At 34.6% G+C, this 65,431-nt stretch overlaps 1 protein-coding gene and 1 long non-coding RNA gene across 2 annotated transcripts; one reads left to right on the top strand and one right to left on the bottom strand.

Moving 5' to 3' along the window:
- Positions 1–39,847: 39,847 nt before the first annotated feature.
- LOC126975930 (uncharacterized) lies at positions 39,848–53,365 on the top strand. Its single transcript, XM_050824044.1, has 10 exons — positions 39,848–40,366; positions 40,446–40,655; positions 42,501–42,613; positions 42,913–43,006; positions 43,692–43,844; positions 46,345–46,462; positions 47,122–47,304; positions 47,804–47,891; positions 49,349–49,584; positions 49,690–53,365. Exons 1-10 carry the CDS (start codon positions 40,296–40,298, stop codon positions 53,320–53,322), a joined length of 4,899 nt encoding a protein of 1,632 aa, XP_050680001.1. The 5' UTR covers positions 39,848–40,295; the 3' UTR covers positions 53,323–53,365.
- Positions 53,366–53,452: 87 nt separating this feature from the next.
- On the bottom strand, positions 53,453–57,311 carry LOC126975952 (uncharacterized). The gene is made up of 3 exons (XR_007731815.1): positions 57,166–57,311; positions 56,893–56,929; positions 53,453–53,601 (listed from the first exon to the last, which is right to left on the bottom strand). It is a non-coding gene; the product is annotated as an uncharacterized LOC126975952 (long non-coding RNA).
- Positions 57,312–65,431: the final 8,120 nt, after the last annotated feature.

The following is a 65,431-nucleotide window of genomic DNA, read 5'->3' as shown; positions in this document are numbered from 1 at the left end:
TCTCTGAAAATTATTAAAAGATACATAAAATTACGAAGGAAGACGAAAATACAAAAAACATATTAGAAATAAAATAAAAGGTAGATAGTAGATACTAATTTTATTAATCTATATATATAAAAATGAATTGCTGTTCGTTAGTCTCGCTATAACTCGACAACGGCTGGACCGATTTGGCTAATTGAAATTGCTCAGCTGAATGATGAATGAAAGCTGAACTGAATGAAAATGCTCAGAATTAAATATAAAAAAAAAACAATTTCGTTTTTCCTTTGATGTGTCCCCCGTTCAGAAAACAAATTTAAGGAATAACTAATAGCATTTTTTATATCTTTCTAACTTGCTCAGGAGGTAAAAAATAAACTTAATTTTAGCTATATATAGTTAGCTAAAATTAGGTTTATTTTGTTTTGTCACAGATTATATTTCTGAAATGAAATGAAATGAAATTTATTTGCAGGAAACATTGTACTTAAGGTGTTAACAATATAATGGATAATCCAATATGTTTCGTCAATTGACATGCAAAATATGTTACAAAATTGTCTAAACACTAATCGTACTGTTATATTGAAACATGTCGGATTTCACAATGATATCAATAATATTTATAAAATGAAATTGTAATACTTATATAATATTATAATATGAGACGTAAATAACTTAATAATTCATTTAGTACCTATGTATAATATTAACAAATTCAATGTCATAAAAGTATATTAATTTACATATATTATTATCAAATAGACTAATTCATTTTGTATTGAAAAATTCATTTAAACTATAGAAGCACTTATTTGTTAACCACTGATGCAGTCTTCTTTTAAAAACTTTGAACGGTAAATCTTTCAATTCATTGGGCAATTTATTATATATATTCACAGACATGCTGAAACAATTTCTACTAAAAGATGCAGTTCTACAGAAGGGCATTATGAGTTTATTTGGATACCTTGTATTTAAAACCTTCTGGCTTTTTTTTGTATAGAAATCACACATATGTTTTTGAACAAATAGGCTTATTTCATAAATGTATAGGCATGGCAGCGATAGAATTTTCAATTTTTTAAATAGCGGTCGACAAGAATCTAGGGGGCCGGCTCCACAAACCGCCCTGATACACTTCTTCTGTCCAATAAATAAATGCCCTATGCTCACCGAGTTGCCCCATATGACCAATCCATATCTTAAAGCTGAAACCACGAATGCATGATATGCCATTAGCGCTGTTTTTTCACCTATTGTTTTTGATACGCGTTTGAGGACAAATACATGTTGGTTAATTTTTTTGCTAATTTTGTCAACATGTGACTTGAAGGACAAGTTGCTGTCTAAAGAAATACCAAGAAAATTGACAAGTTGTGCTTCTTTAATATTCTCATTATGATAATTAACATTAATATCTTTTCCTTTCCCATTCTTATTATAATACTGCATATACATTGTTTTTTTTATATTTACAGTCAGGTTATTTTCAGTAAGCCATTCAATTGTGTCCTTTATTGTTTTATTAATTTCTATATCATATGTCAATTCATTGTTACATTTAATTACAATAGAGATGTCATCAGCAAAAAGAGTACAGTTATTAGTAGTAATGCTAGGTAAGTCGTTTATGTAGATTATGAATAGAAGTGGACCCAATATACTTCCTTGTGGTACACCTTTTGTTTTAAGTCTAAGTTCTGATCGATAAGGTATTACTTCTTGTTTATTATTTAATTTAGCAATTTCAACGTATTGAGTACGGTTTGAAAGATAACTTTTAAGCCAGTCATTTGCTAGACCTCGAATACCATATTGAGCGCATTTATCTAATAGTTTTTCATGACAAACATTGTCAAAAGCTTTGCTCATATCAAAAAATACTGATGTTACTGGAATTTTTGTATCCATGCATTCCGATATTTCTTTTATTAGCGAAAAACACGCTAAAGTTGTTGATTTTCCTTTTTGGAAACCATTTTGTTCCTCCAAAATGATATTATGTTTAGTTAAAAAAGATGTTAATCGCTTGTGCAGTATCTTTTCAAAAATTTTTGAGATAACAGGAATGAGTGTGATTGGTCGATAGTTGTTAATATCCTTTTTATCACCCGCTTTGAGTAAAGGTGTTACTTTTGCCTTTTTTAAATTTGATGGGAAAGTACCTTCTTCAAAAGATAGATTTATTAAGTAGGCTAGGACTGGAGCTAGTTCCTTTGCACATTCCTTTATTACCTTTGTTGCTATTTCATCGCAGCCCGTGGAATTTGAATTATTAAGTGACTTAATAACGGTTATTATCTCCATTTCATCAGTTGGCATTAAGAAAATATTTGAATTGTTATGTTTTAATTTATATGTAGGTTTTTTATTTTTTACATTTTGACTTTGACTTTGTGTGACTGTATTTATAAAATAATTATTAAAAATAGTAGCAATCTGAGTTGGATTATTTATAATTTTATTTTCATATTTAATTTCATCGATACTTCCTACATTAGAGTTAGTTTTATTTTTAATCACATTCCACGACGCTTTGCATTTATTTTTCGAGTAAAGTATATATTTGTTGTTACTACTTCTCTGAGCTAGGTCTATACACTTGTTGAGAATCTTTGAATAATTATTAAATTTGTTTTTGTTGGCAGGTATTTTATTCTTATAATATTGATACCTTAATTTTCTTTTTGTTGCACATGATTTTTTTATACCTCTGGACAACCATTTTATTTTTGAATTTGAAACATTAATTTTATACTTAAGAAGAGGAAAACATAATTTATAAAATATGATTAATGTATTGTAAAATTCATCAAAAGATTCGTCCAATTTCTGGGCATCATACACGTCTATCCAGTTAAGACTTTTTATACAGTCCTTAAATTTGTTTATGTTTTGATTACATAAATCTCTTTTGAAAATTAACTTATACGACGGTGTTGAATTATTTATTTTTGTCGGTACTACTAAGAATTGTGCTGTGTCATGATCCGATAGGCCTAACTGACGAATCTCCCCTGTGGCATTTTCTATATTACTAACAAAGAGGTCAATACAGGATTTTTGCCGAGTCGGTTCATTAATATGTTTAAAAAAATTATAATTTCGCAATAAATTTGTAAACTCCAGATTCGTTTTAGTATTTTTTAGAGTGTCGATATTAAAATCACCAACAATCACAATATTACTGGTCTCCCAATATCTTAATTTGTGTAAAAGTAAATCAAGCTTATTCAAAAATTCCGCAACGTTCGAATTCGGCGTCCTGTATAGACATATTACAATTAATTTGTGCTTTGGTATTCTTAAACCACAACATTCGAAAGAATATTCTACACATAGCTCATCCATGACATCAAATTTTACAGCCTCAATATAGTCTCTGACTAGAATGCAGACCCCACCACGCTTTTGCTTAAGTCTACAAAAAGCAGATACCATTGTATATCCATTCAACTGAACCATAATATTTGACATTTGAATCAAATCAAATCAAATCAAATTAAAATCAAATCAAATCAAAATCAGTTAATTCAATTAGGTCACGAAAATGACACTTATGAATGTCAAAAAAAAATCTTATTGAATCTACCGCTACTTCGTAAAGGGTTGAGCTAATGAGAAGAAGTAGCAAGAAACTCATTGCCACTCTTTTATATCAAGATTTACAGATCATTTCAATTACAATATAATATGTAAAATGATGCAACAAACACACTCAAACGTCAAATAGTCAATGTCTTACACGAGTAAGTCAAAAAAGAAATGTAAATTAATATAAAAGTTATTGAGTACAGTAGCTGCATCATCCACATACACCATAAATCAATAAAGGTATTCTGTGAGCATTTTATAAGCGATTACAAATAAATAAACATGTATATATCCATATATATATAATAACTTTAAAGAATCTGAAACCGAGTCCCCGGCAACAGGATCATCCCGCCACCACAAGCAGCGCCCGTTCACGAGCATGACGCATGAGCCAGCCATCGCCTCCCTCAACCATATTTTAGGGAAGGGGACGACCCGTCGCATGTCGCCGCCACAAGCAGTGACATTTAAGCGAGCATGATGAAACCTGTTACGAGAACTCAGCAAACAACAATAAAATAATCCTAATACATCCATATAATTCTACATATCATGCAATACTCACCAAATACCTCTACTTACAATTTCACAATTCTGCTTAAACTTGTAAATAATATTATATTTTTACTAACAGTAATCAAAAGCTCAATCCTTTAGGGTAATTAAATCAAAATCACCTTATTCAGGCAGGTCAAGGAAATGACTTTTCTTTTTATATCTACCTCCTTTGAGGGTTGAGCTTTAATAAGAAGTGGCAAGAATCTCTTTGTGGCAATCACTCACAAATAATTTCAGTTACAATATATGTAAAGTGATGCAGCACTAATACTCAAACTACAAATACTCAAAAAAAAAATGTAAATTAATACGTAAAAAACAATAGCTATTGAGTACATTCACGGCCGACTACTACTGTATCCACAATAATACCAGGCCATGGTACAGTAGATGCATCAATTCACACACACCGTAAATAAATAAAGGTATTTATCGACCAGTTTATTAGCAATTATAAAAAATATAAAAAATTTAATTTTAAAACCATGAGGTAGAGTTTCCGGCTACAGGATCATCCTGCCACCGCAAGCAGCGCCCGTTCACGAGCATGACGCATGGGCCAGCCATCGCCTCCCTCGACAATATTTTAGGGAAGGGAACGACCCGTCCCACGTCGCCGCCACAAGCAGTGACATTTAAGCGAGCATGATGAAAACGGTCACAGGAACTCAACCAAATAACTAACAAGAATGTTCATCTAAACTATATTCAACAACACTCACTAAACACCTCTACTTATAATTTGACCATTTTGCTTTTAGTATAAATTATCAATTTTTCAAAAATTATTCATAATTATAAATACTATTATATTTAATTAAGGGTAACTAACGCTCAAATCTTCAAATAGCAAGAGCAATTCATACCCATGCTTTCTTATCATCTAAATAATCATTTAAATTGTAATATGATTTTTCCATAAGTTTATGTTTAATATAGGCTTTGAACTTGTTGAGAGACATTTCCATTATGTTCTCAGAAAGCTTATTATAAAATCTAACGCAATTACCGATGAATGACTTGTCGAGTTTACTAAGCCTAGAAGTGGGCATTAACAGTTTATTTTTGTTTCTAGTATTAATATTATGTTTTTCATATACCTTTTGAAATTTATTGCCATTTTTATGAACATACACTAAATTTTCAAATATATATTGGTTAGAAACAGTCATAATTTTAAAATCTTTAAATTTAGATCTAAGCAACTCTCTTGGACCCATACCATAAATTGCCCGAAAAGCTCTTTTCTGCAGCACAAAAATAGAATTCATATCAGCAGCATTACCCCATAATAATATACCATATGACATAATGCTGTGAAAGTAACTAAAATAAACCAATCTTGCAGTTTCAATGTCTGTTAAGGAACGAATCTTTTTTACTGCGTATGCAGCAGAACTTAATCTACTTGATAAATTAAGTTCTGCTGCTTATGATTATATTTCTATATGAGGGCCCCATTGGAGTTTGGCATCTAGCGTTATTCCAAGAAAAACAGCGGTATCAACTATATCTAATTTCTCGTTTTTAAGCTGTATATCGATTGACACTTGCTTAACATTACGTAAAGTAAATTTAATGCATTTCGTTTTATTAGTATTAAGTAACAAGTTATTAGCTTCAAACCAATGCACAACTTTAGTTAAAGCATTGTTAACAACTTCAAAATTAGGTATGCAACGGTGTATTTTAAACATGAGTGATGTGTCATCAGCAAATAACACAATTTGATATTTATCCTTTGCAATATAAGGGAGATCATTTATATAAATAAGGAATAGAAAAGGTCCCAAAATCGAGCCCTGTGGAACCCCCATTTTAACTGTTGATCCGAGGACCTCTTTCCATTGATATCCACCTTTTGTATTCTACAATTTAAATAGGATGTCATTAAGTTTTCAAACTAATGTTTCGTGTTCAACACAATCGAAAGCCTTGGATAAGTCACAAAAGACGCCAAGTGCATCACGAGACTCCTCCCAGGCTTCAAATATATTATGTATGAAGTCAATACCAGCATCGGCAGTTGAACGACCCTGGGTGAAACCAAACTGTTTGGAGTGCAATAAATTGTTATGGAAAAAATGACGAAGCAATTGATTTAAAATTAAGTTTTCAAAAATTTTACTAAAAGTGGGTAGTACACATATTGGTCTATAATTAGTAGGGTCACTGGTACAACCTGATTTAAACAGTGGAACTACTTTACTATGTTTCATTAGGTCAGGAAATTCACCATATTCTATACAATTGTTAAATATTATAGCTAAATCTGGCGCAATAATATCAATCATAGACTGGACAAGTTTAACTGATATGCCCCACAGATCATTTGTCGTCTTATTTTTAATAGATTTAAAAGCTTTTATGACATCAGAGCCAGAAACATGATCAAATTTAAAGATTTTATCACATTCAAAAATGTTGTCTTTCAATAGTGAAAGAGCGGAGTCTGGTGATGAGTTCAACGAATTTGTAGTGGTAACAGGAATATCTGTAAAGAATATTTCGAAAATTGTTGCAACTTCGCAATTCGACTTTACGGACCTGTTATCAAAGTTTAAATTGAACTCGGATATTTTATGGGTCACCCTTCCGGCTTCTTCATTTATTATTTTCCAAGTCGTTTTTAACACGTTAGAACGATTATTTTATCTCGTATATACCTTGACTTGGCAATAGTACAATCTTTTTTAAAATTTTTAGAGAACTGTTGAACAAATCTTTTGAAGTCATCACTACAGTTATATTGTCGCTCCGCATATAAATCGTACAATTTTTGCCTGTTTTTGTGTAATTCAACTGTTTCTCACTCGCTAAAAACTATTGCATCAGTTTAGAGGACCGATTTAGGAGTGAAAATAGAATTTATTAAATTATAGAATTATTAAAGAATAAATTATACATTTCATTTGGTTTTAATGTTTTATGTAAAAATGGGAGGTCTCTAACAAGGGTGGCCCTCACTCTTTCTATGCGGTCTGATGTAACTGGCACAAAAGTTATTTTGTGTTTACTTATATTGAGTTTTAAAGATTCAAACTGAATTAACTGACCACAGTGGTCCGAATCTAATTGACTAATTATGTTTTTACTACTAGCCCTCACATTTTCAAATCAAATCAAAATATTTTATTGCAAGTCAGATTTTACAGTAGGAAGGTTACGCCCTGCGTCACATATTGTCTACCCATTAAGTGCACAGCAGGGACCGTCAAGGGCACAGCAACGTTATACATAAAATAAATAAGTCTTATACATTTTATACATTCTTATACTATATTGTAACTTATTCTCACACTTGTAATTAAAAAATTCGGGTAAATCGAAGAAGCATTTTGAAACTAAAAAAATTTTAAGATGTCTTTTAAATAGAGAAGGCTTCTCTTTATTTTTAATTTCGTTTGGGATGTGATTATAAATTTTTATTGCCATGTGGTGAGGGCTCGATGACACTAATGACATACTTGTTTGGGGAATTTTTAATTTGTTTAAATTTCTATTATTTCGCTTGTTATTTGGTAGTGTTGAGTATAAGTACGAATGTTTTTTTAACAAATTTACATGCTTCTAGGATGTAAATTGAAGTAAGAGTTAAAATTTTGTGTTTAATAAAATATGGTCTACATGAATCCATCTGCTGAATATTTTTTTAAATTCTGCTACATTTTTTCTGTTGAATAAATATATCTTTTATTTCACTACAGTTTCCCCATATTAATATTCCATATGATAATCTAGAATGTGCATATGCAAAATAAGCAGCAAGGGCAGATTTGAAATCTGTTACGCGTTTTAGTTGGTACAGAGCATAAGTAAAAGATGACATTTTTGTAAAAAATATTATCAATACATGTGGCACTAGTAGAAGTTATTCTTGTGGATTCCATGAACATATTGGATAAGTTGTATGATTTAAATAGATTTAATAATTTAATACTTAATGCACTATTTTCTAAAATATTTATATTAAAGTCTCCACAAACAAGCAGTTTTTTATTTGAATTTGTGGTTTTGAATAAAACTTCATCCATAACTTTCTCAAAAAGTTCAAAGTTGGCACAGGGTGGTCTATAAACAGACACAACAATGAATTGCTCTAATTCAATTGAGATATCATTGAAATATCATTTCGATTCTTATACTTTAACTTTTTCTTCAGTAAAATTAATGAACCTCCATGAATTGCAGCGGTTCTAGTGAACAAGCTTTTTGCCCTGTGCTGCCCCGGGGCGTAAAAAGAATAGGGTAGTCCCAGGTCCAAGGGTGTCGTAAGAGGCGACTACGGGCTTTTTGAAAGTGGGAGTCACGCTGCTGTCTTATGACGTCAGCACAATCGGGCCAGACTCGTCCAGATTACTTACCACACTCGCACAGAATACCGGCGTGAAGTAGCGGCCTAGTGCCGCTATTTTTCGCATAGGTTAGTGTCGAGGACCCGACCAATTGGTTGAGTCGCCGACGCGGCTCCCGGATGTGGATAGCCACAAGCCGTCCTTATTAGATCTTCTGCTGACTACACATCCCGATAGTTACCAAGTCTCTGTCGACGCCCCTCTCGGAACGTCCGACCATTGCCTGGTCAGGAGTGTAGAGCCTAACCGACGCCACCGTCGCAGACCACCAGCGAACCGCCGCGTTTGGCACTACAAGTCAGCAGATTGGGATAGGATGCGTTCCTTTTTTGCATCCTACCCTTGGGGCAGGGTTTGTTTCCCTTCGGATGATCCTAGTGCCTGTGCCGTTGCAGTAGCCGATGTGATACTGCAGGGCATGGATATTTTTATACCTAGCTCTGTAGTACCGGTCGGTGGCAGATCACAGCCCTGGTTCGATACGACAGTTAAAGCAGCATCTGACTGCAAAAAACAGGCGTATCGAACTTGGGTTGCGGCGCTAGGCTCAAAGGATCCGAACTGCAAAGTTCTGAAGAGGAAATATAACCGTGCCTCCAGATTTTTTAAGCGGCAAATCGCCCGTGCGAAATCGAAGCACGTCGTCAAAATTGGCGAGCAGCTTTCCAGTTACCCGACCGGAACACGCAAGTTCTGGTCGTTGTCGAAAACTGCTCTTGGTAACTTCAACCAGCCTTCCATGCCGCCGTTGCACATGAGGAATGACACCCTGGCCCATACGGCAAAAGAGAAAGCCGATCTCCTGTGCACTCTTTTTGCCTCCAACTCGACTCTTGACGACAACGGAAAAACACCGCCGACCATCCCGCGGTGTCAGAGCTCCATGCCTGAAGTACAGTTCCGACAGAAAACTGTTAGGTGAGCTCTGTTTTCGTTGGACGTCAGGAAGTCAAGCGGGCCTGATGGCATTTCTCCAATCGTGCTTAGAATATGTGCCCCTGAGTTGACGCCGGTGCTTACGCGTTTATTCCGGCACTCTTATTCAAAAGGCGTAGTCCCTGATTCATGGAAGTCAGCCCTTGTCCATCCGATCCCAAAAAAAGGAAACAGTTCGGATCCGGCAAACTACAGGCCTATTGCTATTACCTCCCTACTCTCCAAAATCATGGAGAGCATAATTAACCGCCAGCTCTTGATATACCTTGAGGGTCACCCGTTGATCAACGACCGGCAGTACGGCTTTCGCCATGGTCGGTCGACTGGCGATCTTCTGGTATACCTAACACATAGATGGGCGGCGGCTATTGAAAGCAAGGGGAAGGCCTGGCAGTTGGTCTGGATATAGCGAAGGCCTTTGATCGTGTATGGCACAAGGCGCTCCTCGCAAAACTTCCATCATTTGGGCTTCACGAGAGCTTATGCAAGTGGACCTCCAGCTTTCTCACTGGGCGCAGCATACAAGTCGTTATCGACGGTTATTGCTCGAATCCCAAGCCCGTGAACGCTGGAGTGCCCCAAGGCTGTGTGCTATCTCCCACGCTGTTTCTTCTGCATATCAATGATATGTTGGACACCGCCAACATGCATTGCTATGCAGACGACAGCACTGGTGATGCCATATACACGGGCCATGCAGGTCTCTCTCGGGAAAACGTCGACCAGTGCCGGGAGAAACTTGTGTCTTCTATCGAGAAGGTCGCGGAATGGGGTAAGTTGAATCTTGTCCAATTCAACCCCCAGAAGACTCAAGTTTGCGCGTTTACCACTAAAAAAACCCCATTTGCCGTATCACCGCTCTTCGAGAACACTTCCCTTAAAGCCTCGCCTAGTATCGGAATACTGGGTCTCGAAATCTCGAGCAATTGCCAATTCCGTGGCCATCTGGAGGGCAAAGCCAAACTGGCTTGAAAGAAACTGGGCGTCATAAATAGAGCACGGCAATACTTCAAGCCGGCCTACATTCTAGCGCTCTACAAAGCGCAGGTCCGGCCTCACATGAAGTATTGCTGTCATCTCTGGTCTGGCGCACCCCAGTATCAGCTCGATCCATTTGACCGCGTGCAACGCAGAGCAGCTCGAATTGTCGGGGACCCAGTACTCTGTGAACGGCTGGATCACTTGGCGTTGCGTAGAGACGTCGCTTCATTGTGTGTCTTCTACCGCATTTATCCCGGGGAGTGTTCCGAAGAGCTGTTCAACCTGATTCCTGCCGCCGAATTTCACCTTCGCACGACACGCCACAAGTTACGATATCATCCCCACCATCTGGATGTGTGGCGGTCCTCCACAGTTCGGTTTTCAAAGAGCTTTCTTCCTCGTACCACGAAGCTGTGGAATGAGCTTCCTTGTGCGGTGTTTCCGGGACGATACGACATGGGTACCTTCAAGAAAAGCGCGTACACCTTCCTTAAAGGCCGGCAACGCTCTTGTGATTCCTCTGGTGTTGTAGGAGAGTGTGGGCGGCGGTGATCACTTAACACCAGGTGACCCCGTACGCTCGTTTGTCCTCCTATTCCATAAAAAAAAAAGCTACCAACATGGTAATTGTTTAAATTAAAAATACATTCAAAACTTTTTAACCAGTGTTCTGTGAAACATATTATATCAATATTAAAGTTATTTAAAAACAATTCTATTTCAAGTTCTTTTCCTTTTATACATCTGATATTTTGGTGAACCAGGTTGATAACATGTGGTGTATTTTTAGTGGTTTGATTCACTTTATTTGTGAGTAAACCCTCCTTAAAATTACTTTTCAAGCAAGAGAAAGCCTCTGTTGTCTCCTTATCTAGTTTAAAACACATTTACTCTGCTCAATAAAAGCTATTGATGACCTAAATAAGTTTATTAAATCATTTTAATAAGCTTATTTAGTTCAATTAATAAATTTAAATTATTGTAATAAAGTGTTGACAACCAATATGTCCATCCATCCTCTATGTCGATCGATACCTTATACAAAGAGTGTATCCTTCTATCTTTGTGAGTGACGATTACCAATACATGCGCGCGATCTTTCTTTCCTTCGGTTATCCTTTGTGATAGTGACATTTCAAGTGATGTGCTCTTTTTTACAGGCTTTTTAATAGCTTCACCTGTATGTATGTTTGTTTTACGGCCAGATTTCGTTCAAACTTCGTAGATTTATGGATGAACAATGACAATACATTAATTTGATAAAATCTTATGAGGCAGGAATTGATGTTAATTTTAAATTTTAACAATTATCTTAACCGATTTATCTAATATTAGACAAATTTCGAATAACAAAGAGAATTTTAAATTCAGAAATGCAAAGCTTAAAAAACTATTTATTTTTCTGATCTTTTGTGATAGTGACACTTTACTGCTTGGTGCGCGAGAACTTTTCTCACTTTGATTAATAACAATCAACGATGCTGAGTAGAAGACGACCCGACTTAGGTCTCACAGTCAATCAAACGTGCGAAGATCTACCTCACGTGCTAACCGCACTGATGAACAGAGAGAGATAGATCAAGAAACTAGTCGTATTGCTATGTCAGAATTGCGTTTTTTAGTGAGTGACAATGAAGTACATAGGCTTAGAATGCAACGAGTTCGTGTAAATCAAAGAGCCGTAATATTGTCATTCGAGCTAACAAAACACCTGTCGGTGAACATACAAGGTTTAATTCACCCACCATTGACGAAGTGGCTGTTATCATTGAGGGAGAAAATTTAAGTACAATCTAAAGCAATTATTCTTATTTCCAATATTTGTTTTGTATGGACATATTTTCTATTATTGACAAACTCATAAAAAACATTATTTTGTTTATTATATACAGAACAGCGTCTGTCGGGTCAGCTAGTACAAAATTAAATTGTTACTCTACATCTGATACTAGTATTAATAGGTGTAGGTGACACGATACTGGCAAAGCAGACTCTTGTTCTCGCAACATAAGAGGAGAAGAGAGCAGTGATCACCTACCACCAGGCAACTCGGTTGTTATTGTTATTCCATAAAATTTTAATCATTAGATATATTTAAAAGATATTTGACAGTAAAAAAAAGTACTTACTTAAATGTGCACGAATAAAACAAAAGTCACTAAAATATTCTTGACCGTGAATTTTCTGAGGACCTTTACTACTTCTTAAGTTATTTTGTACACAATAAAATGTCAAACGATCTTTTCTTGGTACCAAGGTCACCGCCACTGCCTGCCATTAACAGGATTTTTCTATAGAATGGTCACTTTATGGTATTTTATCACTATTTCAAAACACTCCACGTGATAAATGCGGTAATGACACACATTACAGCAACGTCTCTACGCAAGGCCAGGTGATATAGCCGTTCAATATAGAGAGATTCTCGACAATTCGAACACCTCTGGTCTTGCATGTTTTTTTTTTGAAGATCGCTAGAATGTGACCGGCTTGAAATATTGCCTTGCCACTCGACCATGGTGGAAGCCGCAATACTGTCAATCGTTCTGTAACCCTCTAGATATACAAAAAGACAGCCGCTAATTTTTCTTTCCATGATTTTGGTGAGCAGGGAGGTAATAGCAATAGACGCTTTACGACATCGTGAGGCGGATCTAGCAGCTGCTATCAGCATCAATTTTTCGGTATCGGATGGACAGGGCCTGAGTTCCATTAGCCCGGAACTACACCTTTCTTCTATAAGATATATTGCTATATAAGATATATTACATATATTACTATACAAGATACATTACATATATACTATATAAGATATATTACATATATTGATATATGGCACGATGGGAGAAATACCATCCGGCTCGCTTCACTTGTTAATTTCCAAAGAACACAGAGGTCTTCTAACTAAACTGTATTTAAGTACGGGCTGGTCGGCGGTGTCTTTCTACTGTCATTAATAGTGAAGTTCGAGGCAAAAGTACAAAAAAGGCTTTCTCTTTTGCCGTATAGGCTATTTGGCCCATGTGCAATAGTGGCAGGGTGGGCTGGCTGAAGTTAACAAGAGCAGCTGCATCCATTACCGGGCAGCGGTCGGATATCCTAAGAGGGACGACGAGGACCTGGTAACCGTGATGTGTAGTTAGTAGAAGATCCGATAAGGACGGCATTTGGCTATCCACGCCTGGGAGCCGCGTTGGCAACTCAACCAATTGGGACACACGAGCTCTGCAATTGCAAAATTATGCACAGATCGCTCTGCCTAGTCTGCGGCACGCGAACCCAAGCCGGTTGAGTACTATACCCGTTGAAGACACTTCACAACTACAGACAACTACTTCGACGATTGGCAATTTACCACAGCCCATGAGAAGATCCGATTCTGCGTTACCAATATGGAACCTGTGACACGCGCCTAGATTCGCACCCGGTTCTCAAAATCCATGCGTAGCCAGGTCCCATAGCCTCGTATGAGGCAAAAATAGGCCCATTGTATACCCGAGGTATGTTAAATATCTTGTTTTACTCGGTTAAGATACCTGGGTCTCCGGATGGAATAGCAAGACTCAAGGACCACCCTATAGTGAACTCTCATTATGTTACAGCAGTCCACATTAAGCCTGGAGCTAGCGAAACGTAGCAGTGTTAAGCAGCTACTTCACATCAGTTTACTGTGCTAGTGTGAACCTACTTATCCGGTCAAAACTAGGTTCGTTCGTGCTGCCGGCAGACTCTCCTACATCAAAAAGCCCGTCAATCAAATAGCTAAATCAGATTGAAGTATAACATAATACTTAAAGTGGTATAATAGAGTTTTTATTCTGTTGAAGCACTTCATGCAGATCGAGCTGTAGTAGTAATAACTCATAAACATCCCTTAAAAATTGTTGTTGGTGTTGATAATTGTACACAGTCATTTAACCATTCTTAAATTGTAAATGGACTACAATATTGATGACGACACGCGGCTGCTTGGGCCGCTACGTGGAGTAAGAGGGCTGGTGAATTGGTGGACCCACTTCACCAGCCCTCTTACTCCTCTTCCTCCTCTTATTCAACTGGATTTAATTAATCCCAGAAGTGTTTAGATTTGAAGGAGCGACATCTCGAGTCAATTTCCTAATATGCAAATATTGGGGTTGAGCAGATTATCAACTGTAAAGTAGATCATGTAGATGAAGCCATAACCTGAGAGTTGAATAAGACATACCCAGATTTATGAACCATAAGTCACTGGACTCGCTCAAAGAACCCGAGAGCTCGCGGGTTCGAGTCCCTCTTAGTTCATAATTTTGGTAACGAATTTAATTTAAGCTGTGAATATGAAACCTGATAAGTGTTTTATTAGTAAGTACAAGGTCACCTTGATACAGTGAAAGAATTATCGTCGCAGAGATAATTATTGTATTGTATCATCATTTCACGTTAAAAACAAGTTATAAAGCAAACAGAAAAATCTATTGTTTTTTAACTGTATTATCTACTTATTGTAAATCAGCAAGCATCAATACCGTAGATGATTATAAAATAAATTATTGAAGATAACTCACCGTTCTCGTTACATTTTCTTATCCACGAAACATCACAGTCGGTAATAATAGTATCACAGCCGTCAATATTGATATCCGAAGTCTACAGCACTGTTTGGCAACAACGTAAGAATGACGCATGTACTTAATCTGTTGAAAAAAAAGCGCGGCAAAATCATGGCTGGCGGGGCGGAGAGGGGCGGTATAGGGCGTAGCGCCCTTAGCACCGCCCCCTGACTCACAGAGTTGCCAGTTACCACAGCAATCCAAAAAGGATTTTGTATTTATTAAAAACTAACCCCGCTTATTTATCATGTGAAGCAATAAATGGTAATCATAATTATGAATCACATACATCACTAATGTAAGATAAATAGATTATAATATTATAATCCATATAATACGTTATCTTCTTCTTCATGTTATTCAAATCAACATAATGTCTAATATTGGCGGAGTATAGATGAAGTTTAAGCCTGCATGTTTTATTCATTTTAAAGCGCTGGCTCAAACTAAATTTATGCAAGTTTGTCTTCGTATGTTCTCACACAGAAATAATGAGAATTATTAGATAGGTAATAACATTTATAATAAATTAATTAAAAATAAGTATAATAATTTCTGTCGGTAGTGAGGAGGTATATTATAATCTAGCTACAGAATTGTAACTGTTAAATAATATAATTATAAATAAGCTTATAGCTGTTTTTTATAACAGTACCACATTCTCTGTTATGTAGGTATAATGACTCATTGACTTGTTGTAGAATCTTGTTTCTATCCTATTTTAATATCGCTTGAATGTATCACGGAAAGTTTGGAGTGATCTGAATCACGTCATACATTGATTTATTTTGTAGTCAACATATTTGAAGATCCATTGCCAAAGTGTAATGTTCAGCATACAATATTTTAGTAAATATCTCTTTTATTTAGATTAAATATTATTCTGGTCTTTGACGACATTGGAAGAAAGCAAATATGGAGGTTATTGTTTATAAAATTGTTACGCAAATAATTATCGCTGAATGTTCACTTTTTATAGCCAATATCTTATCTTCAATTTAGTAATATGTATTGTTAAATTAAAATAATTTTAGATAAAACTACATGTTTCATTTTGTTTCGCACTATAATTAAAATAAAGTGTTTTTTACAAAATAAAAATGGGAATAATTTTATAGTAGGTACCGAATTAGGTAGTACTGTTTTTTGTATGATATACCAAATTTAAACTTATGTTTGAACTGGTATCAGGTATCTACATTATTATTAAGATTAAGAATTTCATTTTGGAACTATATTATGACAATAAATCTTTTTGCGATTTTCGTAGATTGTGTCTTTTACGTTCTAAAGTTGCGAATTGTTTGTTCCACGTAAAACTTTAAATACGTGTAAGCCTTTTATGACTCGAATTTAGTAAATATCTAACTCAATATTTTTTACTAGTTTTTAATACTTTATACAAATATTTAAAAAAAAATTACACTAAAGTTTAGTTTACTTCCCACGCAATCCCGTTCAATTGTTTGTGGAGGCGTCGTGGTGCGGGTCGTTCCTTTACCTACAAAATAGCGAGGGCATTATACTCGAGAACAGGCACTGCTTGGGTTGACTGGTCGATCCTGTGATGACAAACTCACTTTTTTAACTATATATATGTAGGAGATTTCCACCTATGTATTGACTCATCACTTACATATATCTCTAGAACCATAAGGCGTAGAGACTTGGAATTTGGTAGGAATATTCCTTTCACCGAGTACAGGTTAATTTTATGAAATTCGTTTAGATTTCTTTATTAGAGTTTTTTTATTATGAACAAAACAACGTATGTCGGGTCAGCTAGTTTATAATAAAATGTTCATGTTTATAGATAAGTAGGTACAAAAATGTACATTGTTGTACACAATGTTCAATTTTGTTAAGTATTTCTTTGTTTATAGTTCTATGAGTGAAATGCCTTAAATAAATGATTTATTACTATTAATATTATTAAGTTTGACGCACTTATTTTAGGTAGGTAGGTACACATAGGTCTTTTGTATATTATATTTATTTGGTATGATGTAATTTGGTGTAAACTTACTAAAGTAAGTCAAAGTCTTCGGTTATTGCTTTAACAGCATTTTTTTTTTTATGGAATAGGAGGACAAACGAGCGTACGGGTCACCTGGTGTTAAGTGATCACCGCCGCCCACACTCTCCTGCAACACCAGAGGAATCACAAGAGCGTTGCCGGCCTTATCACAAGAGCGTTGCCGGCCTTAGCATCTCGTATGCAATCAATTGTATTTGATTTAAAAATAGATTTTTTATATTTATTACTTAGTTCAGTTTTAACATACGCGCGCGGCTGTCCGTGACATACCTACCTACCTATTCAGTTAATTACATTAGTATTTTCTGGTTTTGTTAATTTCATTCCGTGTTTAGTTTTGGTACTGTGAAAAGGAAAGAAGTTAGGTACTGTGTGGTTTGTGTATCAAATAGTTATAACTTAATAATAATATAATTTTGAAATAGCCGTTTGCCACTAATGTGGTGAATATTTTATTTGCCTCGTCGCCAGGCGCCGATGGATTATTTTAATTATCTGTCTTTTATGTACATATTTACATAGTTTTAATTAGATTTAATTAATCTTTTGAATAAAATATGGATATAATCAACAGTCCTGTTGCCCTGGCCTGGCTTCCGATATTCAGTTTTCAACTGAGCCTCATAATATTCGTCAGTTTTGTTCTCGTTTTGATCTGCTGCAGGCTACTCTTATTATAAACTTATTATTTTATCGTCACCATCAGAAGCTTTACTTACTTTTTAACCGACTTTGAACAGGAGGAGGTTCTCAATTTGATTGGTATATTTTTTATGTACCTATGTGCACCGATTACGCTGAAATAAATTATCCGATTTTCGTGATTAACCCTATCAATAGGTAGCACATACAAATAATTGTATAAGATTTGCGCCTTTTTACACCTCTTAGGAGTATATAATTAAATATTTTTCTAGCTATTTTATACTTTTCAGTTTTTGAAGTCGGTTGTTTTAAACGTAGTTTATTTTTATGTGAACTTGATTGAAATTATCGTTTATTGGATATACAATTATTGAATTCTGAATATAGGGCCATTGATTCATTACCTATGACGCTATCATTACTGAAATACTATGTTTATGAATTAAGTGCTCTGCAATTCCGTCTTCAAATATCTTGCTTTAAATTACTCTCTATAATCACTCGTGGTTTGACATTTAATAGTTACTATTGAATTCCATACTTGACTACTAGATCAACCACATTATGAAATAATCAAGAAAGGCTACGAAAATGATTTAAAACTTTTTTCTGTTTCGTAGATTAAAGCAACTCACTGTAGCGTCTTCTATATCTAAAGTTGAAACAAATAGGTATTATGCTAGAATACTTACTCAAAAACATCTCCATAAAAAGCATAACACCAATATGATAAAGAAATTAGAAATAAGTTTACGCCAGGGCGTTTAACCCAAACTTATGGCTGCCTAATTGAGTCGCTGGAGAGAACATGTCTCATTTAAAAATTTTAAGCTAAGAATTGCTAATAATGCTATATCACCTGGATAGTGTAAGTAGTACGTAGTATTTACATCCTCTTTGAGAGTAAGTCGCAAAGCATTTTTAGTTATTTATTAAGTAGTTACCCAAAAAAATAAGACTAATGTTGAAAAAGAAGCTATTTTTTACGCGTTTATTACAACACAAGCGATCATTGTGGGATGAATTATAAATCATCTCCGTCGTGTTATCTCGTCAACTTCAAGAAAAATAGACAGACGCATAAGAAATGTATGGATACAATAATGCGGTCTGAGGGACAAATTCAAATTCAAACATTTTTATTCAAAATAGGATATAAAATCACTTATTGACAAAAGGTATGCCTCAGACCTGAGAAAAATGGGCGCAACAAACTCAGCGGGCTTTTTTTATTTTATAAAAATATGGTTATAAATAAATATGTCTTAACTGCATGGAAAGAAGTATTGGTGTATGATACACTAAGCAAAAAAAAAGAAAGCGAGATAGTTCATCTCAAAGATGGTTGGTTCTACACCGTGGTGCTACAACGGTGGCATTAAAAAAACGTATTCATAAAAAATTAAACTAACTTATTGAAAATTTCTAACAAACAAATTATGCATTCAGGAAATAAAATTCTAATGACCCGTACGTGGACGCTATTCATCTATTAGCTCTGAACGGCCAACGCTAGCAAGTCACATTACAACCGACGTGAAATAAAAGATGATAAAAATGTAAATATCCAAAACAAAACACTATATTTATTGAGTGCAATAGACGCATTAATCCACACACACCGTATATAAATAAAGGTATTGGATATTCGAGCTTTTTTAGCTATTATCAAAAATATAATAACTTTAATTTTAAAAGCATGATGCATAGTTTCTGGTAACAGGATCATCCAGCCACTACAAGTAGTTTACCAGCATAACGTATGGACCAGCCATCGCAGCCCTGGACTATGTTTTAGGGAAGGGAACGACCCATGACTCAACTCAACTCAACCAAAATAAGAAAAAAATGATCATCTACATATTGTTCAATGCTCACTGAAGACCTCTACTTACAATTCACACAACTGATGTTTAATTAATTTCCTCTTTGAATTTTCAACCCTCACGCGATATATTTTTACATATTTACTGTCTGGGTGAACGTCGCATCCTTTTCGGATTTTTTACTTTTAACTAAGATATAAAAACCCCTATCACGTGAATCTGCACTCGTCAACTTTAAGACATAAAGTGTTATGTATATGCTGTCTTGGATTTTGTCTCTGTAGAACTCTGTATCGATAACAATAATATTAGTGTGCGTAGTAGTGTGCGTGGTTGTCGATCCCGTGGCACATCTGTCCTACCAGAGCACCGATGATTGCAAATGTTTTAAATGACAAACATAATAAATATAGTAGTAATGGACACACGGTGTAGTGCCAGAATGCAAGAGATATCTGCAGCTTTTGTTTTAATTACCGCTACAACGTCTAGCATACGACATGGAAATTTAATATCTAGCAAATTAGATTACTGCACCTTGTACCTGCATATCCTGTTTAAACACCGAATCCATTAATATTATAATGTTTATCATCGCAATAAAGTCCGAAGCCGGCTTATTTGTCTGCGGCAGGTGAACGAATGAGTCACAAGGCGATTTATTTCATGTATCGGTGACGTCACTAATTCTCCCCATTGGCCGAACCTTTTAACGCGGAGTATGTCAATCGAAGACCTGCCTCTGAGTTATTCCAAGAAACGTCGACTCATTCCATCAGTAAAACATTTTAAAGATTTGATGCGTTGTTGTTTATGTTTATGTGTGCTTATAATTTGAGGGAATGCTTTTTAGAAAAAATGTGGAGTGGGATTTTCTACACAAGTAGGTTTGTGTAAGTAGGTATAGGATATAGATATACTCTTATAAACTAGGATAAAAATAAGCCGCTTTGAACTGTCAAAAGTGACTTAGACTAGTAAGAGGTGACTACTCAGCTGTCTTCGAATCCGATGGGGTACAAACAGAGACCCTAATTAGTTTCCGTTTTTTAGTCCGAGTCCGCTGTCTGTCCGTCTGCATGTCAGCAGACCGCAAGCTGAACATGAACTGCCGCCATGCAAAAAAATACTTTAGTTCGAAGTCCGACTCGCACTTCCTGGTTTTTATTTTCGTTGTGGTTGGTATAACATCGCTGCTAATAAGCCCCAACATTAAAGATAATCACACAGCATATGCCACATGGTCTGTCTCCCAGAGCTGGATGTATCCAAGCAGAAATTACGAAACCTCATTTGCCTCTCCCCTGCGATAACCCCCTGACTTTTATCACTTGAATCCTCCTTTTCATATGGGGATATGTGTACTAAAATGAGACCAAGTTAGTAGCTACCAAGAATGACGGGCTCATTCGTAGCTACTACCTACGTCCCATTTTAAATCTCATATTTAATCTCAAAAATATTATCGAACGCAGTATTTATGTACATATAATAATATATAAATACTGCGTTTCTCACAAAAAAGCTAGTGGTAGCTAGATGGTATATTTTACCTGTTGGCATCTGATGCCACCCCCACAACACAGCCGGACGTACTAAGAGATTCACTTCTTCTAGTATGAATCACCCATTTAAACCACCAAACTACAAAAAATTCATCATAAAAAAGTTTATAATTAAATAATCTATTTAGAATTACTATATTTCACGCATGATTGAGTACTTACAATTATGGCACTTAGTTTGTGGTCTAAGGCGAAGCCACATTTGATACACAATCAAATGTGGACAGTAATAAGTTTATTTAATCAACAATCTATAAGATTCCGTAGTCAATAGTCATGCGAATGGCGGGTGAGTGACCTCCAAACGTTATCCGTCGGCGCGGGCGGCACCATCTTGCATTCGTCACGGAACCCGCACATTATGTCTTTGCGGCGCTCACCATTCAATAAAATAACGAGAGGCGAGAAAAAATTTAAAAAGTGTTTACGTGCACTTATAAGAAGTAACGCTTCCTTCACAGCGTAAACGATAGAAGGAATTGCTTTTGTGAGGTGTCAAGAAAAACCTGTTGTAGTTTGACCTGTCCGTCAGACGGGCAGGTCAAACTATCAATAATATAGGTAGGTACATTTTTTTCAGAATTCTTTAGGTAGACATTACCTAAAGAATTCTGAAAAGAAAGAAACAAGTGGACATCTGAATGTACATGTTCAAGGCTATATGGCTCATGCATAAACCTTCCAGCCAAACTCTTAATTTTTGCTAAGCGGCTAAAAATATGTGTGGTCTAGCTTTATCGTGATAAAATACCAAACCTTTTCTATAGATCAATTACGGACGCTTTTTTTCAACTACTAGCGTTAACGTTATCAGTTGTTGACAGAAGAGATTAATTTAGTATTGTAGAGGTTCTGTCCGGCGGTGAAAGCTTATAATGAACAACCCTTCCAGTCCATCCATTCACACCCATTACTTTATTGTGAGTTAACCCGGGTTTTGCACTAGTCTCGTGAAGCCTGCCTCACCTTTGCGGACTTTCTTGTCGTATGTGATTCACTTTTCAACAACAGTAATTGTCAATCCCTTAAAAAATGGACAGTTATGTTACCAACGCCTATTAAAAAAAAAGCAAGTACACAAGTTTATTTCAATTCTCATGTGGCACCCAAGTATAGAGCTTTTAACTACTTAAGATTTTTTAAATGAGTCGGAAAAAAGAGTTTGTGGTCATTCCCAGTTCTTCAAATATTTCGTAAGTACTGATACCTAAGCTAATCTTGTTAAAAACTTCAACTTATTATATTTTTAAGCCATAAGAAGCATAACTTCTACTCGACATACATAAATAGCCACATTGAATGAAGCAGTGATCGTTTTTTCAACGGTCATTTTGATTTCCGCTCTGATGACGTCTTGATCATCAATTATAATTTATGAGGAGCGGATAGTTTATTTGGGTTCATATCCCAGAAGGCGTTTCAATACGGTGTTCATGATGGATTGTATTTTGTATCTTTTATGTACAGTGTAGTGGACGGTGATATACCTAACTGACAGTTGTAACCTAATCTCTACCAAGCCTCTCAAGACGACTAACAGGATCTGGTATTATCATCATCTTTTTTGTCTCAATCTGTAATTTTATTGGTTATAAAAGTTGTTCTCTATTGTCACACTGAAGGATACTAATTATAAGTAATGACAACATAATTTTCATTTGTCATAATATATTGTTCATGTTATAAAATTATTTGTTCTATAGAGAAGTATAGAATAATAACTAAGGAACATCCATGTATGGTCCTGCTTCTACAAAACGAACTGCTACTTTTATTCCCTAGAGCTTAAATGGAGCTGATGTCTATTACGCCAAATATGTTCTATACATAATATATCTAAATACCTATCTATTTCGCGTCGTGTATGTTCAGAGATTTGTAAAAAACATATAATGCATATTAGATTTAACACTAAGTTAGCTAGTTATATATGAAACCTGTTTCAAGAGATCGACCTTGCCACAGCAGTGGGTGTCAGCGACATTATCTTTTTTATTCTTAGATATATTATTATCAAGTTTGAAAAAGAAAATCGTATTATTACCAACTTAGTAATATGTAATACTGTCTTATCATTTGGTTCATATTTTTACCTTGACCTACCGAATTATTTTTTCGCTTTTGACATGAACATTGTTTTAAACTTTGTTTTCAATGAAAATGTTAAAAAAATACATTTTTTTTTTAAATTATGTAATTTGCGATATAATGATCATAAGCTTTAGATATATTTACAATAATTGCATGTAAGTAGTAGTAACCTGTTAGGTACTTTGTAGCTGTATATTTTTCCGTTACAAAGCTAGGATGAAATAATTATTGCCAGCACTTGGGGTTCTAACAGCCCTATTGAGACGAGAGTTCTTTTTACTATCACCGTACCTCTGACCTCGAGCCTCTCACCGTTGCTCCACGTGCCAACTGTCAAACGAATGCAATTGTAACACACATATTATATTATCATTTGCTGGTTCCTCTATTCTCAAATTGATCGACTTAGGGACCTTCAAGCTAAGAGCATACTGGAAATGTATCTGGCCACTGGTATTGCAGATGCCCATGGGTGGATGGTATTCATTTTCCATCAGGCAAGAAACTTGTCCGTTTGCCTACTCTAATTTAAATAAATTTAATCACCCCAGTGTTCCTCTCTATTGTATATGTAGGTAACTACTTTAAAAATATCAAATCTCAGACTCTTTCGTGCGCGCAAATGCATTTAAGTAAGTATATGAAACTCTTTTGTCTTTACCTATTTATATTTAGATTAGTAATGTATGAAGGTGACATTCCATGTGCAAAGGAAACTAGTCAAACGGCATTCAGGGCTCGCCCTTAGCCTCTCTTTATACGAGTACCGTTATTGCTAGCTCCAATCTCAGTACCGTCTGCCATAAGGGCGGACAGTACACATTCAATTATACGAGAACAATTCAATCAATATATTTATTAATGACACTAATGTAGATTGATTATACCCTGGAATGGATTTGGTGGTGCTTTAATCTTATTTTCTGATGGCGTGGCATATTTCTCTTTCGGAAACGTACTTAGACCATAACTGTGTTAGTGAAATGTGAATTGAATCTGTACCTAAACTTGCAGGCTTTAAATTAGTTCAGTGTTCTAATCGCGTTCTACTTCAATGGTGAAATCAGCCCTAAGTGGAGCTTTTGGCTCCAAGCGCATTTTATCGATCTTGATACGCTCCGAAATTGATGACATGATATTAAATTAAAAAACAAACATATATTTCTACCTAATTATTTTAAGTAGAAAATTACCGACTTCGCTTAATATAGGTCCTTAGTATTAAAAATATAAATATTTTTCTACAACATTCTGAGCTATATCTATTAGATGAGTTCTATTAATTGCTTATAGATTCCGCATTCGCCCCTCCGAGACCCTATTTTCTTCTACAGCGCAAATATTTTCAGCAACTTATTTTTTTGCACCCTGAGAGAGGGAAAGTGGTACCCTCTGGGTTAACGATGGGGGGGAGGTGGTGAATGCTCATGCATAGTAACGCAGCCGGCTACGTTGCCTTTGTGGTACTCACATGAAACCTAAGTGCCTACCCACTAAACATCACCTGAGGTTGGCTTTGAGCAAGTGCCCTTTAAGCCTTAATCGCAGGCGATCTTCTCTTGGGGAGAGAGAGGCGCAAGCGGCACTCCCTTGGGAGTGTCCACTGGGATGAAGCAACTTCGGAGCATATACCTAACCCTAACAAACATAAAATAGAGTAATTAAACACGACCTGATTTTTTTTTCTGAAGTAGCTTGTTTTTTTTTTCAAACATATTATTTGACTGTTTTGTGAAATAAAACTTGACATTGAAATATTTATTATATTCAAGGCAAAAGAGATTTTCTCTAAAAAAAAATTAGCTAACCTCTCTTTTATTGAAACGTGTAAGTATTCTTTAATTAGATTATTTCGCGGGTCGAGACTGGAAGCAATTTCCTAGTCGCACGATCTGTTGTGCAGGAGACTTATAAGGTCGTGTCGACATTTGATGACTCTTTTAGAGCAAATATAAACTTTGATTGTGTACCGTATGTAAAAATAATAATAATTATTTACATTTCAAAGAGCTATTTCTCCCGCATCTTGCTGAACACTTCATGTCAAAACTCGGAAGGAGCTCACTTCGTCGTGTTTAAAGATGGATACGACAAACGACTTCAAACTTCAATAAAGCATTCATCACTACATACTCGTAGTATAAAACAAAGTCGCTTCCCGCTGCCTGTCTGTCTGTCCCTATGTATATTGATGCATATTTTGATGCAGTTTTTTTAAATGTATAGAGTGATTCAAGAGGAAAGGTTTTGTGTATAATGCATGTGTTAGAATAGCTACTAGCAATAGAGTATAGGGAATAGAAATTACAAGTAAGGCGAATATGAAAATTTTATAACCTTAATTACCAAGTAAACCACCATAATTTTAGGAATATATTTATTACGTCATGACGCTACATCAGTTCGTAAAGGAGCTTTGACATGGGGAGGAGAACCAATTAGAAACTCCCAGCCCATCATTTAAATCATATTACAGTATAATCTATGTGCAACATACATCCAACAAGTTGAGAAATCTTTAATGATTTGTACTTGTTAAAAACTAAAATAACGCTTACTAACCTCATTTAATATTCATAAGTGGTGACAACAACAGCCAATCAGGAACAAGCTCCTATTGGCTGTATTGACTTTAAAATACAAATGAGCTACTTTTTAGTTTTAAGATGTCAAAACATACCTTTGAACTATTTAACTTTGAATTATTTACATTAGGTTTTATTCTGTGTTTAGTTCTTTATGATTTTTAAACATAACATGAAAGCTTAATAAGGTAAATGATCTAACACATGCATAATATAGGTAGTAGAGAAACACTGATAGTTTTAGAGGTGAGATGTTGTAAATAAACACATATTTTTGGGCTTACATTTGCATCGCTGGCTGAATCCTAAAAGATAGGTCATAATTTTGTACCACAGCATTATACACCTTAAAAAGGTCTATAAAAAGGCTCATGATGGTATATGTCTATCTCTTAGGCATAACCCGCAATAACCTTTACTTTTTACGATAAATAATGGCTTATTTCCGAAGCAATTTAGCATTAATCCTTAATTTAATTAATTAGAATGTTAGATTTAATATAGATCAAAATGGCTGTTTACAGCATGTTATTTAAATGAATATTTTCTAAGATATTACAGATTTAAAATGCAGTGACATAGCGTTTGCGGCGGTACCGGCCGCTGAAACGTCGGCGGTCCGTGCCCATAAATACCTTTCAAAGAAAACATGTTTGTATTGCCTAATGACAAAAAAGATGTGAACGATGTATTACAAAGACACTAGTATCAGCATTGCACCCGTGCGAAGCCGGGGCGAGTCGCTAGATACTTAATAAATTACAAATCAGTATAAATTATATGAGTGCATTGTGCTGTCTTAACTGATTGTAAAATTATTGTTATTGGTTTGGTAAAGATAGAGCGTCGCAATTAAATTCAAAAGGCGTACCAAGAGGCTAGAGTTCAAACTGATTGTCTGAACAGACATGTTGTAATACAATTTGTAATGCCTGTATGTTTATTTATTTATTAATATTGTACATAAAATTCATAAATCCCGTAGCCCGTATATATATGCCCGTAATGGCCCATGTGTGTGTTTGTTTGAGGGAGAGTGAGTAGGATTTGTGTGTTGTCTTACCCAGGAGATACTTTCTGGTAGTTTTACATACCTGGTCTTTTCAGGCAGTAGTTTTCATTTTATGATCATTTTTAATGAAAATTTTACCTTATGATATAATTGTTTTCGTGTACGGCTTTTTTAGGAGTTTTCATTCAGCTTGATTATATATTATAATTATTAACTGACACTAAACAGTAAAGTTAAAGTCAAAGTTTTTATTTGCATAAACATGTTAGATTGATGTTACATAAATATTATTAATTACATGTTTGCCACATTTATGACGTGCAAATTTTATAAAATACATTTCTAAATCATTAGTAACAATAATATCAATTTAACAAAAGATTAGTAGCAGTATTATATAATATATAGTCCAGTTTTTAGTTGAAAATATTCGTCTAATGAATATAAGCAGTTTTTACTAAGGTATATTTTCAATTTAGATGAGAAATTCCTATTTGACGATACCTATCTTATTATTTTTGGGATGTGATTATAGATTTTTATGCACATACAATACAGTTTCTCTGAAATAATGTAGTTCTACAGCAGGGTACTTGTAGTTTGGTAGGGTCCCTGGATGGGAAAAGAGAAGTGTTTTCCTGTTTACTGAATTCGCTAAAATTTTTTCGAACAAACATACAGCACTGAAATATGTATAATTCAACAATTGTTAATAAGTTATATTTTTTAAATACGGGTCTGCAGCTTTCAAGGGGTCCTTTTCCCGCTGCAGCCCTCAAACATTTTTTTTTGTGGTAAGCTGTTAAAGCCGCTTAAAGCCACTTTAAAAATAAAAAAAACTACGTTTAAATAAACCGACTTCAAAAACTGAAAAGTATCAGATAACTAAAAATTTAATTTAATACATCTTACATTACATACCTTTAATATTAATAAAATACTATTATTTGTATGTGCTACATATTGATAGTTTGAAGTCATTGCCAAGGAAAATGTAATAATAAGTACCTACACTCGCGGGATAGCTTCGTCTAGAACAAAACAACGCAAGCGGACAGACTCGCGTGGCCAGACAACTTTAATAATTACAGTAAGTAAGCTGTTTATAATATTAAGTTTTATTTTGTTTAGGACTTGGCACGTACTTAAAACCTATCAATAGGTAGCACATATAAATAATAGCTTTTTATTAATATGAAAGGTAAAGTTGTATTAAATAAAATTTTTAGTTATTTGATACTTTTCAGTTTTTGAAGTCGGTTTTTTTAAACATAGTTTTTTTTATTTGTTAACGTTGCTCAATTGTAAAAAAAATCCCATCCGTTAACAAATTTTTTCTGTGACCTCCCTTTGCTTACCGCTTCAGTAGTTTTTCCTTTTTATCACCCTATTCTTCTTTAAATTATAAGTTAAGGAATGACCAGTACGACTTTTATAGGCTGCAAGCCCTAAGTCATTTTTTAAAATACGCGACATGGTTCTGGGTGCTATCTTCATGTCCCTAGATAAAATCTTTTGCTTTCGGACAGGATTTCTTCGAATTCTTTCCCTTACTGCTTTGACCACCTATTTCGTACGAACACTACGTGGACAGCGATCTTTTTCTGTCACAAACAGAGGAGGTTTCATTGTAGCTATTAATATCCCGGTACACAAACATTTTACTAATACATACCAAGCGTATGGAGAGTTTTAAAAATTGCATTTGGCTCCATACCTACTTTGTTTAATGTAATCACAGCTATTCGGTTGTCTTTATCACCGCACTCCATTTTAATATCGCAAAAATATTGTTCAATGTATTGGCGCCAAAATGAGAAAACTCAATTGACAATCATATAAAATTGACAGATTCCAAATTCAAATGTAATATTTTGTTTATTTTTAATTGTAACCGCATTTGTGGCCGGTGTAAGTATATATTATTAATTATAATGTTCTAAGTATCATATCATGATGCTTGATTCCGTCTGAAGAATTCCAAATTATTGCAGATTTCTCTACAGACGATGACTTTACATTATAAATATTCTTGTTTACGAAACTCCTTGAAACGAAGATCACGCAACTGACGCAACGACCGACGTGACTCAGTCTGTATTCAATGCTTCGTTGCGTTCTTACTAAACCAATGAATCAACGCTCTTACATCATTTGAAGCCGAGAATTACTGTATAATTATGTTTTATTAAGAATTGAGAAAATGCTTACATAATTTATAGGTAGAAGACTATCACAGCTGAGTCACACACAAACATGTGGTATGAAATTTCGGCAAACTATTAACCTCTATATCCAGCAACTTCATGGACACTAAAGTAATAAACCTGGCCTGTTGTCATGCGTTGCCTAACAGCAAGAGGCTCTATCTAGACATTTAAATTATCTAAGGTAAAAATATTTAAAGTTATAATCCCCGCGTTGATCGTTATTGCTATCGTGATGCACTGACCTCTGCTATGAACTACTGGACTGGCGGCTTTCAAAGTACTTTTCTGCCTGTTTGATATTCGCCATTTTGGCGCTGTTGGACATGCAGCGAGAGTCTGCGGTACTAAAACTAGTGATGACAACCCCAGCAAACATCGATAGGTGGTGGGAAACTGTGTACAAAAAAAAATGTGTACTTTATTACGTTGATTCTTTAAGTATAAATAACACGGAAAACTAACGAAATTAATTAAAAATGAAAAAATACTTCAGAGTATTATACGTTCCCTCGCAGCCATTTGTATTATACATCAAAATTAGTTCTCTGGACTCTCGCGAGTGGCGCTTCAAATAGGCACACAAAAATTTCTGTCAAACAACACCCTGTTCAGTGGTATTTATACATTTCAGTGTTGCTGTCAAAATGACGTCAGATGCATGCATACCATAGACGTAGAATATTATATGACTAACATAGAAACGGCGCGAATAGTTTACTTTAGTATTTCCACAGTATTATGTCCTATGGTATATTATGTACTATGGGACAACGCTTCCGATATTAATACAATATTTGTGCTGCAGAAGAGGACTATTCGCGCTATTTATAACCTAGGTCCTAAAGAATCATTGAGAGCAAAATTTAAAGAAATTAACATCTTGACTGTTGCTTCTCAATATATTCTTGATAATGTAATGTATGTACATAGGCACATAAATCAATTTGCTAGAAACTGTCATAACCATAATGTTACTAACCTAACCCACTACTCAGCTAAGTCGAGTAAGTCTTTTGTAAGGCGATGTATATCCTTTTACAACAAGATCTCAAAAAATACTCAAAACAAAAGTATAACGACATTCAAAAGAATTGTTAGTAAAAAAAATTTTTACAAAAAAACGACCGACTTCAAAAACACTATTCCAAAACAATTGATATAGTTAATATGCACTAAAATGTATTAAAATAATGGCGTTTTTTTATACAATCTAATTAATTTATCTAATTCTAGTTACGATTATTGTTATTTTTGGAATCGGTGTCCTTCCGCCGCGACCCGCTCTCGACTCTCACCTCCTCACGACTCAAGCACATCTCACCTATAACTATGAATGTAGTTACAAACCTATCTTGGATGACACCGACTCCAAAAATTACAATAATCGTAACAAGAATTAGATTAATAAATTAGATTGTATAAAAATACGTAATTATTTTTATACTTTTTAGTGCATATTATATCCATTGTTTTGGAATAGTGTTTTTGAATCGGTTGTTTTCTTGTAAAAATATTTTTATATTATTTGATTTTTAGTGAATTTGAAGTACCCTAACTAACAATTTGTCTTAATATGTGTAGATATACTAATGTTATGTAACAAACATAAAAAAATACCGACGAATTGAGAACCTCCTCCTTTTTGGAAGTAGCTTAAAAAACGTTTGTGTGGTAAAGGTTACTATATCATAGATGACTTTCTTAATGATAAAACAAATTGGGAATGGAGCGACCGCCCTTATTAAATAATAAGTTTAATTGTACAATATTACTTTGTAAGCATATTGTTGGATGAAAATAAAGCCCGCTGAGTTTGTTGCGCCCATTCTTCTCAGGTCTAAGGCATTCTTTTTGGAATGGGTGGAAGTTTTTGACTTTCAATAAGTGATGTCAAATCCTATTTTGAATAAAATATTTGAATTTGAATACCAGCGTATAGACGATCTGACAGCTCCATAATGCGTGACCAGTTTAGTTAACTGTGTTAATGTGCGAGTTAACAATTTAGTTGTTTAATATTTAAGATACTAAAGGGCTAACGCTAAGCGTGGGTGACTGTCCACTTTATTTTTTTTTTAATTCGCTTACCTTTTCAATCTTGCTGTATGTCCGTTAGTGATGATCACTCGCACGTTTTGTTTGCCTATACGCTATTATACTGTATTTTATTGACCATTAGATTCCAGGATGGTGCTATTTTCAACACATATTTAATCAGTACTGAAATTCATGATTACAGTATCATTGAGATTATTTTAGAAATGCTATGATAAAATTTTAAAATCATAGAATAAAATTTGAAACCGCGACCTCTTGCGTTCCGTGCGAGCGCTCTTTCAACTGAGCTTTTTAAATTTTATTGGTGTATGTAATCTAAGATGTAAGGGTTATCACTTTAAAAAAAATAACAAATTGTTTAAATCATAGAATTCCAACTTCAAGGCTCTTCCATTTAGTGGTGATGGTATAGCGTAAGCTTAAGTAAGGTCGGATTTGGTAAGGCCGGACCATATGGAATGGTCCGGTGGGCGCCTCGCACCAATTGGTCCGTCATCGTACTCGGTAAGGTCCGGACGGTAATATCAATAATGTTGCGCGATTATGGTCCGGCCGTACCAAATCCGATCATGTGTTTAGGCTATTATGCTACCATCAGTGGTGTAGCGTGCCTTAGCCGGGCCCCGTATATTAATTTAGTGGGGGGCCCTTAAAAGATTTCTCACAAAAGAAAAAAGAAATGTTTGCAAATTAAAAGAAAATTTTATTCATCATAATTATCTTTCTGTCACTTCTACCTAAAATTTTTACAAACAATTCAAATTAAATATACACTCACCTTGCCTTTTTTTAGGTACGCAATTTTTGCCCACGCACGTCGGGGTAGATACGGTGGTAGCTACGCCCCTGGCTACCATAATCATATAAGTCCCAAAAAATTATAAAAACTCTCTGTCATACACAATTTCCAGTAAATGAAGAGAATATGTAACCTGTGGGCCGCTCATTAACGCTTCACCTGTGGACCGGAACGAATAACGAATGTTATTCTTAATTTAGCCACCATTTAATATTCCTTTCTCGCATACCACGCTCGATAACGATCTGAAAACATTATTGTACCTACTGGTTTAATTGTAGTCTAAGTATTAGGTATTAGGTTCGGTGGAACATATTTTGCATTTTGATAATATAATATAATAAAATAAATAGATATAAATGTATATATATAAAAATGAATTGCTGTTCGTTAGTCTCGCTAAAACTCGGGAACGGCTGGACCGATCTGGCTAATTTTGGTCTTGAATTATTTGTGGAAGTCCAGGCAAGGTTTTTAGCTTTAACAAATATGAAAGTGTGAAATTAAATAAAAACTAAAATTTTGATTTTCCTTTGATGTGTCCCCCTTCGTCCGATATTTGTTTTGTATGGACATATTTTCTATGAGAGAATTTTATGACGCACGGTTCTGCTGTAATTTTTTCATTAAGGTTTTATTATGTGTGACCAATGAGGTTCTATACCAGTGTTTCGCAACCTTTTTTAGTTCGAGTTACTTGCGCTTCATGCTTGCTGCACACAGATTTTATATTAGGTTCCAACTTTCTTAGCTCTAATCTCAAGTCTCCACATTGTGTTATATCAAATCGATTTTTTTTCAGTAAATAATTTACAACACTTAATCCATATACAGCTAAATATGAAGATGTAAAAGTTTGCTTGCACGTTGTGAAACACTGTTCTATACACTAAGGAGTCTGTCGCATCGCAGTCTGATAGCGGAACAGCAGGTCACGTATGTAATTGTTGTTTTGTTTTATTATTGTATAATATTAGTATGGAAAACCTTTATTGATGAAATGATTTCTCAAGACAGTTTCGCTAGACCGTCTGGGGTTCTCCGGAAGACCAGCGCTGATCATATAACCCATTGGTATCATCAGTATTATGCAGAGGTGAATTCCAATTCTGCAATTTAATATAATTTAATAATAAATCTACTTGTATACTAGGTTTAAGTAAGTTGCAGAATTGATTTTTCTTTCTTTCTTACTAACGTGGTCTCTCATTCTTTTACGTTCCTGTCATCTCTGCACCCGTCACTATATGTTTTACGTGTATGATTAAATTGTGTGTAAGAATAATAATTAACGTGAATACACCGGCAAATCATTATTTATATATTTTTTTTTATTATCATTTCCTATGCTATGTTTTCATAAATTTTATACTGTCTCTATGTCTTAACGAGATCTGAAGATTGAATGCTGGACAAACGCCTCGCCCAAAGATCTCCAGGACTATCGGTCGTGCGCTGCCCTCAACCAATGTATTCCGACGAACTTGACCAGATCGTCGGTTCATCTTGTGGGGGGCCTACCAACACTGCGTCTTCCGGTACGTGGTCGCTATTTGAAGGGTTTAGGTACTCTACTGGGATCCATCCGTCGAGTAGACTGCCACCGCCACTTCTACTGTCCTTCCTCATTTCTGCTTCGATCTCGCAGTGAAACTCCGAGTATAGCCCTCTCCATTGCCCTCTGAGTTGTACACTTAAGTAATTTAAGTTACGCTATAAATTTTTTACGCGTATTATTTAAGCCGCAGTGACTTATACATATATTATGTATAATATAAGAACAGGTGATAATTATGAATTTGGTTGATAGTATACAGGTTTTTTAGGACAATGGCCATACCCTATGGTCATCTGATAGAATGTGATCACCGCGACCCTTACTCTGTTATTAACGTTCTCAAATAACTCCTGACATTATTAATAATGACTAGTTATTGTTATAAATAACGGATAAATATACATTAGAAGAAAAATTACACCACTGGATCGATGATGTAAACATTCTTTATAAGGAATAATAATTAATTACCCTCTAACTGGAAAGTTTATATTTAAACCGGGAACAAGTAAGTGTAATAATATTCATTCTTCGTGATCGTAATTCACAAGTAGCAACACAGACGGCCGACCAGACGTGAAGCATAGGCGAGCGGCCGGTGAGGGGCAGGAAGGGAGGGGGGGGGGGCGTCGCGGCGATCGGCGGGACGGGGAGGGACAGGCGCGGGGGTGGGGAGGGGAGGTGAAGGCTGTGTTACGTCAGGCTGCTGCATCCGGGTTCGTGGCCGGCGGTGCTGCACGAGGTTCAGACTTTTCCCAATTGTCGCGTCGCTATGATTATTGGCTTCGTGTGCGGTTGAATATCGAATAGACAAAGTGAAATAATTATTATAACCGACATTCAATCAAATTATCTAGTCCCAAACTAAGCATAGCTCAGTATAGATGCCAGACAACATTATAATTTACACAATATACATATTTAAGCATATACCGGAATTCGAACCTTGGAAACTAACCATTAGGCTATGAAATCGTGAAAACCACATAATATACTTGGTCATTTATAAGTGCATCACCTAACGTAGGATGAATGCTAAATATAGTATTTAACGATCTTAGCTGCCCAAGAATTTTGCTACAACAGAGGAATCACAGGGCCGTTGTCGGCCAACAATCGTAACAATGCTTAATGATATATGGCGCAGAAAACCGCGAAACGACCTTGACCACGGTACACTGGGCCCATCACCCTACGACTTGAAGATGGACCCTCATGTGTCGTAATAACAGTGGCGCTCAGTGTCAATACATCATTCAATCTATTTTTGGTTTTACACAAAGAAAACATGAATAAAGTTTTAAGAACTGTATATATATGTAAACCTTATATTCATAAGATCGATGGAAATTAGTTATATCAAAAATACTCTATAGTTTAGACTGCGATATATAAATGCTGATATACATAACGTAATGAATTTTAAATTCACTGAGATTTATGATTATTTAATTTTACTGTTATTAATATATCATATCACTTACCTACACACGTGCAGTGTTCAAAGCACAGTAATTATAACAAGTTTTCTTGAGTGTATATTCTAAGCTGATCATATGTATAAAACATATTAGACATATTACATAGAAAAAATAGTTTTACTGTTTATGTCTGAAGTTTTGAACTTCGTTGTTACGGCGCGCGTTGATTTGATCGCTTTGTGAGCGGAAATTGACTACATTCTGAGACAAAACCGTACTATAGTAATTAATACATGCACTAAATCAATACTCACAAATACAAACAAATGTAGTAGTTAAGTATCATTGAAGAAGGTAGGTAAGTATCTACCTAATCTTTAACAAGGACATCGAAAACTTGGCTTGGCTCGTACTGATTTGTAGTAACAAAAACAATTAGGTACCTAATGTTAAGTTTGTTGCCAAGATCACAAGTTCATAATGCTTTTACGTTTAAAAAGATTTTTAGTAGAGTCATGCCTAAACACGTTTATAACCAAAATCCCTAACCACGATTTAACTGTAAATAAATAACGATTAGACTCTACCTGTTGGTCCCTGACTCTACAAACTTACATATTGGTAAAAAACCCGGAAATATTATCTCAATTTTCTTTGGTGGGATTCCATTTCATTTTTGCAGGCGTCCTAGAATGGACATTAGCACTAGAAAGACATTGTTTTTCATAGCCTGCTCACATTAAAGTGCCTATAATTACAATACAATATGCAATAGTAAGACAACGCGTGTGCAGTGGCAGTGACATACTTATTTACGATCGCTTTATTTATTTTATTTCATAGTATTATAAAATATATACCTCAGATTATTAATTATACGTATTGATAGAGCCTCTTACTGCTGCACAACCATTTAAAACAGGCCAGGATTATTACTTTGGTGTGCGTGACAAGCAACGTGTTACACTCGCGATTTGTATGTCCATTTGTGTTGGTGTGCGTGTATTGCTCAAAATAGACGTAAACTTCCAACCTCAATTTTTTTCTACAGTTTCACAGCTGTCATATTCTATCTAGACGTATAAATTTTTATGCTCGTATTTATTCATATGCTCGAGATACTTAATCTCGATAATCTTTCACAAATTGTCTTTCTAATAAAAGCGGTGCGTTATGTAGTATGTTGCTGTGATGATTATTGACAAAACATATAACACGTATTGCCTATAATCTGTATAATTTATTATGTAGCTAAAAATAGTGCATTTCGCGCTATATAAGATCAATGAACCGGTTACCGAAAGTTGCGCGGGCGGCCGGCGAGAGGAGATTGGCAAGGCGCGATCCGTGGGAAGAGTTAGTTCCGGCTCATGTAGAGTGTGCCACTTGTGGTTTTGTGCCACGCCTTTCACCGCGCAAGGTCGTTGCGCGACCGAGCCACTTTCTTTTATATAACTGCCGGCCGTGAGCGGAATGCGACACCCGAATTTACAGCGGTGACGTCATCGGTGCTGATTCATCGCCGCCATCTTGTTGTGCCAGTCGACAGCCTTGATTGCTCCGACTGCATCGGTCCCGATATGGACAGGCGTAATTATACACTAATATTTTAAACTTGAATGAATGCTTATGAAGCTATGACTAAACATTTAATCGTTAATTGCCAGTTACTTACATACTTTCAAATTTTCGCCATGCTTTATGTAGGTAAGTATAATTATTACCGGCTAGATTATGGGTGTCATAACGGCGCCTTTTTTGCCGTGAATCAGTTATGTGTAAGCATTATTGTGTTACGGTCTGAAGGGGAGTGCCTTAGCAAGTGAAATTACTGGGAGAATGAGACTTAACATCTTATGTCTCAAGGTGACGAGCGCAATTTGTAGTGCTGCTCAGAATTTCTGGGTTTTTCAAGAATTCTGGGCGGCACTGCGTTGTAATGGGCAGGGCGTAGCAATTTCCATCAGCTGAACGTCCTGCTCGTCTCGCCCCTTATTGTCATTAAAAAATAAAATATACGGGCCCGTACACAGGCCCTGCATACCATGGAGACGAGTCTACTAATTGTTTTTGTTTTTTTTTTAATGGAAAAGGAGGACAAACGAGCGTACGGGTCACCTGGTGTTAAGTGATCACCGCCGCCCACATTTTCTTGCAACACCAAAGGAATTATACTTTTTTTGAAGCTATCCATGTCGTATTGTCCAGAAACACCGCACAAGGAAGTTCATTCAACAGCTTTGTAGTACGTGGAAGAAAGCTCCTTGAAAACCGCACTGTGGAGGACCGCCGCACATTCAGATAGTGGGGATGATATCCTAATTTGTGGCGTGTCGAGCGAAGGTGGAATTCGGCGGCAGGAATCAGGTGAAACAGCTCTTTGGAACACTCCCCGTGATAAATGCGGTAGAAGACACACAATGAAGCGACGTCTCTAAGCAACGCCAAGTGATCCAGCCGTTCACAGAGCACTGGCTGCCCGACAATTCAAGCTGCTCTGAATACTTGAAATATATGAAAAAGAAAGACAGAGAGCTAGAGAAACGTTTAATCTTAGATTTAAGGAATTTCAGGCAGATCTGTCATCAGAGGATTATTTCCAATAAAAAAGTTCCGATTCCCAAGAACTGTATCTCTATTATTTATTATTACTCTAATTCAACGCCGAAAATAGGACGTCACGTGGCGCGCTGCCTCTAAAAAATGTACCGCATTAAATTATTTGTTTATTACGCAGTAACGATCAGTTGTTTTATTTTTATTTTTATTTATCTTAAAAAAAAATTGTAACTAACATTAAATATTTATTTGCAAAGAATGATCCTTATCAGCATCAGAGTCCATTGTTCCAATAATACAGGATGTAACTTTTTTTTAAAAATCATTCGGGTCTTATCCGTCAAAAGTTCAACAAATTAAAAAAACTAAATATGCAGTTATTCGATTTAAATAAATCGAGGGTAAGACTCCTTTCACGGCTTTCCTCTGAGTCTCGTAGTTTCCGATTTGGCCATCACCGCCCTTCTCAAAAAACCATCCTGTATTTACAGTATGGTCTGCATACATATGAAATAAATAAAAATATAAGTAATACTAGTCCACAGACACAGATAGTTTGTGGTAAGTATCCCCGCCTGTCAACTAGTCCACAGAACTATAACAAAATTATTTATTTAATTAAAAACTTTAAATTCAAAAATTGAAGCTTTCAATAAAATATTTAAATAAATGTACTAACAGTGAACAGTACACAGACAACGTACATTGACCTCTGGACCGTCGGCTTCAACTTTGATTTGTTTGATTGAGGTTGTTTCCTCATTTTATCCTATTTAATTATATTAGGCTGTAGGTAGTTAGTTTAGCTGGTCTGATTACACACTTAGCCTCTTAATTAGGCCATTGTGCGTTTATAAAAATGTTTTATTACTCCAACCAGCCCAGATCATTTCAGAAGTCTAGCAGTCTTTTTAAGTTTATGCAAGCATCTGGAAGCGATGCTGGTGATTGGAATATTTGTGCCCGTTGTTCGGCCACACTGCTGCGCTACATAAGCACGTGTTTGGCATTTTCTCTGCCTCCATGCATCCTCTGCACAAGGGGCTGTCTGTTACACCTATGATAGACAGATGCTTGTTCAAGGGACAGAGACCAGTGACTACACCTACAATTGTGCGTATATGGTCTCTGTGTAGACTCATCAGGTTGCGGGCGAACCTCTTTGGGGGCACCGGAACCGCATTCTTTGTTTGCCTGCACGCTTTGCTGTTTCTCCATTGTGATAAGTGGGATTGTTCCGTTTTTTCTCGTAGCCATTTTTTATTTGGGCCTGAGGTATGGGTAGTAGTGGCTCCGGTCCATATGCTACGGCTTCGGATCCCCTTTTGGCTAGTTCATCTACGGCATCATTTTCAGTGAGTTGCTGTCTCCTGTAATCCATTGCTGATTGCAGAGTGACTCTGTTCTGGTTTGCGATAGATTGAAGTGTGTTATGGCATTCCAGTACTCGTATAAGGACAGATGTTATGGTGTTGTTTTGTAGCGCCTGAAGTACGGATGCACTGTCTGAGATTATCTTTATGTTAAGGTCTCTGACATTTCTAGCTGCTACCGTCTGAGCTGCTCTAGTGATTCCAATACATTCTGCTTGAAATATTGTGTTTAGGTTGTCTAGTGTTGTTGATATTTTTATATTTAGGTCGTTCGAGAAGACGCCGGCTTCAGTGCCGTGTATGGATTTGGATCCGTCTGTATATATTCTGACTTCGTTGATGCCACAGTTATCATTTGTGTCCGCATTAAGTCGAATATCGTACTTTCGATCGAATACATGGTGGCACAGTGTTCTGTCCATGGGTGCATCAAGAAGTGGTATTTTTCCTTCAAGATTCCCTTTAGGACTCTGGAGTGAGTGGTTTCTGTGTTTTGTTTCCATAGACCGTTTGCTCTTAGTCTTAAGGCAGTTGCCTTTGCCTTTTCCTGTACGACTAGATCTAAGGGTCTAAGATTCAAGAGGTATTCGAGCGCGGATGATGGAGTGGTTCTCATGTGTCCTCTACGGTCGCTAAGCGTTGTAGACTCTGTAGCTTCGATTTTACTGTTATCAATTGTGTCCTGGGCCACCATACAACTGATCCATGGGTAAAGGAAGGTCTGATGACGGATGTGTATAGCCATAGTACTATCTTTGAGCTGATACCCCATCTTTTGCCTATTAGCCTTTTGCACTGGTAGAAGGCAATACAGGCCTTCCTTGTTTAGGTTGTAGCTAAATATAACGTATTGAAAGTATTCCCTTCTACATTATTTTCTCTCCTTTCCCAGATCCTATCCAAAATACCGTTAATTTACCAAAATTATCAAAGAATAAATAAAAAAATGTCGAAACTCAAACTCCCAATGTGCAGAGCCATTACGCCAAGAAAAATAGTAATAACACTTTGAATGTGAACGTCAAGTCATAAGTATCAACTGTCAAGTATGAACTTCATAGTCCATACTTCATATTGTAGTCACCGTTAATAATCTAAGGTCAGTGAATTCAAGTCAAGTGAGTAGTCAAAGTCATTTCGATTTTGGCAAAATTCAAAATTCAAATGGTATGTTAGCTGATGCAAGTTGATTATTGTACCGTGTATTAATTTATTATATTATATGCGCTAGGCGCTGCTGCTAAATGCTAATACATATTATGTAGACCAAAAGCCTCGCAAATTACGCTATTGGCTTCTCAAACAGTCAAATTATTTGTGATTTTTCCGCTTTTGTCGTGATTCCGGAATCTGGATTCGTTCTTACTCCTTATATAAATATTGTGATTTGTATTTTTGTGACAATGCTAGCAGAAAATATATTGTTATGTTATATTTACAATTAATCCTGATTCTTTCTAATTAAATAAGAGAGTAAGAAAAAAGATTTATGTCAATTGAAAAACAGCAAGGTTATGACGGCGTTGGTCAAAATTTTTAAAACGAATTATGGATATCTGGCAAGAAAAACCTAATGAATCTCCTAGTAAGATATCTGATAACAACAAAGTCTCGATCACGTAAGTAACAACTTTAATAAATAAAGATCTATTCGATGTAATCTAAATAAAAAAATAACACAATATTTTGTTGGTCAAGGTGCTCGAATGTTCCTGAAGAACTATTTGATGCCACTGCAGCCAAGAAACATTTCAGTAAATTTGGTCGGGTACATAAGATACGACTGCTTCCGAAACGGCAAATGTGCATAATTCAATATGAAAATCACAGTTCAGTAGAGAAAGCTTTACTGAATGCCGGAGCATATGATGGATTCTTGTTTGAAGTGACGAGGACTAAATTACGCACGTAAGTAACAATACTTATTGCCAAAATCTTTGAACAAATAAAAATAGAAGAAGTTGGTATCTATTTTAATTTGATCATAGATCTTAAAAAACAATCCAATTCATTCAATCATTGAACTCGAGGAGACAACCATACTTATAGATGAACACATATGAACTGTGTGTATTGACAAAATTACACATATTGTTTAAATATTAAAGAAAATAATATACTTATCTCAACATCTGGCTGCTTTTCTTTCCTCTTTTTTCTTCTTTTCCAATTATTTGTATATTGAATAAATAATAATTGGAATATAGCATAGTACTTAATTTTTTATGACAATAAGGGATGAGACAAGTAAGACATTCAGCTGATGTTAATTGATACACTCTGCCAATTACAGTGCAGTACTGCTCAGGATTCTTGAAAAACCCAAAAACACTGAGTGGCACTACAATTCAGCTCGTCACCTTGAGACATACAATGTTAAGTCTCATTTGCCCAGTAATATAATGATATTGATAGCTAATGAGCTATGGCACCCTTCAAACTGAAACAAAGTAATGCTTGTTGTGGTTCCCATAATCTTGCCGGCATCCTATGCAACTGGTAAATAATAATTAATAATCTTTATTCAAAATAGTTAGATAAAGGAAAATATTTTTACTTTACAACCAATGATTTAGCTAGTTGCTCATGATAAAGTTCTTGTAAATTTTTTGTTACTAAACTAATTTGATCGATATTGCAGCAGTTAGCTTATTTATGATGGTAAATCTGTATATTACATTGCAGTAAAAATAAATTGGTGTTATTAAATCTCCATCAATACCATTTTAGGGTAACAACCCCAGCTAAGAGCCCACTAAAGAGCAATTCACTGTTTTATGTGACATAGTAAAAAAGTCTTAAGGTTTTCTTATATATTAGCAATCAATATTAAGAATATAAATCAGATTTGTTGTTAATTCTCACACGCTTACTATGAAATAAAACATTATGAACAAATGTTGAACCAATGACTCACCAATATTTTCATTTACAGCCTCACTTACTGGGCAGAATTGAAAATGTCATTAAAATGGGTTCTGTCATTTTTATGTATTTAAAAATATGATTACAGCAGTACCTCTTTAATCTAAACTCTAAAAATTTACCCCCTATTCAGATTCCTGGAGCATTTGGATCTGAAGTAATCTGCAGGGTATTTTTATGTAATTAAACAAATAGATAGTATTTTGAAATTTTAAATGTATATTCATCTATGAATGTAGGGTTATGGATTGTAAAGCGGCTTTAGTACACGAGTTTCACAAACAGGGCAGCACTGAACTGTACTAATATCTATAAATGCAATGTTGCTTCAACTTTTTTTTAAAGAAATTCAATATTTTAGTTTCATAGTCGGGAGGTAATGGTAAATAAAATAATAATATATAATATAATATTGACACACTTTTTACACAAATTATCTTGCCCCAAGTTAATCATATATAGCCTGTGTTATGGGTTACAAGACAATGATATATCTTAATACAATATACTTACTTAAACATACATAAATTCATATAAACATACATAAATACATTTAAAAATCCATGACTCGGAAACAAACATACATATTCATTATATAAATGCTTGCACCTACCGGGATTTGAACCCGAGAATTTGAAAATGTCTACAAGGTCAGCTCATTAAAGGCATGAGTATACACTTTAACTAAACTTATGTCTTAGCATGCACTAAACAGTGAGTAGGGAGTTCGGATTATAGAGGTCCTGCTGTATTGTGTTTATTTTACTATTTTATATATAAATGTTTTATAAAAAAAATTGTGAAGAAAATTGCTATTTAATTTCACAGAAGAAGAAAAAGTAAGAAGGATGATGATCCAGATTGGCTACCAGACTCTGATGTTGAAGAGGAATTAACTGCTATGAGTGGCAGTGCTATTTATAGAGTGCCACGACAAAAACGTATGTATTCACTTACTGTTATACTCCACACCTTAAAAGTACCTAAACCTAATAAAATGTAGTAGAATTTGTGTCATTCCACCCTAAAAGAAAAAAGTCTTAATACTGCAACCATTTTTTATTGAAATAGCTTGAGCCAACTGTGTTTCTAGATTCTTCTCAGGTCTGTATTATAGATTTTTGAATAGGTAGATGTGGTTTTTGACATTCAATAAATGATTTAAAATACTAATTTGAACAAAAATTTTTGAATTCTTTTGATTTCTCAATATTTAATATTATTACCTTTCATATTTTAGCTATGGAGATTGAAAATACAAATAAAATAGCTCAAAAGATTAAACAAACTATACCAAGGAAGAAGGTTCAAGACCCTCCAAGACCAAAAGCTCAGTAAGTATAATAATATGTAAATAGCATGATTGACTATCCAATTTTGTTATGAAGGTTGGCAAAAGTCATACAATTGAATAGTTTCTCGCATAAGGGTATCTCATCTTTATGTATGTAGGGTTACACCAAAAGTACACCCTTATGGATAGTAAGGAAGAAGATGTACCTTTTTTTATGAACAACAAGAACAAACTAGTGTAGTTGTCACCTGGTGCTAGGTGATCACTGCCACCCATGTTCTCCTGCAACACCAGAAGCATTACAGTATCTGTGTGAGAGATAAGTAATCCAGATGAGTCTGGCCCGTTTGAGCTGATGTCATAAAATGGCCTGGGACCCCCTATTCTTTTACGCCCCAGGTAAGCACAGGGCAAGTGGAGTGTGAGGATATTGCTACTGTGAGAGTGGGCTAGTTAGTACAGCAATTTTTCCATTGAGTATTCTTCATATCTTATTAAATTACAGTTGAGCTAAGGTAACTAAATATTTTTTTATACCTGTGTCTTAGACTCGATTTTCACACTTCCAATACTTAGGGTCAATGACATGCCTGAGCAAATATAGATGGTACCAAAGATCCACAGATTTATGCAATTGCCCTCATAATATAAAACTGCAGGTATTATATACCAAAACATTTAAGAACCAAATTGATCAATATAATAATTAAAATTCTAAATCACAGGGTTCAACCAACCAGTGGTATTGAGTCCCCAGTGATTGTGGCAACCCAAACCACTCTCAGTACATCTGAAGCTGCTACGGAGCTGAACCAACTCAGATCTAAAGTTTCACTAACACCAGATGAAAAATGGAGGATTCTTGACTCACGAGACAGGTACATGTATTCACTTGTTAATATGCTCGTGTTCTATTATCTTTTTTTTTGTTATTGTACTCCCACCATACCATGAAAACTACACATCAAAATGGAATTAGTTCAAACAAATATGGTTGTGTATTTTCATTTTAAAATTATTAGGGGTTAAAGTATGAAATTGACGATTTGTACTGAAAAATTGAAATTTCCTTTTTTTATTTAACATATTTATTTATAAAGCATTTTATTTTGTCTCCTGAGGAGAAAACTTTATTATGTAGAAAATTGTCCAAATCACGAAAAAAATGGTAGTCCTTTGGAGCAAGATCTGCCGAATACGGAGGGTGATGAATGTTTTCTAATTGGAGTTCCTGGAGAGTTAAAACCGTTTCTCGTGCTGTATGAGTTCTCGTGTTATCATGGAGCAATAATGGTGATAATCGATTTATTAGTCTGGGCTGTTTCACTGCTAGTTTTGCTATCATTGTCCTACCTAGCCATCTGCCGTTATTGCGCGACCAGATCGGAGAAAACTATAGTGAATAACACCATGCTGAGACCACCTAACAGTTACCATTACCTTTTTATTGATAAGCTTTGCTTTACGATACTGTTGCGGCGTTTGACCTGGGGTTAGCCATTGCATTTTTCGCTTACGGTTATCGTCTTTTCATCGCATGTCACAATTCGATCCAATATTCCTTCATTTCTGTCAATTCAACAAGGCAACACAAGTTTCAACATGAGTTTCATTCTGCAGTTAAGTCAAATCATGAAGCACCTATTTTTCATATTTTTTTATTTTATTGATTTGACGCAAATGAGTCAATATTGTTGGTGAGGTAACGTTAAACCATGCGCTAATTCCTGGTTAGTTTGGCTCGGATCGGCTTTCACCATCTCATTCAATACATTGGTTATTCACCTGTGTGGGGGGCGGTCTGCCACGTGGTTCGTTCTTCAAGTCAAAGTTTCCATCACGAAATCGTTCAAACCAAAATCGCACGGTGCGATCGGAACTCGTATTCAAAAATCATTCTAATTTTCGAAGCATCCATATTTCTTGTTTAAGCTTAATAAAAAGACAACAAAAACTTGATAACCGAATGTTGCAATTTTTTTAATAGAACTACATAGGTACAATGTGAAAAAAGTTTACTCAAAAATCACAAACCATGAAGGTTCTATGTCAATTCGGAGTACCTATTCAATAAAATGGCAATTTCATACTTAAACCCCTATTTAAAGAAATTTTTAATTACTTAAATGAGGAGCACACACTTAAAGTAGTGACTATTTTGTGAGGAAATCGCTGTGAAATATTCTCATGTTAATATAAGGTATTTTATTATTAAATATTAAAAAGAATAATATGAATCCCAATTATACTCAGGATGTAGGCGCGAGCGGAAATGACTTTGTGTGGATCAAAAATTTTTTTTAATAATTTGCGAAAAAAATGATGATAAAATGCGCAATAAAAAAACGCAAGGTAATCCATGAAAAACAGATTAATCATTGGGCAAGTAATTATTACAGTTCGAACAATTGCTAGGAAAGAAGTTTCCAGATGCCAGCTTGATTATGGGTACCACAATGGCACCTATTTCTGCCGTTAAACAGTAATGTGTAAGCATTATTGTGTTTCGGTCTAAAGGGCGCCGCGGACGTAGCTAATAGAATTACTGGGCAAATGAGACTTAACATTTTGGTTTTTCAAGAATCCTAAGGGACATTGCATTGTAATGGGCAGGGCGAATCAATTACCATCAGGTAAACGTTCTGCTCGTCTCGTCTCTTATTATCTTATAAGCCGATTCAGAAGATATTGGGTATGGATATTTCTATATGTTCGGTAGATCTTGAAGCTCTAAATCTTACTATCTAATTTAATATCTTACTCAGCTTAACGACCCCAGTACTTTCATTGCACCGTAATGAGCGTAAAGTGCTTGTTCTCCCGACCAACGCTCCTTTTTCACTGAACAGAAAAAATCTATGCACACTTACCCGGATGCTAAATGGGCACTGTCGCCGATAAAATTTGCAGATTTTGCCTTGAAACTGATGAAACGCCAATTCATATCCTCTTCGATTGCGGCCCACTAATGCATAAATGTAACACCATCCTTGACGATTACAGCCTGCTCCCAGGTGCTGTTTATAATAATGGGGTCAAGAAGATCCTGCGTAGGGTCGTAAAGGCGGCAGGGCTTGACTACGCCTACGTACGTGTTACTAGGACTCATCAGGACTAGTCACTAGACAAATACCCACCACCTCCAAATAAATAAATAACGCTCCATTGCGACTAAAACCTCCCAACGCTTTTCTTTCGAATGTCGTTCTCCGCGCGCCACTCTAGCTTGCTGCGTTAAAAAGTAATAAACAGTTCACAAATCAAAATTCAGAAAAATATTGTGATACCTAACCATCTTAATGACATTCTTGGAACAACATTTGGTAACATTTAAACATTCTTTTATTTATTCTTACATATTAATAATTAAAAATGCAGGATCCTACGTTCATGGGGCGGGGCAGGCTCAAGGGTGAAAGTAGGAGGTGCTACCATTGGAACATGTCCAGACATGTGTCCGGAGAAAGAATTGCTGCACAGACAGGCTGAACATCAGGTTTGTTAGTTACCTAATACATTTGACAAATTTGAATGTGTGAAACAGTGTTTTATTCTATATATTATGGAAAATCTAAAATAAAGTCCTTAAATATAAGTTCAGTTCATAAAATAATAAAATAAGTTTTATTATTCACTTTTTATTTTTTTTATCAACCAAACCCTTAGCCGCAATGTTTCATAAAAAAACAAACAAAGAGTTAAATTTCAGAGTTATATTTTTTATTTTATTTTGATAGGTTGAGACCTATCAGGTTTATATTCCTTATCTATCTTGAGGCTGTACAACTATAACTTTAAGGGACTGGTGGATGTGTAATAATAAAAAAATTATAAGCTCAGGAAACATTAGTTCAGTATTTTGTTCCATCAGTCTTGTTAGAGCTGATCATAGTAATTGATAATCATGTTAGTAGTTGTGTTAAAAATAAAAAATCTAATATTACCTAATCTACATCTATTAATTTCTTGAGGGCATTTTAAATGCCACATCATGTGGAGAATAGATTTGTTATGGATGCATTTTTCTTACTCCATTTGCTTCCAGGAAGTTCCAAATTATTTTGGGCATGGACATTAACAGATAGGCTACACAATGTATCACACTAAGCAGATAGAAGAACTGACTGTTCTAGAATAATATGTTTCATTTGGCAGGTGATGACATTAGAAACGGTGGTGGACTCAGATGGTGAACTAGAGACTTGGCGTGCAGTGAAGCAGTACAGTCGTAGCTCAGCTGACCAAGAGATGCCTATGTGCTACGAGCTGAGACCTCCACGTGTCCTGATGAAGACTTGTGCATATTTGCTGCATGAGATTGCTGACACCACCAGACAGGTCCTCTATCATATCAATTTAATTTGATTGATATCTGTATACATTAGTATAAAAGGCCGGCAACGCTCTTGTGATTCCTCTGGTGTTACAAGAGAATGTGGGCGGCGGTGATCACTTAACACCAGGTGACCCGTACGCTCGTTTGTCCTCCTATTCCATAAAAAATGCATATTTTTGCATACATACAAACTCAATATAATATACTATCAAAATTACCTATTAAAGAGCCCCCCAGTTGACAACCAAAAACTGTTTGCTCTTAACATATTATTATGTATTTAGTTAAAAATGTATTTATTCAATTTCTACAATAGAAAAGTAGCGTAATTCAGCGGTCTCCTTGAAATTTATATCAATAGTTTCGTCTTCCCAAGATTGCATATCGGACGTGTCAATCGTCTTTATGTGTGCGTGCGTCGCTTCGAGCGCTGTAGTATGAAGTTACAGTATTGTGGTTTCAGATGAACAGATTGTAATTGTTTGTACCTAATGTTTCCAGGTAACATTGGCTGATTGGTTTCATTTCATGTGGGATCGTTTGCGCAGCATTCGTAAGGACATAACACAACAAGCTCTGTGCTGTGCAGGTATTTATAATCAAGATTATATCTTTGTAGTTAGCTTGTATATTTTACGTATGTAAAAGTGATTATTTATTATTATTAGTTATTGTTTACTATTGGAAGTTATTATTTATTATGTACAACACATTAGTTGACAAAACACAACATATGTGTTTTTACATATAATACAACTATGCTGTTAAACAGGTGCGTTGAAAAGCGTTTAAACGGTAAAATAAATAAATAAATAGAAAGTCAAAAAAAGTCAAAGTCAAAGTTTTTATTTGCATAAACATGTTAGATTGATGTTACATAAATATTATTAAGTACATGTTTGCCCCATTTATGACGTGCAAATTTTATAAAATACATTTCTAAATCATTAGTAACAATAATATCAATTTAACAAAAGATTAGTAGCAGTATTATATAATATATAGTCCAGTTTTTAGTTGAAAATATTCGTCTAATGAATATAAGCAGTTTTTACTAAGGTATATTTTCAATTTAGATGAGAAATTCCTATTTGACGATACCTCTCTTATTATTTTTGGGATGTGATTATAGATTATTATGCACATACAAAAACAGTTTCTCTGAAATAATGTAGTTCTACAGCAAGGCACTTGTAGTTTGGTGGGATCCCTGGATGGGAAAAGTGAAGTGTTTTCCTGTTTACTGAATTCGCTAAAATTTTTTCGAACAAACATACTGCACTCAAACATGTATAATTCAACAATTGTTAATAAGTTATATTTTTTAAATACGGGTAAAGCTGCAGCCCTCAAAACATTTTTTTGCGCTATTAAGACTCTATTTATTACTGTTGAGTTACCCCATATTATGATACCATACCTAATTATAGATTCCACGTAAGCGTGGTAAGGCGTTAAAGCCGCTTTTTCTGATATAGTTTTTTTTATTCTCCTTATTGCAAAAACAAACTTATTAAGACGTTTGCATAATGCTTCAACGTGAGCTTTCCAATTACAATTATTATCCATTATTATGCCTAAGAATTTGGTATTTTCAACCTTATCAATTTTAATTTCATTGTATGTTTTGTTTCTAATGGTTGGATAAATGGTATTATAATTTTTAAATTGTACAAGATTTGTTTTTATTATATTAATATTTAAATTGTTACTTTCTAACCACTTGTCGATTTTAATGATTTCATCATTCATGCCCGAGTCGTATGGTCTTTTTGAGTTTATGTCAAGGATAATTATTGTAATGTCGTCAGCATATAACACACACTTATTTTCTGTAATATTTGGTAGGTTGTTGATATATAGTAGAAATAATAATGGTCCAAGTACACTGCCCTGAGGTACCCCGGCTTTAGTTTGATTCCAACTTGATTCATATAGAAGCTGTAAGCCTTTCTAAGACTAGCAGCTGTTGTAATGTTGATAATGTTTGCCAAAATTTTGTAATGAGATATATTTATATTAATTATTTAAAACATTTCATTTCAGATTCAATACACCTAGTGGAAATGTGTGCTCGTTTCCATGCTCACTGCGCGGCACGCCTCGCCGACCTTGAACACACACAGTTCGACCAGAAACTCAATACCGACAACCTGACCAAGTGTTTGCAAACCCTGAAGCACATGTATTCTGACGCCACGGCCGATCTGAAACCAAACGAGGCCGAGTTTAGGGGATATATTGCGTTACTTAACCTCGGTGATGCCAATTTCTGGTGGGAGGTAGGTGGGGGTATTTTACAAGAAAATACAAAACACTGGATCAAATGTTTGGGTTGTTTGTTCAACATTGAATATATAATATTTTGTATTTTATTTTCATTTCAGATTAAACAGTTGCCTCTTGATATCCAAAAATCGGCACCAATCCTATTTGCAATCAAAATTTTTGCTGCACTTGACAACAACAACTATGTCAGATTTTTTCGTTTGGTTCGTGATGAGGCAACTTACCTCCAAGCTTGTATTCTTCTACGTTATTTCAATGATGTTCGCGCTAGAGCACTGGTTAGAATAGTTAAAGCCTATGCCCCCAGAGGTGGTTCGAAGTATCCAGCTGAAGATTTAATTAACTCTCTCGCATTTGAATCCTTCGAAAGCATGCATGCTTTTATATGTCATTATGGTCTGCGATGCTCCAAGTCTGATCAAGATGTATCGGTCATATTAGATCGCAATCAGTTTATTGAGGACAGTGATCCTTACCCTATGGCACGATCAATAGAACTCATAGAGTCTAAACGTAAGAGTAATGTGGCAGGTGTAATCTCTGGTGGCAATTTACCAAACTATGACTATAAGAATCATATTTGTTATTCCAGTTTTAATTCTGATGGTAGATTAAAAGATATGGCTTTGATTGCTGAAGATCTGGGCTATAACACATTAAATGATAGTAATAAAGATATAAGAGCTCTGAAAAATGAATTACATAAGCTCAACAATGGCGTGAAGAGTTTCGTAATTAACGAAATAATCCAACATCAAAAAACTAATACTCCAGAACCAGTTTTACTAAAAGAATCAAAACCAGATATACCAAAAGAGACAAGCTTATTTACTCCTTCAAGTAAGAAGAATAGAAGTAAACCATTCTTTTTCCAACCTGCTACACCTCTTGACGTGCCTGCGGTTATAAAAATATCACCTGAAAAGATAAGTTCAGATAATATAAAGAACGTTTTTAAATTTTCCAAACCTAACGCTACTCCTGATGTAAAATCTGTACCTCCTAAAAATATATTCGGTTCTATAACATCCAATAGCAAAATTAGCAGTTCAAGCTTATTTAAGCTAGAAAAAAGTGATCATGAGCAAAGTCAAAATTTGTTCACAAGCAAAAATGAAACCAATGTATTTTCCAAAACTCAAACAGGGGGTTCAATATTTGCACCTACATTACCACCAAGCAACGATAGCTCAGTTCCTATAAAAAGTTTATTTGCTAGTGCAAATACTACTAACATTTTCTTAAAAAATGATGTAAAGAAAGGAAGTATTTTTGCGTCTTCACAAAAACCATTGGTTACTACGAATGACGAAAGTGGACCTAATAAACTCTCACCAGGAACCTTATTTAAGCAAGCAAATGAACCTTTCACTTCAAGTAACCAAAAGTATTCAATATTTAGTAGCAAAAATAAGATATTAGAAACCACTAAAACAATTTTACAAGAAAATAATGTGTATGAATTTGATCATAATGAACAGCCCATAAATAGTGAAATTTTATCATTAAACGAAGAGAAAAAGAAGCGTGAAGAAGAAATAGAAAGAATTAAAAAAGATGCCGAATTAAGAGAAATAGAAAGGAAAAACGAAGAAGTGAGACGACAAGAACAAGCACGTCGCAAACAAGAGGAAATGAAACGGCTAGAAGAAATTCGGAAAAAGGAACAGGAAAAGAAGGAACTAGAACTGAAAAGAGAACTAGAAGAGAAAAGACAAGCCGAGATGAAAAGAATTGCTGAAGTTAATGCAGAATTATTTAAACAAAAGGTTGAGAAAGAATCTCAAGACCTCATTGAAGAGTTGTTGGATGAGTTAAATAAAGAATGTGTTGAAATGTGCATTAAAGAAGAAATGGATAAATTAAATAATCTTATAATGTTTGCCAAAGGTTATACTGATGAAGTTATAAATGAACTAGTAGAAGATATAAGTTCTGCTGAGCTTAATGCTGAAATTTTCTGGACTAAAACTTTAATGAAAAAATGGTTTAATATGTGGAAGAAACACACCATCAGAAATTTTAAAAGGCGACGTCTACTTGATGATACACCTATTTGGTTATCCGATAAAACACCTAAAGAGAAAGCTAGATTTTTAAAAAGGTTATCAGAAGATTCGGCATTAAAACAAATGAATGCGTTTCACAGAGGTTATAAATTCAAAGGAGAGTTAAATGAATTGCCACCTCCAGAGAAATATAACATCATGGAACTTATAAAATCTCCATTGCTTAAACGAATGAAACAAATTAACTATCCTTATGATAAGTGCTTCTTTTGGAAGTTGACACTTGTTGCGCCAGGCTCAAATACTTGGGCATATAAAAAAATTAATATTGAGAGATGGCTTTTAAATGCATTTGGTGGTGAATTTTCTATGACTGTAAATGGCCTTATACATTTAAAAAAGCAATCATGGAATAATTTAATGGATTTTGCTACATCTGTAACACTGATAATAGAGGACAAATGCCAAAATCATGAAGAAGTTCTTCAAGGGTCTAATGGGCTAATATTTTATATGTGCCATGAAATAAATTATAATATAGATATAATTGAAAATGTTTTAAAGAAAATGGTTGTATATCATGTGGTGCCTATAGCAATTATTACAACCAAGATAAATAATACAATATTTGAAAATGATCTTAAGTCATTATTATCTAAACACATGGAAGACAAAGTTATATCTGATTTTAAAATATATGTTTTAAATCCAGAAAACGCTGCAGAATCCTTGAGTTTGTCAACAAAAAGTGCTATGAAGTGGCTTGCTAAACGGTGCCCGAAACCACCATCAATAGAAATTGACTCTGTAAAAGGATTATGTGAAAGATATTTGGGTAATGAGCTATGGCATCGATTGAGGTCAGAACACGATTTGAGAGTCAAGGATGTGATGACGGATTTGAGAAAATTAGTCGATCTATACAATGTATCTGTAGATAAATTGACAGATGTTCTGACTGATGAAAACCTTATCAACTACCCATCATTTCCACTTGAATTCAAAAAGTATTTAAATAACTCTTCACCTTATCCTAAGCCATATGAGTTTATACATAGTAATGTCAAAAATGGTGGTAATTTGGAGTCAATACGATTTATAATGCAACATCTGAAATTGGAGATTCCTAAACTAAAAAATCATTTAAAGAATTCATGTGTGCAAAATCAAGTCCAACAGTATTGTGAAGAAATTGGTTGGCTAACTGACTCTGATGTGGTGTGTAAAGTTGTTGCTCTCATACCTAAAGACTTGAATAATATTTCCTTAGCATGTGATGGGTTTGTCAAAAATTTAAATCAACTTCATCCTGTAGATATATTGAATGTAATAGTGTACGAAAAATTCACGAGAATAAAAGATTTTGAAACATATTTTGCAATTTACGATAAGAATGCACTAGACGGATTTCGCAATCTGGATTGGTTATATAATGTCAAAGTAATTGCTGATATGAAACATAAAGTTAATGAATTCAAAGATGAGATAGATTATTATATAGAAGCAAAACGACGAAGAGTTGATGAAGAATTCTTGGAATACCCTGCCTTGCAAGAAAAAGATTGTACCAAATTACAGAGTATAATAGAAGCTGTAGATAAAAGACTTGTAAAGGGCAGCATGTGTACTAAAGCCCTGACAGAGTTAGAAAAAACAATTGATGAAGGAAAGAAGAGATCAGAAGAAATAGATAATTTGCTTCGAATGTTTTACAATGATTAATATGTTTAGGCATTAATAAAAATGTGATAAATATTTTTTTAAACTTTATTTTATTGAAACAAATTTTAAGATTTTACTTAAAAGACAAACTTTTGTAAATTTAATCATTACTAGATTGATTTTGAACTACTCCTAAACAAGCATCAACAAATTCAGTAAAAATAGGTTCTTGCATATATTTACTAATTAACTTATCAGGTTGTGTTGATTTGTCTAATTCTTCTAATATAGCTCTAACATTGGGATTTTCTAGGCACTTCTTAATATCTTCAGACTGTCCTGAAACAAAAAAAAAACTTGAACACTAGGGTTAAAAATATAGGTTTCAGATTATTACGTATTTTTCATAACTTCATGAGATATGTAAATAAACCAAGTTATATGGTAAATTCAGAAGTACCAAATAAGCTTGAATTAAACTGAAATATAAAAATACCATGAGTGACCGCCCTCAGGCTATTAAATAATATGTTTAATTGTACAATATTACTTTGTAAACATATTTTTTCGATGAAGGAAAAAAAAGCCCGCTGAGTTTGTTGCGCCCGTTCTTCTCAGATCTGAGGCATTCATTTTGGAATGGGTAGTAGTTTTTGACTTTCAATAAGTGATGTCACATCCTATTTTGAATAAAAATATTTGAATTTTATGGAGGAGGACAAACGAGCCCCGGTACTTGTCACTTGATGTTTTTTTCTCTGTCACCCACAATCTGTTGCCCACACCAGAGGCATCATAAGACTGTTGCTGGACTTTTAGGGAGATGTACGCGCTTTTTGAAAGTACAATACTTGTCATATCGCCCTTTAGTCACCGAAAGTTTACTAACCATAAACTTAGTATACTAGCGTAATAGACAAACACTCCTCATTAGTCACATTAAGCTTTGTAGCTCATTATGATTACACATGATTGATCTCTACTATGAATCTCTGGTGTGTGTTTGTGTTCCAAATATACAGGGCGTCCCAAAGTTATGGGACATGAAGGGAAAGTATCTTAAATATCGTAGATAGGGTATTTTACTGAGAGAAGACATTGTTATTTTTAAAAGTTAGTAATTCTGCATTCAAATATTTTCTAAAAATTACTTGCCCCTCTGGGAATCAAACCAACTTTAATGTAAAAAACAACACCCCTACTTTTACGATGCCAATCGAAAGAATGGCCAAAAACTAATAACTCTTTTTATGTTACATAGAGAAAGTAGTCAATTATGTGGGTATTTTTTTATAAATGAATTAATCAAATCATCAAAATGTGATCCCTCTTGTCTTTTTGATCGAAAAACTTTTTTTACATTTAAGTCGGGTCGATTCTGAGACGAGGCAAATAATTTTTAGAAAATCTTTGAATGCAGAATTACTAACTTTTAAAAATAACATAGTCTTCGTTCTGTAAATTACCCTAACTACGGTACTTAAGGAACTTTCACTTCATATCCCATCACTTTGGGACGCCCTTTATAGGTATTTCTAGGTCAAAAAATATAGGTTCTGGATAAGTTATCACCAACATGTCATATATAACCTATACTAAAACCTGCTGCATCTTATGGTATAAGTATTATTTCGATGGGTCCAAGTATACAATGGCTATAGAATGAAAATGTGTTAATTATTTTATCAAGTCGAAACACACATATTCTTTTTAGATGTAAGTAATTTATGAATATCTTATAACAGGGGTACTCAAGCATGAACTGCTGGCGATCTACCTCAAAATTGTTAGATTACGATCGATCTACTCTGAGAGTCTGAAAATTGCGAGCTTATTGGTTCTTACAAAACAACTGAGTTCTAGTGTCTAAAAATCTAAACTTAACTAAAGTGAGTGACACAGCATGTCTTCAGCATACTTTTCATAAGATGGTATGTAATTACCATGTGCTAATTGCAAGCATGATGACATATGTTCATCAGTTAGTCGATTTCGATATTTTGACTTAATTATCTTTATCTCAACTCTTAATTATTTATTATCTGAGAAAATACAGACTCGCACAAGTAAGTTAACCCAAACATTGCCGATTTATTGCCAGTGGAAGGGCGTTTTGTCTTAGATTCGGATATTAATTATCTTCACAAATAAAACATCAGAATTTCTGATCAGATCTTTTTTTCAGGCTTTGAGATGAATATCTCACAATGTCCAAAAACTCATTTTCAACAGAATATGAGTCCATGTTAAAAAACTAAATTGCCATTTCAGTAGCTAATTCCTCAATGTTTTAGAATAACTCATAAATTATGAGATATTTGCCAATTTACTGAAATCATAAAAACGCATTTGGAATTGGCCCAATATGTTTGATAATTCTCCCTCATAAATATCATAATTCAACTGAGGAATCCTTGCTTTGAGAGATGAAATTTTTTTTTAGATCCTTTCTCTTCAGTTGATCTATCATAACTTGCAATTTACTTTTAAATGTGTTTATTGCGGTAATCATCTCAATAATAGTTTTTCCTTTACCTTGAAGCTCCAAGTTAATTTTGTTTAAATGCATTGTGATATCTGTCAAAAATGCCAAATCAGTCAGTTATTTTCAGTTTTTCAGCATCTCAGTCTCATCACCTCATTCAACAAGAAAAGCAGTTATTTTGGGCAATAATTCTTGAAACCTTTCTAGGGCTCCTTATTACTTTATACTTATTTCCCGCAACTCAACCACCTGACATCCGTGTGAAGAACTAAATCAGTGTGTTCAGCTGACTTTTTTCCAACTGCAATTTAAAGTGCCATATTTGCAATCTAGGTGCACAGATAGAATTCACTATTGCAATGCCCATACTCTCCTCCATGCTTAGAAATTTTGAACACAAAACTTGTTGATGTATACAATATACAATGGAAGGAGAAAAATTGGTGAATAATTCTGAGTCATATTTTTTTTTCAAGATCGACTCAAAAAGCACTAGCGATTGACGATTTTATAACATTTACACATATAAAAAAAGTATGTGGGTGTAGTCTTTACGCGCGATTGAAGTAAAAATTAATAATAATTAACAGGTACATAATATGTATTACATTAAATAAAGCTGTATTACCAACTAAGCACTTACATATTAAAGAAGAGCTATGAGCATTGTTAGATATTTTGCTATTTTTTTTTCTCGGAAACGCTGACAATATAACATCATCTTTTGAGCAATGTTTTTCATAGCATTTTCTTATATTGGTTATATTATTATTAGTACATATCAATATAACGTTATCCTTGAATGTTAACAAATATTGCTGTATGGCCTCGAACCCTTTGCCTGTCCTAATAATGAACAAAGAAACCAAAAGCAATGTCGCAAATGTCAGACTGAAAACTTATTTATTATTTATTACAAAAGTAGTAATAAATAAAATAATTCTACACTTGGAGACTTAAAAAAATATTACTGAGCAATTTGAAATATTTTTTAAAAATATAAAATTATAACAGTTTAAAAAAGGTTTCAAATGACTTTTTTACTGAGTGTTATTTCTGTCAGAAAAAAATTCTGAGTCACCCCCATGTCGCGCCTTAAGAAGTTTTACTTTAACAATATTAATTTTATTTTAATAAATGAATACCAAACAGTCCTTAAAGTGGGAAGTATCCAGGAGGGATCTGAAATTATAAATATAATCTCACTCACACACATTTGAATTTTATTTTTAAAATAATATTTATTAGTATCAATAATAGAAAATATAACAATATAATTTATAAGATTGGTTGACCCAACACTGTCCTTCCGGTTTGACCATCACCCAGCAATACTAAAACTTAAAACACTGGTAAGTGTTTTGAGTGTTGGAATTGATAATCTATCATAAAATATTTTTAAAATACTTTACACAAACCAAGCAGCTTCAGTTTTTCCATTGGTACTGTGTCTTCAGAAGGATATTCATAGTCTACATTATCTCTGCGTATCTTGGGAACTGCTTCAACTTGGGGTCTAGAACATGGTTTTTCTTTGTGTTTTTTACAACAACTTAGTGAACAGCTAAAATGTTAAAACAAATTTTGGAATAAAATTCATAGTTATATCTGTGTATTCAATTGCAGATTAATTGGCTAGTTGTATCTATTGTAAAATATTCTAATATTTCTGAACTGTATGATAGGCTCCATGAAAGACAAAGTATATTTTTTTGAATACATATACTACCCATTTTAAATCATTACTAATTGCTCTCAAAAGAAATTCTTATTCTACTTACTAGGGTTCCTCACATGTGGGGCATTTATACTTTGGTAGCCCTCCACAAACACATGAAACTAAAGTCATTGTTAATTTTTAACTAACTAATACTTTTTTAAATTACTAATACCTTTAGTCTTTTTAATAAACTAATAAGGGCATATTACTAATAATACTTTATTTACTGTTTGGAACTTTGGAGTGTGATCGTTTTTGACAGTTTTATTTTGGTGTTTTGTGTTTTCTTTTTTTTTGGAGTTTATGGCCTGGTATCTAGACGTTTAGGCCATTTAGTGTTTACTATTTATGGCCACAGAGGGATGGATCGATACTATTGAGTACTCTTAAGGTATATTTTCGTTCGAAACCTATTCTCAGCATTGGAGTTTTTTTCTCCATCTCTCTTATGCAATATCTGCCATAGCCTCGCTTATGAATTTAATGATGCTGTTAAGAATTAAATGAGTATTGGGTACTCACAAGTATCGATAAATTCATATAGTATTGAATGTGGTATCGATACTTTGATTCGACTAGTATCGATGCAGGCGTATCGTTTCATCCTGAATCCTGACTAAGAGTGCCAAGTGCTAAAGACCTTATTACACTATTCTATCTGCAGCAAAACTGCTTAGGAAATCGAAATATTTAATTGAAGTTAGAACATGTCGACAATTTAGGCATGTTGGTAGCCTCCAACCGAACTTTTACCTAAATTGAAATGACTTGAAATGTGTAGGTAGGTAATCGCTCCGCTTCAATTTACTTGGCGTTCGCGCGAAAGAGAATTTAAACACTACTTCGCGCTTTGTTCGTGACCGAAACCTACGGAGCACATTTTAGGCATAGGTCCACTATTAGTTTTATAGATTGATCTATAATTCGATAGAATGAGTGTTCTAATTTGGAAATACTAAATATTTTATTAAAAGTGACGCTAGACACCATACAGTAATAAAACAGTACTTTAACTTCATACTAGAGCGCCTAAATCAACGCACGTACAAATATACATACAAATGATTTACATGCATACTAAAATAATTTTGCATTCAACACGTTGTAGCTAGGTAAACACTAGCGGAATCTATCTATAAACACGAAAAAAATCCTTTGCAGTAAATAGTTAATGAAATCAAATCAAAATCAGTTTATTCACGTAGGTCACGGAAATGACACTTATGAATGTCAAAAAAAATATTTTTTTTTTCTTATTGAATCTACCGCTACTTCGTAAAGGGTTGAGCTAATGAGAAGAAGTAGCAAGAAAATCATTGCCACTATTTTATATCAAGATTTACAGATCATTTCAATTACAATATAATATGTAAAATGTAAAATGATGCAACAAACACACTCAACCGTCAAATAGTCAATGTCTTACACGAGTAAGGCAAAAAAGTAAATGAAAATTAATACAAAAGTTATTGAGTACAGTAGCTGCATCATCCAGATATACAATAAATCAATAAAGATATTCTGTGAGCATTTTATAAGCGATTATAAATAAATCAACATGTATATATCCATACATATATATATACACAATAACTTTTAAGAATCTGAAACCGAGTCTCCAGCCGCCACCACAAGCAGCGCCCGTTCACGAGCATAACGCATGAGCCAGCCATCGCCTCCCACAACCATATTTTAGGGAAGGGGACGACCCCATGTCGCCGCCACAAGCAGTGACATTTAAGCGAGCATGCTGAAACCTGTTACGAGAACTCAGCAAACAACAATAAAATAATCCTAATTTACGTATCATGCAATACTCACCAAATACCTCTACTTACAATTTGACAATTCTGCTTAAACTTGTAATTAATATTATATTTTACTAACAGTAATCAAAAGCTCAATCCTTTAGGGTAATCAAATCAAAATCACCTTATTCAGGCAGGTCAAGGAAATGACTTTTCTTTTTATATCTACCTCCTTTGAGGGTTGAGCTTTAATAAGAAGTGGCAAGAAACTCTTTGGCAATCACTCACAAATCATTTCAGTTACAATATATTTAAAGTGATGCAGCAATAATACTCAAACTACAAATACTCAAAAAATGTAAATTAATACGTAAAAACAAGAGCTATTGTGTACACTCAGGGCCGACTACTACTGTATCAACAATTATACTAGGCCATGGTACAGTAGATGCATCAATCCACACACATCGTAAATAAATAAAGGTATTTAGCGACCATTTTATTAGCAATTATAAAAAGTATAATTTTTAATTTTAAAACCATGAGGTAGAGTTTCCGGTCACAGGATCATCCTGCCACCGCAAGCAGCGCCCGTTCACGAGCATGACGCATGTGCCAGCCATCGCCTCCCTCGACCATATTTTAGGGAAGGGAACGACCCGTCCCACGTCGCCGCCACAAGCAGTGACATTTAAGCGAGCATGATGAAAACTGTCACAAGAACTCAACCAAATAACAAAAAACAAGAATGTTCATCTAAAATATATTCAACAACTCTCACTAAACACCTCTACCTAAAATTTGACCATTTTGCTTTTAGTATAAATTATTAATTATTCAAAAATTATTCATAATTATAAATACTATTATATTTAATTAAGGGTAACTAAAGCTCAAATCTTTTAGAGCAATTCAAACCATCATGCTTTCTTATCATCTAAATAATCCTTTAAATTGTAATACGATTTTTCCATAAGGCTTTGAACTTGTTGAGGGACATTTCCATTATGTTCTCAGGAAGCTTATTATAAAATCTAACGCAATTACCGATGAATGACTTGTCGAGTTTACTAAGCCTAGAAGTGGGCATTAACAGTTTATTTTTGTTTCTAGTATTAATATTATGTTTTTCATATACCTTTTGAAATTTATTGCCATTTTTATGAACATACACTAAATTTTCATATATATATTGGTTAGAAACAGTCATAATTTTAAAATGTTTAAATTTAGATCTAAGCGACTCTCTTGGTCCCATACCATAAATTGCCCGAACAGCTCTTTTCTGCAGCACGAAAATAGAATCAATATCCTGCTGATATTGATTCTATTTTACCCCATAATAATATACCATATGACATAATGCTGTGAAAATAACTAAAATAAACCAATCTTGCAGTTTCAATGTCTGTTAAGGAACGAATCTTTTTTACTGCGTATGCAGCAGAACTTAATCTACTTGATAAATTTTCTATATGAGGGCCCCATTGGAGTTTGGCATCTATCGTTATTCCGAGAAAAACAGCGGTATCAACTATATCTAATTTCTCGTTTTTAAGCTGTATATGGATTGACACTTGCTTAACATTAGGTAAAGTAAATTTAATGCATTTCGTTTTATTACCATTAAGTAACAAGTTATTAGCTTCAAACCAATGCACAACTTTAGTTAAAGCATTGTTAACAACATCAAAATTTGGTATGCATTGGTGTATTTTAAGCATGCGTGATGTAGCATCAGCAAACAACACAATTTGATATTTATCCTTTGCAATATAAGGGAGATCATTTATATAAATAAGGAATAGAAAAGGTCCTAAAATCGAGCCGTGTTTAACCCCATTTTAACTGTTGATCCAGAGGACCTCTTTCCATTGATATCCACCTTTTGTATTCTACAATTTAAATAGGATGTCATTAAGTCCAATGCTTTATTTTTAATACCGTAATGGTGAAGTTTTCTAACTAATGTTTCGTGTTCAACACAATCGAACGCCTTGGATAAGTCACAAAAGACGCCAAGTGCATCACGAGACTCCTCCCAGGCTTCAAATATATTATGTATCAAGTCAATACCAGCATCGGTAGTTGAACGACCCTGGGTGAAACCAATCTGTTTGGAGTGCAATAAATTATTATGGAAAACATGACGAAGCAATTGATTTAAAATAAACTTATCAAAAATTTTACTAAAAGTGGGTAGTACAGATATTGGCCTATAATTAGTAGGGTCACTGGTACAACCTGATTTAAACAGTGGAACTACTTTACTATGTTATATTAGGTCAGGAAATTCACCATATTCTATACAATTGTTAAATATTATAGCTAAATCTGGCGCAATAATATCAATCATAGACTGGACATGTTTAGTTTGTCCCAAATATCATTTGTCGCCTTATTTTTAATAGATTCAAAAGCTTTTATAACATCAGAGCCAGAAACATGATCAAATTTAAAGATTTTATCACATTCATAAATGTTGTCTTTCAATAGTGAAAGAGCGGAGTCTGGTGATGAGTTCAACGAATTTGTAGTGGTAACAGGTATATCTGTAAAGAATGTTTCGAAAATTGTTGCAACTTCGCAATTCGACTTTACGGACCTGTTATCAAAGTTTAAATTGAACTCGGATATTTTATGGGTCACCCTTCCGGCTTCTTCATTTATTATTTTCCAAGTCGTTTTTATCATGTTAGAACTATTGATTATTTTATCTCGTATATACCTTGACTTGGCAATAGAACAATCTTTTTTTAAATTTTTAGAGAACTGTTGAACATATTTTTTGAAGTCATCACTACAGTTATATTGTCGCTCCGCATATAAATCGTACAATTTTTGCCTGTTTTTGTGTAATTCAACTGTTGCCCACTCGCTAAAAACTATTGCATCAGTTTTGAGGACCGATTTAGGAGTGAAAATAGAATTTATTAAATTATAGAATTTATTAAAGAATAAATTATACATTTCATTTGGTTTTAATGTTTTATGTAAAAATGGGATGTCTCTAACAAGGGTGGCCCTCACTCTTTCTATGCGGTCTGATGTAACTGGCACAAAAGTTATTTTGTATTTACTTATATTGAGTTTTAAAGATTTAAACTGAATTAACTGACCACAGTGGTCCGAATCTAATTTACTAATTATGTTTTTACTAGTAGCCCTCATATTTGTAAAAATATTATCAATACATGTGGCACTAGTAGAAGTTATTCTTGTGGGTTACATGAACATATTGGATAAGTTGTATGATTTAAATAGATTTAATAATTTAATACTTTGCAATATTTTTTAAAATATTTCTTCTTACTAGCACTATTTTCTATAATATTTATATTAAAGTCTCCACAAACAAGCAGTTTTTTATTTGATTTTGTGGTTTTGAATAAAACTTCATCCATAACTTTCTCAAAAAGTTCAAAGTTAGCACAGGGTGGTCTATAAACAGACACAACAATGAATTACTCTAATTCAATTGAGGCTAGCTCAATTATCCGCTCAATAGACAGGCAGACAATATCATTTCCATTCTTATACTTTATCTTTTTCTTCAGTAAAATTAATGAACCTCCATGAATTGCAGAACAACTTAGCAACTATAAGCTATAGTTGCTAACTTAAATAAAATGTTGTGCTAATGTTAAATTAACAAATGGTGATGTATAACTACGCAGTACAATATAACGCTGTAGTTACTTATAATTTAACAACAAACTCTGTTCATAAGTTCATGTAGTAAAAGTTATAAGGTAGCCGCGTTCGACTTGGATCGGCTTACGTTCATGATGTCATGGCGTCATATTAATTTTGTTCGAGAAATAATGAAATCAAATAAAATGTTATAGTTCATGATTTCTTAATTATGGTAAGTATGTAATTCTATGATTTTTTTTTTACTTTCGTAATTAGTGCATCTTCCCGTAACACAAGACGGCATTTTAATGTTGCACCCAATGATATAGTATTAACAGAGGTAGATATGTCACTAGCGCGTCGAAAATCAATCGCATAAATTGAGTCAATTGGTTCCTTTGGTCGTAGTCGCTCTCTCGATACGAAAACGGTACACACGCGTTTGTTGTTGACAGAATTGCTTACAATTTGATATAGGTACAACATTAAAATGCCGTCTTGTGTTATGGGAAGATGCAGTAACGAAAGTAAAAAAAAATCATAGAATTACATAACACAGTTAAGAAATCATGAATTATAACATTTTATTTGATTTCATTATTTGTCTAACAAAATAAATGTGTTGCCATGACAACACCGATCGCCGCCAAGCCGATCAAAGATTAACGTACAGAAATGAAAAAATATTGAGGCTGTCTGTTGCGGTATGATCGAGGTAGAATATTTTAGGAAAGTATGTAAAAAAGTAATTGTTGCAGTGAATGTAATAATTTTTAATAAACAAGTGCGTATATGGGTAGCTGAATTATCAAACTACTGAAACAAGTTTTAGGGTAGGTAGCGGATGTAGACAGTGAGTGCTATTTGTTTACGTAGGAGTTTTTTCAGTAAAACTGTCCCTTTCAGTATATCCCTTGCTAACTGCAGAAGAATCAATGGATCATTTTCTTCTTCTCCCATTACCTTATTGTAATAAACCCTGAAAACTTTACAATAACATAGCTTACTCAGCAGAATAACACATATATATAACGCTTTAATTTATAAAACTATAGTGTGAATTATCCAAAATATAAGAGATGTGTGAAGTAAGTAGAAAAGAAATCTGCAATCTGCAAGCTATTTATGCTTGCTCCCCAAAAATCACAGGAGTTACAAATAAACATGTTTATCCTACTAATATTATGAATATGAAAGCTCTGGATGTATGTTTGTACTTCTTTAACGCAAAAACTACTGAATGGTTTTTGATGAAACTTTACAATAACATAGCTTACATACCAGAATAACATATACGCTATAATTTATAAAACTATGGTGTGAATTAACCAAAATTTAAAAGAAGTGTGAAGTACGTAGAAAAGAAATCCGCAATCTGCAAGCTATTTATGCTTGCTCCCCAAAAATCACAGAAGTCACATATATACATGCTTATCCTACAAAAAATATTAATTTATTTCTAACGCACATTTGATAGTAAGTGCATCGCACCGGTATTTAAAGTAAGTGATTTTTGTCTTTTACACTACATTATTTGGAAAAATATTTGAATAGTTATGCCGATATTATGTTGTAGTCCGGGTCTGTGCGCGGGTGGTCGTACGATTGCTGGCGCGGTGTGGGGAAGCGGTCACTCATAAATCAGTGCGCGACCCGAACGCATGATGCAAGAGCATGTAAATATTGTGGAACACGGGCGACGGGCAGACAGTGATGAAGGTTGTGTCCTGAATGTGAATTTATGTATTGTAATAATTTTAAAGGTTTTTTTTTGTTAGGAGACACGTATAGAAAGATACTTTATTTTTATTACATCGGTAGGTTACTTTACTTTATACTTAACAGTAACTTACAATAATTCCACGACATCTTAAATGTTTCTGGTTGTTACTTATAAGGAGTTAGGATTTTAATTTTTATAACTTAGGTTAGTATTTGATTTTTATGGATATTACTACTTATAATAAGACCACGAAAGCGAAATTTGTTTGTGCTGCATAGTTAATTATAAGGGATTACTTCGTTTTTATTGTAATTACATAGGTTAGTAGTAAGTTAGTCAAAATCTAGGAATTTTGGTCAATATTACCAACTGTATTACCATGGCTCGTCGACTAGAAATGGGGTGGGCATTATACTTGACAAAAATCTAAAACAAAGAGTTATTAAGGTTGGCCGAATAAATGATAGGATCATGTACGTCAAACTCGCGCTCGACAATCAGCCCTGCCTTAACATTATCTCTACTTATGCACCGCAGACAGGCTGCCGAAAGGAAGAAAAAGAAGCTTTTTGGGAAGAACTACAATAGGTACTCCAAATTATACCAAATACGGAGAGGAAAATCATTGCAGGAGATCTAAATGGACATGTAGGCAAGAAAGCTCCAAGGCACTGCAATGCCCATGGAACCTTCGGATATGGTATTCTCAACAATCAAGGAAAATACATCTTGGAACTAGCATCAAACTTTGATATGTCTATAGTCAATACTTTTTTTCAGAAAAAGGATGAACACCTAATCACCTACAAAAGCGGAAGGGACTCCTCACAGATTGACTTTTTCCTTTGCGATGCGGC

This window comes from Leptidea sinapis, chromosome 38, assembly GCF_905404315.1.
Source record: "Leptidea sinapis chromosome 38, ilLepSina1.1, whole genome shotgun sequence".
NCBI lineage: Eukaryota > Metazoa > Arthropoda > Insecta > Lepidoptera > Pieridae > Leptidea > Leptidea sinapis.
Note: the sequence above shows the minus strand (reverse complement) of the source record. Positions and strands in the feature narration are given on the sequence as shown.

What these genes read in the sequence shown, in the direction of transcription:
- LOC126975930 (XM_050824044.1), top strand. Translation starts at nt 40,296, where the DNA reads ATGGATATCTGGCAAGAAAAACCTAATGAATCTCCTAGTAAGATATCT. An exon ending in ACAGACAGGCTGAACATCAG is followed by an intron (nt 46,463 to 47,121) that starts GTTTGTTAGTTA and finishes TTCATTTGGCAG; the next exon opens with GTGATGACATTAGAAACGGT. An exon ending in TTGCTGACACCACCAGACAG is followed by an intron (nt 47,305 to 47,803) that starts GTCCTCTATCAT and finishes TAATGTTTCCAG; the next exon opens with GTAACATTGGCTGATTGGTT.